Raw genomic sequence first — 72089 nt, forward strand, 5'->3', positions numbered from 1 at the left:
ATACTTGTTGAACAGATCCTGGGTTTTTTCTGGTTTGGATCACGTAGTAATGTGGTACCACACTGAAACATTCAATTAAACCTGGTCTTGATAAATATTTTAGAAAATAATTCATGTTAGGTCTAGGTTAGGTCTAGGATTAGCCCTCGTCAGGCTCATTCTTTCGCATATCTCTCATACTTGATGGCTAGATCCTGGGCTTTTTCTGGATTGGATCACGTAGTAACGTGGGACCACACTGAAACAATCAATTAAACCTGGTCTTGATAAATATTTTAGAGGATAACGCATGTTAGGTCTGGGATAAGTCTGGGATTTGCCCTCATCAGACTCATACTTTCGCACACTCCACATACTCGTTGAACAGATCCTGGGTTATTTTCTGGTTTGGATCACATAGTAATGTGGTACCACACTGAAACAATCGATTACACCATGTTTCGACCAATATTTTTGAGGACAACGCATGTTATGTCTGGCATAGGTCTGGGATTATCACTCATCAGGCTCATACTTTCGCATTCTTCACATACTTGTTGAACGGATCCTGGGTTTTTTCTTGTTTGGATCACGTAGTAATGTGGGACCACACTGAAACAGTCAATTTAACCTGGTTTCGACCAATATTTTAGAGAATAATTCATGTTAGGTCTAGGTTAGGTCTGGGATTTGCTCTCATCAGGCTCATTCTTTCGCATATTTCTCATACTTGATGGCTAGATCCTGGGCTTTTTATGGATTGCATCACGTAGTAATGAAGTACAACACTGAAACAGTCAATTAAACCTGGTTTCCATCAATATCTTAGAGGACAACGCAAGTTAGGTCTGGGATAGGTCTGGGATTTGCCCTCATCAGGCTCATACTTTCGCGTTTTTCACATACTTGTTGAACAGATCCTGGGTTTTTTCTGGTTTGTATCACTTAGTAGTGTGGTACCACACTGAAACAGTCCATTAAACCGGGTTTGGATCAATATTTTAGAGGATAACGCATGTTAGGTCTAGGTTAGCCCTGGGATTTTCACTCATCAGACTCATACTTTCGCATTCTTCACATACATGTTGAACTGATCCTGGGTTTTTTCTGGTTTGGATCATGTAGTAATGTGGTACCACACAGAAACAGTCGATTGAACCTGGTTTCGATCAATATTTTAGAGGATAACGCAAGTTAGGTCTGGGATAGGTCTGGGATTTGACCTCATCAGACTCATACTTTCGCACACTTCACATACTCGTTGAACAGATCCTGGGTTATTTTCCGGTTTGGATCACATAGTAATGTAGGACCACACTGAAACAATCAATTAAACCTGGTCTTGATAAATATTTTAGAGGATAACGCATGTTAGGTCTGGGTTAGGTCTAGGATTTGCCCTCACCAGGCTCATACTTTCGCATATTTCTCATACTTCATGGCTAGATCCTGGGCTGTTTCTGGATTGTATCACGTAGTAATGTGGGACCACACTGAAACAATCAATTAAACCTGGTCTTGATAAATATTTTAGAGGATAACGCATGTTAGGTCTGGGATAGGTCGGGGATTTGCCCTCATCAGACTCATACTTTCGCATTCTTCACATACATGTTGAACTGATCCTGGGTTTTTTCTGGTTTGGATCATGTAGTAATGTGGTACCACACAGAAACAGTCGATTGAACCTGGTTTCGATCAATATTTTAGAGGATAACGCATGTTAGGTCTAGGTTAGCCCTGGGATTTTCACTCATCAGACTCATACTTTCGCACACTTCCCATACTTGTTGAACGGATCCTGGATTATTTTCTGGTTTGGATCGCACAGTAATGTGGTGCCACACTGAAACAGTCGATTAAACCAAGTTTCGATCAATATTTTTGAGGATAACGCATGTTAGGTCTTGGTGAGGTCTGGGATTTTCACTCATCAGACTCATACTTTCGCATTCTTCACATACATGTTGAACTGATCCTGGGTTTTTTCTGGTTTGGATCATGTAGTAATGTGGTACCACACTGAAACAGTCGATTAAACCAGGTTTCGATCAATATTTTTGAGGATAACGCATGTTAGGGCTTGGTTAGGTCTGGGATTTTCACTCATCAGACTCATACTTTCGCATTCTTCACATACTTGTTGAACATATCCTGGGTTATTTTCCGGTTTGGATCACATAGTAATGTAGGACCACACTGAAACAATCAATTAAACCTGGTCTTGATAAATATTTTAGAGGACAACGCATGTTAGGTCTGGGATAGGTCGGGGATTTGCCCTCATCAGACTGATGCTTTCGCACACTTCACATACTCGTTGAACAGATCCTGGGTTATTTTCTGGTTTGGATCACATAGTAATGTGGTACCACACAGAAACAGTCGATTGAACCTGGTTTCGATCAATATTTTAGAGGATCACGCAAGTTAGGTCTGGGATAGGTCTGGGATTTGACCTCATCAGGCTCATACTTTCGCATTCTTCACATACTTGTTGAACGGATCCTGGGTTTTTTCTGGTTTGGATCACGTAGTAGTGTGGTACCACACTGAAACAGTCCATTAAACCGGGTTTGGATCAATATTATAGAGGATAACGCATGTTAGGTCTAGGTTAGCCCTGGGATTTTCACTCATCAGGCTCATTCTTTCGCATATTTCTCATACTTCATGGCTAGATCCTGGGCTATTTCTGGTTTGGATCACATAGTAATGTGGTACAACACTGAAACAGTCAATTAAACCTGTTTTCGATCAATATTTTAGAGAATAATTCATGTTAGGTCTAGGTTAGGTCTGGGATTTGCTCTCATCAGGCTCATTCTTTCGCATATTTCTCATACTTGATGGCTAGATCCTGGGCTTTTTCTGGATTGCATCACGTAGTAATGAAGTACAACACTGAAACAGTCAATTAAACCTGGTTTCCATCAATATTTTAAGGGACAACGCATGTTAGGTCTAGGTTAGGCCTGGGATTTGCCCTCATCAGGGTCATACTGTTGCAGTTTTAACATACTTGTTGAACGGATCCTGGGTTTTTTCTGGTTTGGTTCACGTAGTAATGTGGTACCACACTGAAACATTCAATTAAACCTGGTCTTGATAAATGTTTTAGAGGATAACGCATGTTAGGTTTGGGTTAGGTCTAGGATTTGCCCTCATCAGGCTCATACTTTCGCATATTTCTCATACTTCATGGGTAGATCCTGGGCTGTTTCTGGATTGTATCACGTAGTAATGTGGTACCACGCTGCAACAGTCGATTAAACCTGGTTTCGAGCAATATTTTAGAGGATAACGCAAGTTAAGTCTGGGATAGGTCTGGGATTTGACCTCATCAGACTCATACTTTCGCATATTTGTCAAGCTTGATGGCTAGATCCTGGGCATTTTCTGGATTGTATCACGTAGTAATGTGGTACCACGCTGAAACAGTCGATTAAACCTGGTTTCGATCAATATTTTAGAGGATAACGCAAGTTAAGTCTGGGATAGGTCTGGGATTTGACCACATCAGACTCATACTTTCGCGTTTTTCACATACTTGTTGAACAGATCCTGGGTTTTTTCTGGTTTGGATCACGTAGTAGTGTGGTACCACACCGAAACAGTCCATTATACCTGGTTTGGATCAATATTTTAGAGGATAACGCATGTTAGGTCTAGGCTAGGTCTGGGATTTTCACTCATCAGACTCATACTTTCGCATTCTTCACATACTTGTTGAACGGACCCTGGGTTTTTTCTGGTTTGGATCACGTAGTAATGTGGGACCACACTGAAACAGTTCATTAAACCTGGTTTCGCTCAATATTTTAGAGGATAACGCATGTTAGGTCTGGGATAGGTCTGGGATTTGCCCTCATCAGGCTCATACTTTCGCGTTTTTCACATACTTGTTGAACAGATCATGGATTTTTTTTGGTTTGGGTCACGTAGTAGTGTGATACCACACTGAAACAGTCGATTAAACCTGGTTTTGATCAATATTTTAGAGGATTACGCATGTTAGGTCTAGGTTAGCCCTGGGATTTTCACTCATCAGACTCATACTTTCGCATTCTTCACATACTTGTTGAACTGATCCTGGGTTTTTTCTGGTTTGGATCACGTAGTAATGTGGTACCACACTGAAACAGTCGATTAAACCTGGTTTCGATCAATATTTTAGAGGATAACGCAAGTTAAGTCTGGGATTGGTCTGGGATTTGACCTCATCAGACTCATACTTTCGCACACTTCACATACTCGTTGAACAGATCCTGGGTTATTTTCTGGTTTGGATCACATAGTAATGTGGTACCACACTGAAACAGTCGATTAAACCTGGTTTCCATCAATATTTTAAGGGACAACGCATGTTAGGTCTAGGTTAGGCCTGGGATTTGCCCTCATCAGGGTCATACTGTTGCAGTTTTAACATACTTGTTGAACGGATCCTGGGTTTTTTCTGGTTTGGTTCACGTAGTAATGTGGTACCACACTGAAACATTCAATTAAACCTGGTCTTGATAAATATTTTAGAGGATAACGCATGTTAGGTTTGGGTTAGGTCTAGGATTTGCCCTCATCAGGCTCATACTTTCGCATATTTCTCATACTTCATGGGTAGATCCTGGGCTGTTTCTGGATTGTATCACGTAGTAATGTGGTACCACGCTGCAACAGTCGATTAAACCTGGTTTCGAACAATATTTTAGAGGATAACGCAAGTTAAGTCTGGGATAGGTCTGGGATTTGACCTCATCAGACTCATACTTTCGCATATTTGTCAAACTTGATGGCTAGATCCTGGGCATTTTCTGGATTGTATCACGTAGTAATGTGGTACCACGCTGAAACAGTCGATTAAACCTGGTTTCGATCAATATTTTAGAGGATAACGCAAGTTAAGTCTGGGATAGGTCTGGGATTTGACCACATCAGACTCATACTTTCGCATTCTTCACATACTTGTTGAACGGACCCTGGGTTTTTTCTGGTTTGGATCACGTAGAAATGTGGGACCACACTGAAACAGTTCATTAAACCTGGTTTCGCTCAATATTTTAGAGGATAACGCATGTTAGGTCTGGGATAGGTCTGGGATTTGCCCTCATCAGGCTCATACTTCCGCGTTTTTCACATACTTGTTGAACAGATCATGGGTTTTTTTTGGTTTGGGTCACGTAGTAGTGTGATACCACACTGAAACAGTCGATTAAACCTGGTTTCGATCAATATTTTAGAGGATAACGCATGTTAGGTCTAGGTTAGCCCTGGGATTTTCACTCATCAGGCTCATACTTTCGCATTCTTCACATACTTGTTGAACTGATCCTGGGTTTTTTCTGGTTTGGATCACGTAGTAATGTGGTACAACACTGAAACAGTCGATTAAACCTGGTTTCGATCAATATTTTAGAGGATAACGCAAGTTAAGTCTGGGATTGGTCTGGGATTTGACCTCATCAGACTCATACTTTCGCACACTTCACATACTCGTTGAACAGATCCTGGGTTATTTTCTCGTTTGGATCACATAGTAATGTGGTACCACACTGAAACAGTCGATTAAACCTGGCTTCGATCAATATTTTTGAGGATAACCCATGTTAGGTCTAGGTTAGGCCTGGGATTTTCACTCATCAGACTCATACTTTCGCATTCTTCACATACTTGTTGAACGGATCCTGTGTTTTTTCAGGTTTGGATCAGGTAGTAATGTGGGACCACACTGAAACAGTCAATTAAACCTGGTTTCGATCAATATTTTAGAGAATAATTCATGTTAGGTCTAGGTTAGGTCTGGGATTTGCTCTCATCAGGCTCATACTTTCGCACACTTCACATACTCGTTTGGCAGATCCTGGGTTATTTTCTGGATTGGATCACGTAGTAATGAAGTACAACACTGAAACAGTCAATTAAACCTGGTTTCCATCAATATCTTAGAGGACAACGCAAGTTAGGTCTGGGATAGGTCTGGGATTTGCCCTCATCAGGCTCATACTTTCGCACACTTCACATACTCGTTGAACAGATCCTGGGTTATTTTCTGGTTTGGATCACATAGTAATGTGGTACCACACTGAAACAGTCGATTAAACCAGGTTTCGATCAATATTTTTGAGGATAACGCATGTTAGGTCTTGGTTAGGTCTGGGATTTTCACTCATCAGACTCATACTTTCGCATTCTTCACATACTTGTTGAACGGATCATGGGTTTTTTCTGGTTTGGATCACGTAGTAATGTGGGACCACACTGAAACAATCAATTAAGCCAGGTCTTGATAAATATTTTAGATGATAACGCATGTTAGGTCTGGGTTAGGTCTAGGATTTGCCCTCATCAGGCTCATACTTTCGCATATTTCTCATACTTCATGGCTAGATCCTGGGCTATTTCTGGATTAGATCACGTAGCAAAGTGGTACCACACTGAAACAGTCAATTAAACCTGGTTTCCATCAATATCTTAGAGGACAACGCAAGTTAGGTCTGGGATAGGTCTTGGATTTGCCCTCATCAGGCTCATACTTTCGCGTTTTTCACATACTTTTTGAACAGATCCAGGGTTTCTGGTTTGGATCACGTAGTAGTGTGGTACCTCACTGAAACAGTCCATTAAACCTGGTTTGGATCAATATTTTAGAGGATAACGCATGTTAGGTCTTGGTTAGGTCTGGGATTTTCACTCATCAGACTCATACTTTCGCATTCTTCACATACTTGTTGAACGGATCCTGGGTTTTTTCTTGTTTGGATCACGTAGTAATGTGGGACCACACTGAAACAGTCAATTTAACCTGGTTTCGACCAATATTTTAGAGAATAATTCATGTTAGGTCTAGGTTAGGTCTGGGATTTGCTCTCATCAGGCTCATTCTTTCGCATATTTCTCATACTTGATGGCTAGATCCTGGGCTTTTTATGGATTGCATCACGTAGTAATGAAGTACAACACTGAAACAGTCAATTAAACCTGGTTTCCATCAATAGCTTAGAGGACAACGCAAGTTAGGTCTGGGATAGGTCTGGGATTTGCCCTCATCAGGCTCATACTTTCGCGTTTTTCACATACTTGTTGAACAGATCCTGGGTTTTTTCTGGTTTGTATCACGTAGTAGTGTGGTACCACACTGAAACAGTCCATTAAACCGGGTTTGGATCAATATTTTAGAGGATGACGCATGTTAGGTCTAGGTTAGCCCTGGGATTTTCACTCATCAGACTCATACTTTCGCATTCTTCACATACATGTTGAACTGATCCTGGGTTTTTTCTGGTTTGGATCATGTAGTAATGTGGTACCACACAGAAACAGTCGATTGAAGCTGGTTTCGATCAATATTTTAGAGGATAACGCAAGTTAGGTCTGGGATAGGTCTGGGATTTGACCTCATCAGACTCATACTTTCGCACACTTCACATACTCGTTGAACAGATCCTGGGTTATTTTCCGGTTTGGATCACATAGTAATGTAGGACCACACTGAAACAATCAATTAAACCTGGTCTTGATAAATATTTTAGAGGATAACGCATGTTAGGTCTGGGATAGGTCGGGGATTTGCCCTCATCAGACTCATACTTTCGCACACTTCACATACTCGTTGAACAGATCCTGGGTTATTTTCTGGTTTGGATCACATAGTAATGTGGTACCATACTGAAACAGTCGATTAAACCAGGTTTCGATCAATATTTTTGAGGATAACGCATGTTAGGTCTTGGTTAGGTCTGGGATTTTCACTCATCAGACTCATACTTTCGCATTCTTCACATACTTGTTGAACGGATCCTGGATTATTTTCTGGTTTGGATCGCATAGTAATGTGGTGCCACACTGAAACAGTCGATTAAACCAAGTTTCGATCAATATTTTTGAGGATAACGCATGTTAGGTCTTGGTTAGGTCTGGGAATTTCACTCATCAGACTCATACTTTCGCATTCTTCACATACTTGTTGAACGGATCCTGGCTTATTTTCTGGTTTGGATCGCATAGTAATGTGGTGCCACACTGAAACAGTCGATTAAACCAAGTTTCGATCAATATTTTTGAGGGTAACGCATGTTAGGTCTTGGTTAGGTCTGGGATTTTCACTCATCAGACTCATACTTTCGCATTCTTCACATACTTGTTGAACGGATCCTGGATTATTTTCTGGTTTGGATCGCATAGTAATGTGGTGCCACACTGAAACAGTCGATTAAACCAAGTTTCGATCAATATTTTTGAGGATAACGCATGTTAGGTCTTGGTTAGGTCTGGGATTTTCACTCATCAGACTCATACTTTCGCATTCTTCACATACATGTTGAACTGATCCTGGGTTTTTTCTGGTTTGGATCATGTAGTAATGTGGTACCACACTGAAACAGTCGATTAAACCAGGTTTCGATCAATATTTTTGAGGATAACGCATGTTAGGTCTTGGTTAGGTCTGGGATTTTCACTCATCAGACTCATACTTTCGCATTCTTCACATACTTGTTGAACGGATCCTGGATTATTTTCTGGTTTGGATCGCATAGTAATGTGGTGCCACACTGAAACAGTCGATTAAACCAAGTTTCGATCAATATTTTTGAGGATAACGCATGTTAGCTCTAGGTTAGGCCTGGGATTTTCACTCATCAGACTCATACTTTCGCATTCTTCACATACTTGTTGAACAGATCCTGGGTTATTTTCCGGTTTGGATCACATAGTAATGTAGGACCACACTGAAACAATCAATTAAACCTGGTCTTGATAAATATTTTAGAGGACAACGCATGTTAGGTCTGGGATAGGTCGGGGATTTGCCCTCATCAGACTGATACTTTCGCACACTTCACATACTCGTTGAACAGATCCTGGGTTATTTTCTGGTTTGGATCACATAGTAATGTGGTACCACACAGAAACAGTCGATTGAACCTGGTTTCGATCAATATTTTAGAGGATCACGCAAGTTAGGTCTGGGATAGGTCTGGGATTTGACCTCATCAGGCTCATAGTTTCGCATTCTTCACATACTTGTTGAACGGATCCTGGGTTTTTTCTGGTTTGGATCACGTAGTAGTGTGGTACCACACTGAAACAGTCCATTAAACCGGGTTTGGATCAATATTTTAGAGGATAACGCATGTTAGGTCTAGGTTAGCCCTGGGATTTTCACTCATCAGGCTCATTCTTTTGCATATTTCTCATACTTGATGGCTAGATGCGGGGCTTTTTCTGGATTGCATCACGTAGTAATGAAGTACAACACTGAAACAGTCAATTAAACCTGGTTTCCATCAATATCTTAGAGGACAACGCAAGTTAGGTCTGGGATAGGTCTGGGATTTGCCCTCATCAGGCTCATACTTTCGCACACTTCACATACTCGTTGAACAGATCCTGGGTTATTTTATGGTTTGGATCACATAGTAATGTGGTACCACACTGAAACAGTCGATTAAACCAGGTTTCGATCAATATTTTTGAGGATAACGCATGTTAGGTCTTGGTTAGGTCTGGGATTTTCACTCATCAGACTCATACTTTCGCATTCTTCACATACTTGTTGAACGGATCCTGGATTATTTTCTGGTTTGGATCGCATAGTAATGTGGTGCCACACTGAAACAGTCGATTAAACCAAGATTCGATCAATATTTTTGAGGATAATTCATGTTAGCTCTAGGTTAGGCCTGGGATATTCACTCATCAGACTCATACTTTCGCATTCTTCACATACTTGTTGAACGGATCCTGGGTTTTTTCTGGTTTGGATCACGTAGTAATGTGGGACCACACTGAAACAGTCAATTAAACCTGGTTTCGATCAATATTTTAGAGAATAATTCATGTTAGGTCTAGGTTAGGTCTGGGATTTGCTCTCATCAGGCTCATTCTTTCGCATATTTCTCATACTTGATGGCTAGATGCTGGGCTTTTTCTGCATTGCATCACGTAGTAATGAAGTTCAACAGTGAAACAGTCAATTAAACCTGGTTTCCATCAATATCTTGGAGGACAACGCAAGTTAGGTCTGGGATAGGTCTGGGATTTGCCCTCATCAGGCTCATACTTTCGCACACTTCACATACTCGTTGAACAGATCCTGGGTTATTTTCTGGTTTGGATCACATAGTAATGTGGTACCACACTGAAACAGTCGATTAAACCAGGTTTCGATCAATATTTTTGAGGATAACGCATGTTAGGTCTTGGTTAGGTCTGGGATTTTCACTCATCAGACACATACTTTCGCATTCTTCACATACTTGTTGAACGGATCATGGGTTTTTTCTGGTTTGGATCACGTAGTAATGTGGGACCACACTGAAACAATCAATTAAACCTGGTCTTGATAAATATTTTAGAGGTTAACGCATGTTAGGTCTGGGATAGGTCGGGGATTTGCCCTCATCAGACTCATACTTTCGCACACTTCACATACTCGTTGAACAGATCCTGGGTTTTTTCTGGTTTGGATCACGTAGTAATGTGGAACCACACTGAAACAATCAATTAAACCTGGTCTTGATAAATATTTTAGAGGATAACGCATGTTAGGTCTGGGTTAGGTCTAGGATTAGCCCTCATCAGGCTCATACTTTCGCATATTTCTGATACTTCATGGCTAGATCCTGGGCTATTTCTGGTTTGGATCACGTAGTAATGTGGTACCTCACTGAAACAGTCGATTAAACCTGGTTTCGATCAATATTTTAGAGGATTACGCAAGTTAGGTCTGGGATAGGTCTGGGATTTGACCTCATCAGACTCATACTTTCGCACACTTCACATACTCGTTGAACAGATCCTGGGTTATTTTCTGGTTTGGATCACATAGTAATGTGGTACAACACTGAAACAGTCAATTAAACCTGTTTTCGATCAATATTTTAGAGAATAATTCATGTTAGGTCTAGGTTAGGTCTGGGATTTGCTCTCATCAGGCTCATTCTTTCGCATATTTCTCATACTTGATGGCTAGATCCTGGGCTTTTTCTGGATTGCATCACGTAGTAATGAAGTACAACACTGAAACAGTCAATTAAACCTGGTTTCCATCAATATTTTAGAGGACAACGCATGTTAGGTCTAGGTTAGGCCTGGGATTTGCCCTCATCAGGGTCATACTGTCGCAGTTTTAACATACTTGTTGAACGGATCCTGGGTTTTTTCTGGTTTGGTTCACGTAGTAATGTGGTACCACACTGAAACATTCAATTAATCCTGGTCTTGATAAATATTTTAGAGGATAACGCATGTTAGGTTTGGGTTAGGTCTAGGATTTGCCCTCATCAGGCTCATACTTTCGCATATTTCTCATACTTCATGGCTAGATCCTGGGCTGTTTCTGGATTGTATCACGTAGTAATGTGGTACCACGCTGAAACAGTCGATTTAACCTGGTTTCGATCAATATTTTAGTGGATAACGCAAGTTAAGTCTGGGATAGGTCTGGGATTTGACCTCATCAGACTCATACTTTCGCGTTTTTCACATACTTGTTGAACAGATCCTGGCTTTTTTCTGGTTTGGATCACGTAGTAATGTGGTACCACACTGAGACATTCAATTAAACCTGGTCTTGATAAATATTTTAGAGAATAATTCATGTTAGGTCTAGGTTAGGTCTGGGATTTGACGTCATCAGACTCATACTTTCGCACACTTCACATACTCGTTGAACAGATCCTGGGTTATTTTCTGGTTTGGATCACATAGTAATGTGGTATAACACTGAAACAGTCAATTAAACCTGTTTTCGATCAATATTTTAGAGAATAATTCATGTTAGGTCTAGGTTAGGTCTGGGATTTGCTCTCATCAGGCTCATTCTTTCGCATATTTCTCATACTTGATGGCTAGATCCTGGGCTTTTTCTGGATTGCATCACGTAGTAATGAAGTACAACACTGAAACAGTCAATTAAACCTGGTTTCCATCAATATTTTAGAGGACAACGCATGTTAGGTATAGGTTAGGCCTGGGATTTGCCCTCATCAGGGTCATACTGTTGCAGTTTTAACATACTTGTTGAACGGATCCTGGGTTTTTTCTGGTTTGGTTCACGTAGTAATGTGGTACCACACTGAAACATTCAATTAAACCTGGTCTTGATAAATATTTTAGAGGATAACGCATGTTAGGTTTGGGTTAGTTCTAGGATTTGCCCTCATCAGGCTCATACTTTCGCATATTTCTCATACTTCATGGCTAGATCCTGGGCTGTTTCTGGATTGTATCACGTAGTAATGTGGTACCACGCTGCAACAGTCGATTAAACCTGGTTTCGAACAATATTTTAGAGGATAACGCAAGTTAAGTCTGGGATAGGTCTGGGATTTGACCTCATCAGACTCATACTTTCGCGTTTTTCACATACTTGTTGAACAGATCCTGGGTTTTTTCTGGTTTGGATCACGTAGTAATGTGGTACCACACTGAAACATTCAATTAAACCTGGTCTTGATAAATATTTTAGAAAATAATTCATGTTAGGTCTAGGTTAGGTCTAGGATTAGCCCTCGTCAGGCTCATTCTTTCGCATATTTCTCATACTTGATGGCTAGATCCTGGGCTTTTTCTGGATTGGATCACGTAGTAACGTGGGACCACACTGAAACAATCAATTAAACCTGGTCTTGATAAATATTTTAGAGGATAACGCATGTTAGGTCTGGGATAAGTCTGGGATTTGCCCTCATCAGACTCATACTTTCGCACACTCCACATACTCGTTGAACAGATCCTGGGTTATTTTCTGGTTTGGATCACATAGTAATGTGGTACCACACTGAAACAATCGATTACACCATGTTTCGACCAATATTTTTGAGGACAACGCATGTTATGTCTGGCATAGGTCTGGGATTTTCACTCATCAGGCTCATACTTTCGCATTCTTCACATACTTGTTGAACGGATCCTGGGTTTTTTCTTGTTTGGATCACGTAGTAATGTGGGACCACACTGAAACAGTCAATTTAACCTGGTTTCGACCAATATTTTAGAGAATAATTCATGTTAGGTCTAGGTTAGGTCTGGGATTTGCTCTCATCAGGCTCATTCTTTCGCATATTTCTCATACTTCATGGCTAGATCCTGGGCTGTTTCTGGATTGTATCACGTAGTAATGTGGGACCACACTGAAACAATCAATTAAACCTGGTCTTGATAAATATTTTAGAGGATAACGCATGTTAGGTCTGGGATAGGTCGGGGATTTGCCCTCATCAGACTCATACTTTCGCATTCTTCACATACATGTTGAACTGATCCTGGGTTTTTTCTGGTTTGGATCATGTAGTAATGTGGTACCACACAGAAACAGTCGATTGAACCTGGTTTCGATCAATATTTTAGAGGATAACGCATGTTAGGTCTAGGTTAGCCCTGGGATTTTCACTCATCAGACTCATACTTTCGCACACTTCACATACTCGTTGAACAGATCCTGGGTTATTTTCTGGTTTGGATCACATAGTAATGTGGTACCACACTGAAACAGTCGATTAAACCAGGTTTCGATCAATATTTTTGAGGATAACGCATGTTAGGTCTTGGTTAGGTCTGGGATTTTCACTCATCAGACTCATACTTTCGCATTCTTCACATACTTGTTGAACGGATCCTGGATTATTTTCTGGTTTGGATCGCATAGTAATGTGGTGCCACACTGAAACAGTCGATTAAACCAAGTTTCGATCAATATTTTTGAGGATAACGCATGTTAGGTCTTGGTTAGGTCTGGGATTTTCACTCATCAGACTCATACTTTCGCATTCTTCACATACTTGTTGAACGGATCCTGGATTATTTTCTGGTTTGGATCGCACAGTAATGTGGTGCCACACTGAAACAGTCGATTAAACCAAGTTTCGATCAATATTTTTGAGGATAACGCATGTTAGGTCTTGGTGAGGTCTGGGATTTTCACTCATCAGACTCATACTTTCGCATTCTTCACATACATGTTGAACTGATCCTGGGTTTTTTCTGGTTTGGATCATGTAGTAATGTGGTACCACACTGAAACAGTCGATTAAACCAGGTTTCGATCAATATTTTTGAGGATAACGCATGTTAGGGCTTGGTTAGGTCTGGGATTTTCACTCATCAGACTCATACTTTCGCATTCTTCACATACTTGTTGAACATATCCTGGGTTATTTTCCGGTTTGGATCACATAGTAATGTAGGACCACACTGAAACAATCAATTAAACCTGGTCTTGATAAATATTTTAGAGGACAACGCATGTTAGGTCTGGGATAGGTCGGGGATTTGCCCTCATCAGACTGATGCTTTCGCACACTTCACATACTCGTTGAACAGATCCTGGGTTATTTTCTGGTTTGGATCACATAGTAATGTGGTACCACACAGAAACAGTCGATTGAACCTGGTTTCGATCAATATTTTAGAGGATCACGCAAGTTAGGTCTAGGTTAGGTCTGGGATTTGCTCTCATCAGGCTCATACTTTCGCACACTTCACATACTCGTTTGGCAGATCCTGGGTTATTTTCTGGATTGGATCACGTAGTAATGAAGTACAACACTGAAACAGTCAATTAAACCTGGTTTCCATCAATATCTTAGAGGACAACGCAAGTTAGGTCTGGGATAGGTCTGGGATTTGCCCTCATCAGGCTCATACTTTCGCACACTTCACATACTCGTTGAACAGATCCTGGGTTATTTTCTGGTTTGGATCACATAGTAATGTGGTACCACACTGAAACAGTCGATTAAACCAGGTTTCGATCAATATTTTTGAGGATAACGCATGTTAGGTCTTGGTTAGGTCTGGGATTTTCACTCATCAGACTCATACTTTCGCATTCTTCACATACTTGTTGAACGGGTCATGGGTTTTTTCTGGTTTGGATCACGTAGTAATGTGGGACCACACTGAAACAATCAATTAAGCCAGGTCTTGATAAATATTTTAGATGATAACGCATGTTAGGTCTGGGTTAGGTCTAGGATTTGCCCTCATCAGGCTCATACTTTCGCATATTTCTCATACTTCATGGCTAGATCCTGGGCTATTTCTGGATTAGATCACGTAGCAAAGTGGTACCACACTGAAACAGTCAATTAAACCTGGTTTCCATCAATATCTTAGAGGACAACGCAAGTTAGGTCTGGGATAGGTCTTGGATTTGCCCTCATCAGGCTCATACTTTCGCGTTTTTCACATACTTTTTGAACAGATCCAGGGTTTCTGGTTTGGATCACGTAGTAGTGTGGTACCTCACTGAAACAGTCCATTAAACCTGGTTTGGATCAATATTTTAGAGGATAACGCATGTTAGGTCTAGGTTAGGTCTGGGATTTTCACTCATCAGACTCATACTTTCGCATTCTTCACATACTTGTTGAACGGATCCTGGGTTTTTTCTGGTTTGGATCACGTAGTAATGTGGGCCCACACTGAAACAATCAATTAAACCTGGTCTTGATAAATATTTTAGAGGATAACGCATGTTAGGTCTTGGTTAGGTCTGGGATTTTCACTCATCAGACTCATACTTTCGCATTCTTCACATACTTGTTGAACGGATCCTGGGTTTTTTCTTGTTTGGATCACATAGTAATGTGGGACCACACTGAAACAGTCAATTTAACCTGGTTTCGACCAATATTTTAGAGAATAATTCATGTTAGGTCTAGGTTAGGTCTGGGATTTGCTCTCATCAGGCTCATTCTTTCGCATATTTCTCATACTTGATGGCTAGATCCTGGGCTTTTTATGGATTGCATCACGTAGTAATGAAGTACAACACTGAAACAGTCAATTAAACCTGGTTTCCATCAATAGCTTAGAGGACAACGCAAGTTAGGTCTGGGATAGGTCTGGGATTTGCCCTCATCAGGCTCATACTTTCGCGTTTTTCACATACTTGTTGAACAGATCCTGGGTTTTTTCTGGTTTGTATCACGTAGTAGTGTGGTACCACACTGAAACAGTCCATTAAACCGGGTTTGGATCAATATTTTAGAGGATGACGCATGTTAGGTCTAGGTTAGCCCTGGGATTTTCACTCATCAGACTCATACTTTCGCATTCTTCACATACATGTTGAACTGATCCTGGGTTTTTTCTGGTTTGGATCATGTAGTAATGTGGTACCACACAGAAACAGTCGATTGAAGCTGGTTTCGATCAATATTTTAGAGGATAACGCAAGTTAGGTCTGGGATAGGTCTGGGATTTGACCTCATCAGACTCATACTTTCGCACACTTCACATACTCGTTGAACAGATCCTGGGTTATTTTCCGGTTTGGATCACATAGTAATGTAGGACCACACTGAAACAATCAATTAAACCTGGTCTTGATAAATATTTTAGAGGATAACGCATGTTAGGTCTGGGATAGGTCGGGGATTTGCCCTCATCAGACTCATACTTTCGCACACTTCACATACTCGTTGAACAGATCCTGGGTTATTTTCTGGTTTGGATCACATAGTAATGTGGTACCATACTGAAACAGTCGATTAAACCAGGTTTCGATCAATATTTTTGAGGATAACGCATGTTAGGTCTTGGTTAGGTCTGGGATTTTCACTCATCAGACTCAGACTTTCGCATTCTTCACATACTTGTTGAACGGATCCTGGATTATTTTCTGGTTTGGATCGCATAGTAATGTGGTGCCACACTGAAACAGTCGATTAAACCAAGTTTCGATCAATATTTTTGAGGATAACGCATGTTAGGTCTTGGTTAGGTCTGGGAATTTCACTCATCAGACTCATACTTTCGCATTCTTCACATACTTGTTGAACGGATCCTGGCTTATTTTCTGGTTTGGATCGCATAGTAATGTGGTGCCACACTGAAACAGTCGATTAAACCAAGTTTCGATCAATATTTTTGAGGGTAACGCATGTTAGGTCTTGGTTAGGTCTGGGATTTTCACTCATCAGACTCATACTTTCGCATTCTTCACATACTTGTTGAACGGATCCTGGATTATTTTCTGGTTTGGATCGCATAGTAATGTGGTGCCACACTGAAACAGTCGATTAAACCAAGTTTCGATCAATATTTTTGAGGATAACGCATGTTAGGTCTTGGTTAGGTCTGGGATTTTCACTCATCAGACTCATACTTTCGCATTCTTCACATACATGTTGAACTGATCCTGGGTTTTTTCTGGTTTGGATCATGTAGTAATGTGGTACCACACTGAAACAGTCGATTAAACCAGGTTTCGATCAATATTTTTGAGGATAACGCATGTTAGGTCTTGGTTAGGTCTGGGATTTTCACTCATCAGACTCATACTTTCGCATTCTTCACATACTTGTTGAACGGATCCTGGATTATTTTCTGGTTTGGATCGCATAGTAATGTGGTGCCACACTGAAACAGTCGATTAAACCAAGTTTCGATCAATATTTTTGAGGATAACGCATGTTAGCTCTAGGTTAGGCCTGGGATTTTCACTCATCAGACTCATACTTTCGCATTCTTCACATACTTGTTGAACAGATCCTGGGTTATTTTCCGGTTTGGATCACATAGTAATGTAGGACCACACTGAAACAATCAATTAAACCTGGTCTTGATAAATATTTTAGAGGACAACGCATGTTAGGTCTGGGATAGGTCGGGGATTTGCCCTCGTCAGACTGATACTTTCGCACACTTCACATACTCGTTGAACAGATCCTGGGTTATTTTCTGGTTTGGATCACATAGTAATGTGGTACCACACAGAAACAGTCGATTGAACCTGGTTTCGATCAATATTTTAGAGGATCACGCAAGTTAGGTCTGGGATAGGTCTGGGATTTGACCTCATCAGGCTCATAGTTTCGCATTCTTCACATACTTGTTGAACGGATCCTGGGTTTTTTCTGGTTTGGATCACGTAGTAGTGTGGTACCACACTGAAACAGTCCATTAAACCGGGTTTGGATCAATATTATAGAGGATAACGCATGTTAGGTCTAGGTTAGCCCTGGGATTTTCACTCATCAGGCTCATTCTTTCGCATATTTCTCATACTTGATGGCTAGATGCTGGGCTTTTTCTGGATTGCATCACGTAGTAATGAAGTACAACACTGAAACAGTCAATTAAACCTGGTTTCCATCAATATCTTAGAGGAGAACGCAAGTTAGGTCTGGGATAGGTCTGGGATTTGCCCTCATCAGGCTCATACTTTCGCAAACTTCACATACTCGTTGAACAGATCCTGGGTTATTTTATGGTTTGGATCACATAGTAATGTGGTACCACACTGAAACAGTCGATTAAACCAGGTTTCGGTCAATATTTTCGAGGATAACGCATGTTAGGTCTTGGTTAGGTCTGGGATTTTCACTCATCAGACTCATACTTTCGCATTCTTCACATACTTGTTGAACGGATCCTGGATTATTTTCTGGTTTGGATCGCATAGTAATGTGGTGCCACACTGAAACTGTCGATTAAACCAAGTTTCGATCAATATTTTTGAGGATAATTCATGTTAGCTCTAGGTTAGGCCTGGGATTTTCACTCATCAGACTCATACTTTCGCATTCTTCACATACTTGTTGAACGGATCCTGGGTTTTTTCTGGTTTGGATCACGTAATAATGTGGGACCACACTGAAACAGTCAATTAAACCTGGTTTCGATCAATATTTTAGAGAATAATTCATGTTAGGTCTAGGTTAGTTCTGGGATTTGCTCTCATCAGGCTCATTCTTTCGCATATTTCTCATACTTGATGGCTAGATGCTGGGCTCTTTCTGCATTGCATCACGAAGTAATGAAGTACAACACTGAAACAGTCAATTAAACCTGGTTTCCATCAATATCTTAGAGGACAACGCAAGTTAGGTCTGGGATAGGTCTGGGATTTGCCCTCATCAGGCTCATACTTTCGCACACTTCACATACTCGTTGAACAGATCCTGGGGTATTTTCTGGTTTGGATCACATAGTAATGTGGTACCACACTGAAACAGTCGATTAAACCAGGTTTCGATCAATATTTTAGAGGATAACGCAAGTTAGGTCTAGGTTAGGTCTGGGATTTTCACCCATCAGACTCATACTTTCGCATTCTTCACATACTTGTGAACGGATCATGGGTTTTTTCTGGTTTGGATCACGTAGTAATGTGGGACCACACAGAAACAATCAATTAAACCTGGTCTTGATAAATATTTTAGAGGATAACGCATGTTAGGTCTGGGGTAGGTCGGGGATTTGCCCTCATCAGACTCATACTTTCGCACACTTCACATACTCGTTGAACAGATCCTGGGTTTTTTCTGGTTTGGATCACGTAGTAATGTGGAACCACACTGAGACAATCAATTAAACCTGGTCTTGATAAATATTTTAGAGGATAACGCATGTTAGGTCTTGGTTAGGCCTGGGATTTTCACTCATCAGGCCCATACTTTCGCATATTTCTCATACTTCATGGCTAGATCCTGGGCTATTTCTGGTTTGGATCACGTAGTAATGTGGTACCTCACTGAAACAGTCGATTAAACCTGGTTTCGATCGATATTTTAGAGGATAACGCAAGTTAGGTCTGGGATAGGTCTGGGATTTGACCTCATCAGACTCATACTTTCGCACACTTCACATACTCGTTGAACAGATCCTGGGTTATTTTCTGGTTTGGATCACATAGTAATGTGGTAGCACACTGAAACAGTCGATTAAACCAGGTTTCGATCAATATTTTAGAGGATAACGCAAGTTAGGTCTGGGTTAGGTTTAGGATTAGCCCTCGTCAGGCTCATACTTTCGCATATTTCTGATACTTCATGGCTAGATACTGAGCTTTTCCTGGATTGTATCACGTAGTAATGTGGTACCACGCTGAAACAGTCAATTAAACCTGGTTTCCATCAATATCTTAGAGGACAACGCAAGTTAGGTCTGGGATAGGTCTGGGATTTGCCCTCATCAGGCTCATACTTTCGCGTTTATCACATACTTGTTGAACAGATCCTGGGTTTTTTCTGGTTTGTATCACGTAGTAATGTGGTACCACGCTGAAACAGTCGATTAAACCTGGTTTCGATCAATATTTTAGTGGATAACGCAAGTTAGGTCTGGGATAGGTCTGGGATTTGACCTCATCAGACTCATACTTTCGCGTTTTTCACATACTCGTTGAACAGATCCTGGGTTATTTTCTGGTTTGGATCACATAGTAATGTGGTACAACACTGAAACAGTCAATTAAACCTGTTTTCGATCAATATTTTAGAGAATAATTCATGTTAGGTCCAGGTTAGGTCTGGGATTTGCTCTCATCAGGCTCATACTTTCGCATATTTCTCATACTTCATGGCTAGATCCTGGGCTATTTCTGGTTTGGATCACGTAGTAATGTGGTACCACACTGAAACAGTCAATTAAACCTGGTTTCCATCAATATTTTAGAGGACAACGCATGTTAGGTCTAGGTTAGGCCTGGGATTTGACCTCATCAGGGTCATACTGTCGCAGTTTTAACATACTTGTTGAACGGATCCTGGGTTTTTTCTGGTTTGGTTCACGTAGTAATGTGGTACCTCACTGAAACATTCAATTAAACCTGGTCTTGATAAATATTTTAGAGGATAACGCATGTTAGGTTTGGGTTAGGTCTAGGATTTGCCCTCATCAGGCTCATACTTTCGCATATTTCTCATACTTCATGGCTAGATCCTGGGCTGTTTCTGGATTGTATCACGTGGTAATGTGGTACCACGCTGAAACAGTCGATTAAACCTGGTCTTGATAAATATTTTAGAGAATAATTCATGTTAGGTCTAGGTTTGGTCTGGGATTTGACCTCATCAGACTCATACTTTCGCACACTTCACATACTCGTTGAACAGATCCTGGGTTATTTTCTGGTTTGGATCACATAGTAATGTGGTATAACACTGGAACAGTCAATTAAACCTGTTTTCGATCAATATTTTAGAGAATAATTCATGTTAGGTCTAGGTTAGGTCTGGGATTTGCTCTCATCAGGCTCATTCTTTCGCATATTTCTCATACTTGATGGCTAGATCCTGGGCTTTTTCTGGATTGCATCACGTAGTAATGAAGTACAACACTGAAACAGTCAATTAAACCTGGTTTCCATCAATATTTTAGAGGACAACGCATGTTAGGTCTAGGTTGGGCCTGGGATTTGCCCTCATCAGGGTCATACTGTTGCAGTTTTAACATACTTGTTGAACGGATCCTGGGTTTTTTCTGGTTTGGTTCACGTAGTAATGTGGTACCACACTGAAACATTCAATTAAACCTGGTCTTGATAAATATTTTAGAGGATAACGCATGTTAGGTTTGGGTTAGGTCTAGGATTTGCCCTCATCAGGCTCATACTTTCGCATATTTCTCATACTTCATGGCTAGATCCTGGGCTGTTTCTGGATTGTATCACGTAGTAATGTGGTACCACGCTGCAACAGTCGATTAAACCTGGTTTATAACAATATTTTAGAGGATAACGCAAGTTAAGTCTGGGATAGGTCTGGGATTTGACCTCATCAGACTCATACTTTCGCGTTTTTCACATACTTGTTGAACAGATCCTGGGTTTTTTCTGGTTTGGATCACGTAGTAATGTGGTACCACACTGAAACATTCAATTAAACCTGGTCTTGATAAATATTTTAGAAAATAATTCATGTTAGGTCTAGGTTAGGTCTAGGATTAGCCCTCGTCAGGCTCATAGTTTCGCATATTTCTCATACTTGATGGCTAGATCCTGGGCTTTTTCTGGATTGGATCACGTAGTAATGTGGGACCACACTGAAACAATCAATTAAACCTGGTTTCGATCAATATTTTAGAGGATAACGCATGCTAGGAATAGGTTAGGTCTAGGATTTGCCCTCATCAGGCTCATTCTTTCGCATATTTGTCAAACTTGATGGCTAGATCCTGGGCTTTTTCTGGATTGTATCACGTAGTAATGTGGTACCACGCTGAAACAGTCGATTAAACCTGGATTCGATCAATATTTTAGAGGATAACGCATGTTAGGTCTGGATTAGGTCTAGGATTTGCCCTCATCAGGCTCATTCTTTCGCATATTTGTCAAACTTGATGGCTAGATCCTGGGCTTTTTCTGGATTGTATCACGTAGTAATGTGGTACCACGCTGAAACAGTCGATTAAACCTGGTTTCGATCAATATTTTAGAGGATAACGCAAGTTAAGTCTGGGATAGGTCTGGGATTTGACCACATCAGACTCATACTTTCGCGTTTTTCACATACTTGTTGAACAGATCCTGGGTTTTTTCTGGTTTGGATCACATAGTAATGTGGTACCACACTGAAACAGTCGATTAAACCTGGTTTCGATCAATATTTTTGAGGATGACGCATGTTAGGTCTGGGATAGGTCTGGGATTTGCCCTCATCAGACTCATACTTTCGCACACTTCACATACTCGTTGAACAGATCCTGGGTTATTTTCTGGTTTGGATCACATAGTAATGTGGTACCACACTGAAACAGTCGATTAAACCAGGTTTCGATCAATATTTTTGAGGATGACGCATGTTAGATCTAGGTTAGCCCTGGGATTTTCACTCATCAGACTCATACTTTCGCATTCTTCACATACTTGTTGAACTGATCCTGGGTTTTTTCTGGATTGGATCACGTAGTAATGTGGTACCACACTGAAACATTCAATTAAACCTGGTCTTGATAAATATTTTAGAGGATAACGCATGTTAGGTTTGGGTTAGGTCTAGGATTTGCCCTCATCAGGCTCATACTTTCGCATATTTCTCATACTTCATGGCTAGATCCTGGGCTGTTTCTGGAGTGTATCACGTAGTAATGTGGTACCACGCTGAAACAGTCGATTAAACCTGGTTTCGATCAATATTTTAGTGGATAACGCAAGTTAAGTCTGGGATAGGTCTGGGATTTGACCTCATCAGACTCATACTTTCGCGTTTTTCACATACTTGTTGAACAGATCCTGGCTTTTTTCTGGTTTGGATCACGTAGTAATGTGGTACCACACTGAAACAGTCGATTAAACCTGGTTTCGATCAATATCTTAGAGGATAACGCAAGTTAGGTCTGGGATAGGTCTGGGATTTGACCTCATCAGACTCAAACTTTCGCACACTTCACATACTCGTTGAACAGATCCTGGGTTATTTTCTGGTTTGGATCACATAGTAATGTGGTACAACACTGAAACAGTCAATTAAACCTGTTTTCGATCAATATTTTAGAGAATAATTCATGTTAGGTCTAGGTTAGGTCTGGGATTTGCTCTCATCAGGCTCATTCTTTCGCATATTTCTCATACTTGATGGCTAGATCCTGGGCTTTTACTGGATTGCATCACGTAGTAATGAAGTACAACACTGAAACAGTCAATTAAACCTGGTTTCCATCAATATTTTAGAGGACAACGCATGTTAGGTCTAGGTTAGGCCTGGGATTTGCCCTCATCAGGGTCATACTGTCGCAGTTTTAACATACTTGTTGAACGGATCCTGGGTTTTTTCTGGTTTGGTTCACGTAGTAATGTGGTACCACACTGAAACATTCAATTAAACCTGGTCTTGATAAATATTTTAGAGGATAACGCATGTTAGGTTTGGGTTAGGTCTAGGATTTGCCCTCATCAGGCTCATACTTTCGCATATTTCTCATACTTCATGGCTAGATCCTGGGCTGTTTCTGGATTGTATCACGTGGTAATGTGGTACCACGCTGAAACAGTCGATTAAACCTGGTCTTGATAAATATTTTAGAGAATAATTCATGTTAGGTCTAGGTTTGGTCTGGGATTTGACCTCATCAGACTCATACTTTCGCACACTTCACATACTCGTTGAACAGATCCTGGGTTATTTTCTGGTTTGGATCACATAGTAATGTGGTATAACACTGGAACAGTCAATTAAACCTGTTTTCGATCAATATTTTAGAGAATAATTCATGTTAGGTCTAGGTTAGGTCTGGGATTTGCTCTCATCAGGCTCATTCTTTCGCATATTTCTCATACTTGATGGCTAGATCCTGGGCTTTTTCTGGATTGCATCACGTAGTAATGAAGTACAACACTGAAACAGTCAATTAAACCTGGTTTCCATCAATATTTTAGAGGACAACGCATGTTAGGTCTAGGTTGGGCCTGGGATTTGCCCTCATCAGGGTCATACTGTTGCAGTTTTAACATACTTGTTGAACGGATCCTGGGTTTTTTCTGGTTTGGTTCACGTAGTAATGTGGTACCACACTGAAACATTCAATTAAACCTGGTCTTGATAAATATTTTAGAGGATAACGCATGTTAGGTTTGGGTTAGGTCTAGGATTTGCCCTCATCAGGCTCATACTTTCGCATATTTCTCATACTTCATGGCTAGATCCTGGGCGGTTTCTGGATTGTATCACGTAGTAATGTGGTACCACGCTGCAACAGTCGATTAAACCTGGTTTATAACAATATTTTAGAGGATAACGCAAGTTAAGTCTGGGATAGGTCTGGGATTTGACCTCATCAGACTCATACTTTCGCGTTTTTCACATACTTGTTGAACAGATCCTGGGTTTTTTCTGGTTTGGATCACGTAGTAATGTGGTACCACACTGAAACATTCAATTAAACCTGGTCTTGATAAATATTTTAGAAAATAATTCATGTTAGGTCTAGGTTAGGTCTAGGATTAGCCCTCGTCAGGCTCATACTTTCGCATATTTCTCATACTTGATGGCTAGATCCTGGGCTTTTTCTGGATTGGATCACGTAGTAATGTGGGACCACACTGAAACAATCAATTAAACCTGGTTTCGATCAATATTTTAGAGGATAACGCATGCTAGGAATAGGTTAGGTCTAGGATTTGCCCTCATCAGGCTCATTCTTTCGCATATTTGTCAAACTTGATGGCTAGATCCTGGGCTTTTTCTGGATTGTATCACGTAGTAATGTGGTACCACGCTGAAACAGTCGATTAAACCTGGTTTCGATCAATATTTTAGAGGATAACGCATGTTAGGTCTGGATTAGGTCTAGGATTTGCCCTCATCAGGCTCATTCTTTCGCATATTTGTCAAACTTGATGGCTAGATCCTGGGCTTTTTCTGGATTGTATCACGTAGTAATGTGGTACCACGCTGAAACAGTCGATTAAACCTGGTTTCGATCAATATTTTAGAGGATAACGCAAGTTAAGTCTGGGATAGGACTGGGATTTGACCACATCAGACTCATACTTTCGCGTTTTTCACATACTTGTTGAACAGATCCTGGGTTTTTTCTGGTTTGGATCACATAGTAATGTGGTACCACACTGAAACAGTCGATTAAACCAGGTTTCGATCAATATTTTTGAGGATGACGCATGTTAGATCTAGGTTAGCCCTGGGATTTTCACTCATCAGACTCATACTTTCGCATTCTTCACATACTTGTTGAACTGATCCTGGGTTTTTTCTGGTTTGGATCACGTAGTAATGTGGTACCACACTGAAACAGTCGATTAAACCTGGTTTCGATCAATATTTTAGAGGATAACGCAAGTTAAGTCTGGGATAGGTCGGGGATTTGCCCTCATGAGACTCATACTTTCACACACTTCACATACTCGTTGAACAGATCCTGAGTTTTTTCTGGTTTGGATCACGTAGTAATGTGGAACCACACCGAAACAATCAATTAAACCTGGTCTTGATAAATATTATAGAGGATAACGCATGTTAGGTCTGGGTTAGGTCTAGGATTTGCCCTCATCAGGCTCATACTTTCGCATATTTCTCATACTTCATGGCTAGATCCTGGGCTGTTTCTGGATTGTATCACGTAGTAATGTGGTACCACGCTGAAGCAGTCAATTAAACCTGGTTTCAATCAATATTTTAGAGGATAACACATGTTAGGCCTAGGTTAGGTCTGGGATTTTCACTCATCAGACTCATACTTTCGCATTCTTCACATACTTGTTGAACGGATCCTGGGTTTTTTCTGGTTTGGATCACGTAGTAATGTGGGACCACACTGAAACAGTTCATTAAACCTGGTTTCGCCTAATATTTTAGAGGATAACGCATGTTAGGTCTAGGTTAGGTCTGGGATTCGCTCTCATCAGGCTCATTCTTTCGCATATTTCTCATACTTGTTGAACAGATCATGGGTTTTCTCTGGTTTGGGTCACGTAGTAGTGTGATACCACACTGAAACAGTCGATTAAAGCTGGTTTCGATCAATATTTTAGAGGATAACGCATGTTAGGTCTAGGTTAGCCCTGGGATTTTCACTCATCAGACTCATATTTTCGCATTCTTCACATACTTGTTGAACTGATCCTGGGTTTTTTCTGGTTTGGATCACGTAGTAATGTGGTACCACACTGAAACAGTCGATTAAACCTGGTTTCGATCAATATTTTAGAGGATAACGCAAGTTAAGTCTGGGATTGGTCTGGGATTTGACCTCATCAGACTCATACTTTCGCACACTTCACATACTCGTTGAACAGATCCTGGGTTATTTTCTGGTTTGGATCGCATGGTAATGTGGTACCACACTGAAACAGTCGATTAAACCTGGTTTCGATCAATATTTTTGAGGATAACGCATGTTAGGTCTAGGTTAGGCCTGGGATTTTCACTCATCAGACTCATACTTTCGCATTCTTCACATACTTGTTGAACGGATCCTGGGTTTTTTCTGGTTTGGTTCACGTAGGAATGTGGTACCACACTGAAACATTCAATTAAACCTGGTCTTGATAAATATTTTAGAGGATAACGCATGTTAGGTCTGGGTTAGGTCTAGGATTTGCCCTCATCAGGCTCATTCTTTCGCATATTTCTCATACTTGATGGCTAGATCCTGGGCTTTTTCTGGATTGCATCACGTAGTAATGAAGTACAACACTGAAACAGTCAATTAAACCTGGTTTCGATAAATATTTTAGAGGATAACGCATGTTAGGTCTGGGTTAGGTCTAGGATTTGCCCTCATCAGGCTCGTACTTTCGCATATTTCTCATACTTCATGGCTAGATCCTGGGCTGTTTCTGGATTGTATCACGTAGTAATGTGGTACCACGCTGAAACAGTCAATTAAACCTGGTCTTGATAAATATTTTAGAGGATAACGCATGTTAGGCTTGGGTTAGGTCTAGGATTTGCCCTCATCAGGCTCATACTTTCGCATATTTCTCATACTTCATGTCTAGATCCTGGGCTGTTTCTGGATTGTATCACGTAGTAATGTGGTACCACGCTGAAACAGTCGATTAAACCTGGTTTCGATCAATATTTTAGAGGATAACGCATGCTAGGTCTAGGTTAGGCCTGGGATTTTCACTCATCAGACTCATACTTTCGCATTCTTCACATACTTGTTGAACGGATGCTGGGTTTTTTCTGGTTTGGATCACGTAGTAATGTGGTACCACGCTGAAACAGTCGATTAAACCTGGTTTCGATCAATATTTTAGAGGATAACGCATGTTAGGTCTGGATTAGGTCTAGGATTTGCCCTCATCAGGCTCATTCTTTCGCATATTTGTCAAACTTGATGGCTAGATCCTGGGCTTTTTCTGGATTGTATCACGTAGTAATGTGGTACCACGCTGAAACAGTCGATTAAACCTGGTTTCGATCAATATTTTAGAGGATAACGCAAGTTAAGTCTGGGATAGGACTGGGATTTGACCACATCAGACTCATACTTTCGCGTTTTTCACATACTTGTTGAACAGATCCTGGGTTTTTTCTGGTTTGGATCACATAGTAATGTGGTACCACACTGAAACAGTCGATTAAACCAGGTTTTGATCAATATTTTTGAGGATGACGCATGTTAGATCTAGGTTAGCCCTGGGATTTTCACTCATCAGACTCATACTTTCGCATTCTTCACATACTTGTTGAACTGATCCTGGGTTTTTTCTGGTTTGGATCACGTAGTAATGTGGTACCACACTGAAACAGTCGATTAAACCTGGTTTCGATCAATATTTTAGAGGATAACGCAAGTTAAGTCTGGGATAGGTCGGGGATTTGCCCTCATGAGACTCATACTTTCACACACTTCACATACTCGTTGAACAGATCCTGAGTTTTTTCTGGTTTGGATCACGTAGTAATGTGGAACCACACCGAAACAATCAATTAAACCTGGTCTTGATAAATATTATAGAGGATAACGCATGTTAGGTCTGGGTTAGGTCTAGGATTTGCCCTCATCAGGCTCATACTTTCGCATATTTCTCATACTTCATGGCTAGATCCTGGGCTGTTTCTGGATTGTATCACGTAGTAATGTGGTACCACGCTGAAGCAGTCAATTAAACCTGGTTTCAATCAATATTTTAGAGGATAACACATGTTAGGCCTAGGTTAGGTCTGGGATTTTCACTCATCAGACTCATACTTTCGCATTCTTCACATACTTGTTGAACGGATCCTGGGTTTTTTCTGGTTTGGATCACGTAGTAATGTGGGACCACACTGAAACAGTTCATTAAACCTGGTTTCGCCTAATATTTTAGAGGATAACGCATGTTAGGTCTAGGTTAGGTCTGGGATTCGCTCTCATCAGGCTCATTCTTTCGCATATTTCTCATACTTGTTGAACAGATCATGGGTTTTCTCTGGTTTGGGTCACGTAGTAGTGTGATACCACACTGAAACAGTCGATTAAAGCTGGTTTCGATCAATATTTTAGAGGATAACGCATGTTAGGTCTAGGTTAGCCCTGGGATTTTCACTCATCAGACTCATATTTTCGCATTCTTCACATACTTGTTGAACTGATCCTGGGTTTTTTCTGGTTTGGATCACGTAGTAATGTGGTACCACACTGAAACAGTCGATTAAACCTGGTTTCGATCAATATTTTAGAGGATAACGCAAGTTAAGTCTGGGATTGGTCTGGGATTTGACCTCATCAGACTCATACTTTCGCACACTTCACATACTCGTTGAACAGATCCTGGGTTATTTTCTGGTTTGGATCGCATGGTAATGTGGTACCACACTGAAACAGTCGATTAAACCTGGTTTCGATCAATATTTTTGAGGATAACGCATGTTAGGTCTAGGTTAGGCCTGGGATTTTCACTCATCAGACTCATACTTTCGCATTCTTCACATACTTGTTGAACGGATCCTGGGTTTTTTCTGGTTTGGTTCACGTAGGAATGTGGTACCACACTGAAACATTCAATTAAACCTGGTCTTGATAAATATTTTAGAGGATAACGCATGTTAGGTCTGGGTTAGGTCTAGGATTTGCCCTCATCAGGCTCATTCTTTCGCATATTTCTCATACTTGATGGCTAGATCCTGGGCTTTTTCTGGATTGCATCACGTAGTAATGAAGTACAACACTGAAACAGTCAATTAAACCTGGTTTCGATAAATATTTTAGAGGATAACGCATGTTAGGTCTGGGTTAGGTCTAGGATTTGCCCTCATCAGGCTCGTACTTTCGCATATTTCTCATACTTCATGGCTAGATCCTGGGCTGTTTCTGGATTGTATCACGTAGTAATGTGGTACCACGCTGAAACAGTCAATTAAACCTGGTCTTGATAAATATTTTAGAGGATAACGCATGTTAGGTTTGAGTTAGGTCTAGGATTTGCCCTCATCAGGCTCATACTTTCGCATTCTTCACATACTTGTTGAACGGATCCTGGGTTTTTTCTGGTTTGGATCACGTAGTAATGTGGGACCACACTGAAACATTCAATTAAACCTGGTCTTGATAAATATTTTAGAGGATAACGCATGTTAGGCTTGGGTTAGGTCTAGGATTTGCCCTCATCAGGCTCATACTTTCGCATATTTCTCATACTTCATGTCTAGATCCTGGGCTGTTTCTGGATTGTATCACGTAGTAATGTGGTACCACGCTGAAACAGTCGATTAAACCTGGTTTCGATCAATATTTTAGAGGATAACGCATGCTAGGTCTAGGTTAGGCCTGGGATTTTCACTCATCAGACTCATACTTTCGCATTCTTCACATACTTGTTGAACGGATGCTGGGTTTTTTCTGGTTTGGATCACGTAGTAATGTGGGACCACACTAAAACAGTCAATTAAACCTGGTTGCGATCAATATTTTAGAGGACAACGCATGTTAGGTCTGGATTAGGTCTAGTATTTGCCCTCATCAGGCTCATTCTTTCGCATATTTCTCAAACTTGATGGCTAGATCCTGGGCTTTTTCTGGATTGTATCACGTAGTAATGTGGTACCACGCCGAAACAGATGATTAAACCTGGTTTCGATCAATATTTTAGAGGATAACGCAAGTTAAGTCTGGGATTGGTCTGGGATTTGACCTCATCAGACTCATACTTTCGCGTTTTTCACATACTTGTTGAACAGATCCTGGGTTTTTTCTGGTTTGGATCACGTAGTAGTGTGGTACCACACTGAAACAGTCCATTATACCTGGTTTGGATCAATATTTTAGAGGATAACGCATGTTAGGTCTAGGCTAGGTCTTGGATTTTCACTCATCAGACTCATACTTTCGCATTTTTCACATACATGTTGAACGGATCCTGGGTTCTTACTGGTTTGGATCACGTAGTAATGTGGTACCACACTGAACCATTCAATTAAACCTGGTCTTGATAAATATTTTAGAGGATAACGCATGTTAGGTCTGGGTTAGGTCTAGGATTTGCCCTCATCAGGCTCATTCTTTCGCATATTTCTCATACTTGATGGCTAGATCCTGGGCTTTTTCTGGATTGCATCACGTAGTAATGAAGTACAACACTGAAACAGTCAATTAAACCTGGTTTCGATAAATATTTTAGAGGATAACGCATGTTAGGTCTGGGTTAGGTCTAGGATTTGCCCTCATCAGGCTCGTACTTTCGCATATTTCTCATACTTCATGGCTAGATCCTGGGCTGTTTCTGGATTGTATCACGTAGTAATGTGGTACCACGCTGAAACAGTCAATTAAACCTGGTCTTGATAAATATTTTAGAGGATAACGCATGTTAGGTTTGAGTTAGGTCTAGGATTTGCCCTCACCAGGCTCATACTTTCGCACACTCACATACTCCTTGAACAGATCCTGGGTAATTTTCTGGTTTGGATCACATAGTAATGTGGTACCACACTGAAACAGTCGATTAAACCAGGTTTGGATCAATACTTTAGAGGATAACGCATGTTAGGTCTAGGTTAGGTCTGGGATTTACTCTCATCAGGCTCATACTTTCGCATATTACTCATACTTGATGGCTAGATCCTGGGCTTTTTCTGGATTGGATCACGTAGTAATGTGGGACCACACTGAAACAATCAATTAAACCTGGTCTCGATAAATATTTTAGAGGATAACGCATGTTAGGTTTGAGTTAGGTCTGGGATTTGCCCTCATCAGGCTCATACTTTCGCACACTTCACATACTCGTTGAACAGATCCTGGGTTATTTTCTGGTTTGGATCACATAGTAATGTGGTACCACACTGAAACAGTCGATTAAACCAGGCTTCGATCAATATTTTTGAGGATAACGCATGTTAGGTCTTGGTTAGGCCTGGGATTTTCACTCATCAGACTCATACTTTCGCATTCTTCACATACTTGTTGAACGGATCCTGGGTTTTTTCTGGTCTGGATCACGTAGTAATGTGGGACCACACTGAAACAGTCAATTAAACCTGGTTTCGATCAATATTTTAGAGAACAATTCATGTTAGGTCTAGGTTAGGTCTGGGATTTGCTCTCATCAGGCTCATTCTTTCGCATATTTCTCGTACTAGATGGCTAGATCCTGGACTTTTTCTGGATTGGATCACGTAGTAATGTGGTACCACGCTGAAACAGTCAATTAAACCTGGTCTTGATAAATATTTTAGAGGATAACGCATGTTAGGTTTGAGTTAGGTCTGGGATTTGCCCTCATCAGGCTCACATTTTCGGGTTTTTCACATACTTGTTGAACAGATCCTGGGTTTTTTCTGGTTTGGATCACGTAGTAATGTGGTACCACACTGAAACATTCAATTAAACCTGGTCTTGATAAATATTTTAGAGGATTTCGCATGTTAGGTCTGGGTTACGTCTATGATTTGCCCACATCAGGGTCATACTTTCGCGTTTTTCACATACTTGTTGGACAGACCCTGGGTTTTTTCTGGTTTGGATCACGTAGTAGTGTGGTACCACACTGCAACAGTCCATTAAACCTGGTTTGGATCAATACTTTAGAGGATAACACAAGTTAGGTCTAGGTTAGGTCTGGGATTTGCTGTCATCAGGCTCATTCTTTCGCATATTTCTCATACTTGATGGCTAGATCCTGGGCTTTGTCTAGATTGCATCACGTAGTAATGTGGTACCACACTGAAACATTCAATTAAACCTGGTCTTGATAAATATTGTAGAGAATAACGCATGTTAGGTCTGGGTTAGGTCTAGGATTTGCCCTCATCGGGCTCATACTTTCGCATATTTCTCATACTTCATGGCTAGATCCTGGGCTATTTCTGGATTGGATCACGTAGTAAAGTGGTACCACACTGAAACATTCAATTAAACCTGGTCTTGATAAATATTTTAGACAATAACGCATGTTAGGTCTCGGGTTAGGTCTAGGATTTGCCCTCATCGGGCTCATACTTTCGCATATTTCTAATACTTCATGGCTAGATCCTGGGCTATTTCTGGATTGGATCACGTAGTAAAGTGGTACCACACTGAAACACTCAATGAAACCTGGTCTGGATAAATATTTTAGAGGATAACGCATGTTAGGTTTGAGTTAGGTCTAGGATTTGCCCTCACCAGGCTCATACTTTCGCACACTCACATACTCCTTGAACAGATCCTGGGTAATTTTCTGGTTTGGATCACATAGTAATGTGGTACCACACTGAAACAGTCGATTAAACCAGGTTTGGATCAATACTTTAGAGGATAACGCATGTTAGGTCTAGGTTAGGTCTGGGATTTACTCTCATCAGGCTCATACTTTCGCATATTACTCATACTTGATGGCTAGATCCTGGGCTTTTTCTGGATTGGATCACGTAGTAATGTGGGACCACACTGAAACAATCAATTAAACCTGGTCTCGATAAATATTTTAGAGGATAACGCATGTTAGGTTTGAGTTAGGTCTGGGATTTGCCCTCATCAGGCTCATACTTTCGCACACTTCACATACTCGTTGAACAGATCCTGGGTTATTTTCTGGTTTGGATCACATAGTAATGTGGTACCACACTGAAACAGTCGATTAAACCAGGCTTCGATCAATATTTTTGAGGATAACGCATGTTAGGTCTTGGTTAGGCCTGGGATTTTCACTCATCAGACTCATACTTTCGCATTCTTCACATACTTGTTGAACGGATCCTGGGTTTTTTCTGGTCTGGATCACGTAGTAATGTGGGACCACACTGAAACAGTCAATTAAACCTGGTTTCGATCAATATTTTAGAGAACAATTCATGTTAGGTCTAGGTTAGGTCTGGGATTTGCTCTCATCAGGCTCATACTTTCGCATATTACTCATACTTGATGGCTAGATCCTGGGCTTTTTCTGGATTGGATCACGTAGTAATGTGGGACCACACTGAAACAATCAATTAAACCTGGTCTCGATAAATATTTTAGAGGATAACGCATGTTAGGTTTGAGTTAGGTCTGGGATTTGCCCTCATCAGGCTCATACTTTCGCACACTTCACATACTCGTTGAACAGATCCTGGGTTATTTTCTGGTTTGGATCACATAGTAATGTGGTACCACACTGAAACAGTCGATTAAACCAGGCTTCGATCAATATTTTTGAGGATAACGCATGTTAGGTCTTGGTTAGGCCTGGGATTTTCACTCATCAGACTCATACTTTCGCATTCTTCACATACTTGTTGAACGGATCCTGGGTTTTTTCTGGTCTGGATCACGTAGTAATGTGGGACCACACTGAAACAGTCAATTAAACCTGGTTTCGATCAATATTTTAGAGAACAATTCATGTTAGGTCTAGGTTAGGTCTGGGATTTGCTCTCATCAGGCTCATTCTTTCGCATTTTTCTCGTACTAGATGGCTAGATCCTGGACTTTTTCTGGATTGGATCACGTAGTAATGTGGTACCACGCTGAAACAGTCAATTAAACCTGGTCTTGATAAATATTTTAGAGGATAACGCATGTTAGGTTTGAGTTAGGTCTGGGATTTGCCCTCATCAGGCTCACATTTTCGGGTTTTTCACATACTTGTTGAACAGATCCTGGGTTTTTTCTGGTTTGGATCACGTAGTAATGTGGTACCACACTGAAACATTCAATTAAACCTGGTCTTGATAAATATTTTAGAGGATTTCGCATGTTAGGTCTGGGTTACGTCTATGATTTGCCCACATCAGGGTCATACTTTCGCGTTTTTCACATACTTGTTGGACAGACCCTGGGTTTTTTCTGGTTTGGATCACGTAGTAGTGTGGTACCACACTGCAACAGTCCATTAAACCTGGTTTGGATCAATACTTTAGAGGATAACACATGTTAGGTCTAGGTTAGGTCTGGGATTTGCTGTCATCAGGCTCATTCTTTCGCATATTTCTCATACTTGATGGCTAGATCCTGGGCTTTGTCTAGATTGCATCACGTAGTAATGTGGTACCACACTGAAACATTCAATTAAACCTGGTCTTGATAAATATTGTAGAGAATAACGCATGTTAGGTCTGGGTTAGGTCTAGGATTTGCCCTCATCGGGCTCATACTTTCGCATATTTCTCATACTTCATGGCTAGATCCTGGGCTATTTCTGGATTGGATCACGTAGTAAAGTGGTACCACACTGAAACATTCAATTAAACCTGGTCTTGATAAATATTTTAGACAATAACGCATGTTAGGTCTCGGGTTAGGTCTAGGATTTGCCCTCATCGGGCTCATACTTTCGCATATTTCTAATACTTCATGGCTAGATCCTGGGCTATTTCTGGATTGGATCACGTAGTAAAGTGGTACCACACTGAAACACTCAATGAAACCTGGTCTGGATAAATATTTTAGAGGATAACGCATGTTAGGTTTGAGTTAGGTCTAGGATTTGCCCTCACCAGGCTCATACTTTCGCACACTCACATACTCCTTGAACAGATCCTGGGTAATTTTCTGGTTTGGATCACATAGTAATGTGGTACCACACTGAAACAGTCGATTAAACCAGGTTTGGATCAATACTTTAGAGGATAACGCATGTTAGGTCTAGGTTAGGTCTGGGATTTACTCTCATCAGGCTCATACTTTCGCATATTACTCATACTTGATGGCTAGATCCTGGGCTTTTTCTGGATTGGATCACGTAGTAATGTGGGACCACACTGAAACAATCAATTAAACCTGGTCTCGATAAATATTTTAGAGGATAACGCATGTTAGGTTTGAGTTAGGTCTGGGATTTGCCCTCATCAGGCTCATACTTTCGCACACTTCACATACTCGTTGAACAGATCCTGGGTTATTTTCTGGTTTGGATCACATAGTAATGTGGTACCACACTGAAACAGTCGATTAAACCAGGCTTCGATCAATATTTTTGAGGATAACGCATGTTAGGTCTTGGTTAGGCCTGGGATTTTCACTCATCAGACTCATACTTTCGCATTCTTCACATACTTGTTGAACGGATCCTGGGTTTTTTCTGGTCTGGATCACGTAGTAATGTGGGACCACACTGAAACAGTCAATTAAACCTGGTTTCGATCAATATTTTAGAGAACAATTCATGTTAGGTCTAGGTTAGGTCTGGGATTTGCTCTCATCAGGCTCATTCTTTCGCATATTTCTCGTACTAGATGGCTAGATCCTGGACTTTTTCTGGATTGGATCACGTAGTAATGTGGGACCACACTGAAACAATCAATTAAACCTGGTCTTGATAAATATTTTAGAGGATAACGCATGTTAGGTTTGAGTTAGGTCTGGGATTTGCCCTCATCAGGCTCACATTTTCGGGTTTTTCACATACTTGTTGAACAGATCCTGGGTTTTTTCTGGTTTGGATCACGTAGTAATGTGGTACCACACTGAAACATTCAATTAAACCTGGTCTTGATAAATATTTTAGAGAATAACGCATGTTAGGTCTGGGTTAGGTCTAGGATTTGCCCTCATCAGACTCATACTTTCGCATATTTGTAATACTTCATGGCTAGATCCTGGGCTATTTCTGGATTGGATCACGTAGTAAAGTGGTACCACACTGAAACATTCAATTAAACCTGGTCTTGATAAATATTTTAGACAACAACGCATGTTAGGTCTCGGGTTAGGTCTAGGATTTGCCCTCATCGGGCTCATACTTTCGCACACTCACATACTCCTTGAACAGATCCTGGGTAATTTTCTGGTTTGGATCACATAGTAATGTGGTACCACACTGAAACAGTCGATTAAACCAGGCTTGGATCAATACTTTAGAGGATAACGCATGTTAGGTTTGAGTTAGGTCTAGGATTTGCCCTCATCGGGCTCATACTTTCGCATATTTCTAATACTTCATGGCTAGATCCTGGGCTATTTCTGGATTGGATCACGTAGTAAAGTAGTACCACACTGAAACACTCAATGAAACCTGGTCTGGATAAATATTTTAGAGGATAACGCATGTTAGGTCAAGGTTAGGTCTAAGATTTACCCTCAGCAGGCTCACATTTTCGGGTTTTTCACATACTTGTTGAACAGATCCCGGGTTTTTTCTGGTTTGGATCACGTAGTAATGTGGTACCACACTGAAACATTCTATTAAACCTGGTCTTGATAAATATTTTAGAGGATTTCGCATGTTAGGTCTGGGTTACGTCTATGATTTGCCCACATCAGTGTCATACTTTCGCAGTTTTAACATGCATGTTGACCTGATCGAGGGTTTTCTTTGCTTTGGATCACGTAGTAAAGTGGTACCACACTAAAACAGTCAATTAAACCTGGTTTCGATCAATATTTTAGAGGATAACGAATGTTAGGTCTAGGTTAGGCCTGGGATTTTCACTCATCAGACTCATACTTTCGCATTCTTCACATACTTGTTGAACGGATCCTGGGTTTCTTCTGGTTTGGATCACGTAGTAATGTGGGACCACACTGAAACAGTCAATTAAACCTGGTTTGGATCAATATTTTAGAGAATAATTCATGTTAGGTCTAGGTTAGGTCTGGGATTTACTCTCATCAGGCTCATACTATCGCATATTACTCATACTTGATTGCTAGATCCTGGGCTTTTTCTGGATTGGATCACGTAGTAATGTGGTACCACGCTGAAACAGTCAATTAAACCTAGTTTCGATCAATACTTTAGAGGATAACGCATGTTAGGTCTAGGTTAGGTCTGGGATTTGCTGTCATCAGGCTCATTCTTTCGCATATTTCTCATACTTGATGGCTAGATCCTGGGCTTTGTCTAGATTGCATCACGTAGTAATGTGGTACCACACTGAAACATTCAATTAAACCTGGTCTTGATAAATATTTTAGAGGATAGCGCATGTTAGGTCTGGGTTAGGTCAAGGATTTGCTCTCGTCAGGCTCATACTTTCGCATATTTCTCATACTTCATGGCTAGATCCCGGGCTATTTCTGGATTGGACCACGTAGTAATGAAGTACAACACTGAAACAGTCCATTAAACCTGGTTTGGATTAATATTTTAGAGGATAACGCATGTTAGGTCTAGGTTAGGTCTAAGATTTGCCCTGAGCAGGCTCACATTTTCGGGTTTTTCACATACTTGTTGAACAGATCCTGGGTTTTTTCTGGATTGGATCACGTAGTAATGTGGTACCACACTGAAACATTCAATTAAACCTGGTCTTGGTAAATATTTTAGAGGATAACGCATGTTAGGTCTGGGTTACGTCTGTGATTTGCCCACATCAGGGTCATACTTTCGCAGTTTTAACATACTTGTTGAACGGATCATGGGTTTTTTCTGGTTTGGATCACGTAGTAATGTGGGACCACACTGAAACAATCAATTAAACCTGGTCTTGATAAATATTTTAGAGGATAACGCATGTTAGGTCTGGGAACGGTCGGGGATTTGCCCTCGTCAGACTCATACTTTCGCACACTTCACATACTCGTTGAACAGATCCTGGGTTTTTTCTGGTTTGGATCACGTAGTAATGAGGAACCGCACCGAAACAATCAATTAAACCTGGTCTTGATAAATATTTTAGAGGATAACGCATGCTAGGTCTAGGTTAGGCCTGGGATTTTCACTCATCAGACTCATACTTTCGCATTCTTCACATACTTGTTGAACGGATCCTGGGTTTTTTCTGGTTTGGATCACGTAGTAATGTGGTACCACACTGAAACAGTCGATTAAACCTGGTTTCGATCAATATTTTAGAGGATAACGCAAGTTAGGTCTGGCATAGGTCTGGGATTTGACCTCATCAGACTCATACTTTCGCGCACTTCACATACTCGTTGAACAGATCCTGGGTTATTTTCTGGTTTGGATCACATAGTAATGTGGTACCACACTGAAACAGTCGATTAAACCAGGTTTCGATCAATATTTTAGAGAATAATTCATGTTAGGTCTAGGTTAGGTCTGGGATTTGCTCTCATCAGGCTCATTCTTTCGCATATTTCTCATACATGTTGAACAGATCCTGGGTTTTTTCTGGTTTGGATCACGTAGTAATGTGGGACCACACTGAAACAATCAATTAAACCTGGTCTTGATAAATATTTTAGAGGATAGCGCATGTTAGGTCTGGGTTAGGTCTAGGATTTGCCCTCATCAGGCTCATACTTTCGCATATTTCTCATACTTCATGGCTAGATCCAGGGCTGTTTCTGGATTGTATCACGTAGTAATGTGGTACCACGCTGAAGCAGTCAATTAAACCTGGTTACAATCAATATTTTAGAGGATAACGCATGTTAGGCCTAGGTTAGGTCTGGGATTTTCACTCATCAGACTCATACTTTCGCATTCTTCACATACTTGTTGAACGGATCCTGGGTTTTTTCTGGTTTGGATCACGTAGTAATGTGGGACCACACTGAAACAGTTCATTAAACCTGGTTTCGCTCAATATTTTAGAGGAAAACGCATGTTAGGTCTAGGTTAGGTCTGGGATTTGCTCTCATCAGGCTCATTCTTTCGCATATTTCTCATACTTGATGGCTATATCCTGGGCTTTTTCTGGATTGCTTCACGTAGTAATGTAGTACCACACTGAAACAGTCAATGAAACCTGGTTTTCATCAATATCTTAGAGTACAACGCAAGTTAGGTCTAGGTAAGGCCTGAGATTTTCACTGATCAGACTCATACTTTCGCATTCTTCTCATACTTGTTGAACGGATCCTGGGTTTTTTCTGGTTTGGATCACGTAGTAATGTGGTACCACACTGAAACGGTCAATTAAACCTGGTTTCGATCAATATTTTAGAGGATAACGCAACTTAGGTCTGGGATAGGTCTGGGATTTGCCCTCATCAGGCTCATACTTTCGCGTTTTTCACATACTTGTTGAACAGATCATGGGTTTTTTCTGGTTTGGGTCACGTAGTAGTGTGATACCACACTGAAACAGTCGATTAAACCTGGTTTCGATCAATATTTTAGAGGATAACGCATGTTAGGTCTAGGTTAGCCCTGGGATTCTCACTCATCAGACTCATACTTTCGCATTCTTCACATACTTGTTGAACTGATCCTGGGTTTTTTCTGGTTTGGATCACGTAGTAATGTGGTACCACACTGAAACAGTCGATTAAACCTGGTTTCGATCAATATTTTAGAGGATAACGCATGTTAGGTCTAGGTTAGCCCTGGGATTTTCACTCATCAGACTCATACTTTCGCATTCTTCACATACTTGTTGAACTGATCCTGGGTTTTTTCTGGTTAGGGTCACGTAGTAATGTGGTACCACACTGAAACAGTCGATGAAACCTGGTTTCGATCAATATTTTAGAGGATAACACAAGTTAAGTCTGGGAATGGTCTGGGATTTGACCTCATCAGACTCAAACTTTCGCACACTTCACATACTCGTTGAACAGATCCTGGGATATTTTCTGGTTTGGATCACATAGTAATGTGGTACCACACTGAAACATTCAATTAAACCTGGTCTTGATAAATATTTTAGAGAATAATTCATGTTAGGTCTGGGTTAGGTCTGGGATTTGCCCTCATCAGGCTCATACTTTCGCACATTTCTCATACTTGATGGCTAGATCCTGGGCTTTTTCTGGATTGCATCACGTAGTAATGTGGGACCACACTGAAACAATCAATTAAACCTGGTTTCGATCAATATTTTAGAGGATAACGCATGCTAGGTCTAGGTTAGGCCTGGGATTTTCACTCATCAGACTCATACTTTCGCATTCTTCACATACTTGTTGAACGGATCCTAGGTTTTATCTGGTTTGGATCACGTAGTAATGTGGGAGCACACTGAAACAGTCAATTAAACCTGGTTTCGATCAATATTTTAGAGAATAATTCATGTTAGGTCTAGGTTAGGTCTGGGATTTGCCCTCATCAGGCTCATACCTTCGCATATTTCTCATACTTCATGGCTAGATCCTGGGCTGTTTCTGGATTGTATCACGTAGTAATGTGGTACCACACTGAAACAGTCAATTAAACCTGGTTTCGATCAATATTTTAGAGAATAATTCATGTTAGGTCTAGGTTAGGTCTCGGATTTACTCTCATCAGGCTCATTCTTTCGCATATTACTCATACTTGATGGCTAGATCCTGGGCTTTTTCTGGATTGGATCACGTAGTAATGTGGGACCACACTGAAACAATCAATTAAACCTGGTCTTTATAAATATTTTAGAGGATAGCGCATGTTAGGTCTGGGATAGGTCTGTGATTTGCCCTTATCAGACTCAAACTTTCGCACACTTCACATACTCGTTGAACAGATCCTGGGATATTTTCTGGTTTGGATCACATAGTAATGTGGCACCACACTGAAACAGTCGATTAAACCAGGTTTCGATCAATACTTTTGATGATAACGCATGTTAGGTCAGGGTTAGGTCAAGGATTTGCTCTCGTCAGGCTCATACTTTCGCATATTTCTCATACTTCATGGCTAGATCCTGGGCTATTTCTGGATTGGATCACGTAGTAATGTGGTACCACACTGAAACATTCAATTAAATCTGGTCTTGATAAATATTTTAGAGGATAACGCATGTTAGGTTTGGGTTAGGTCTAGGATTTGCCCTCATCAGGCTCATACTTTCGCGTTTTTCACATACTTGATGAACAGATCCTGGGTTTTCTCTGGTTTGGATCACGTAGTAATGTGGTACCACACTGAAACATTCAACTAAATCTGGTCTTGATAAATATTTTAGAGGATAACGCATGTTAGGTTTGGGTTAGGTCTAGGATTTGCCCTCATCAGGCTCATACTTTCGCGTTTTTCACATACTTGTTGAACAGATCCTGGGTTTTTTCTAGTTTGGATCACGTAGTAATGTGGGACCACACTGAAACAATCAATTAAACCTGGTCTTGATAAATATTTTAGAGGATAACGCATGCTCGGTCTGGGTTAGGTCTAGGATTTGCCCTCATCAGGCTCATACTTTCGCATATTTCTGATACTTCATGGCTAGATCCTGGGCTGTTTCTGGATTGTATCACGTAGTAATGTGGTACCACGCTGAAACAGTCAATTAAACCTGGTTTCGATCAATATTTTAGAGGATAACGCAACTTAGGTCTGGGATAGGTCTTGGATTTGCCCTCATCAGGCACTTACTTTCGCATATTTCTCATACTTCATGGCTAGATCCTGGGCTATTTCTGGATTGCATCACGTAGTAAAGTGGTACCACACTGAAACATTCAATGAAACCTGGTCTGGATAAATATTTTAGAGGATAACGCATCTTAGGTCTGGGTTAGGTCTAAGATTTGCCCTCATCAGGCTCACAGTTTAGCGTTTTTCACATTCTTGTTGAACAGATCCTGGGTTTTTTCTGGTTTGGATCACGAAGTAGTGTGGTACCACACTGAAACAGTCCATTAAACCTGGTTTCGCTCAATATTTTAGAGGATAACGCATGTTAGGTCTAGGTTAGGTCTGCGATTTGCTCTCATCAGGCTCATTCTTTCGCATATTTCTCATACTTCATGGCTAGATCCTGGGCTATTTCTGGATTGGATCACGTAGTAATGTGGTACCACACTGAAACAGTCAATTAAACCTGGTTTTGATCAATATTTTAGAGGACAACGCATGTTAGGTCTAGGTTAGGCCTGGGATTTGCAACTCATCAGGGTCATACTGTCGCAGTTTTAACATACTTGTTGAACGGATCCTGGGTTTTTTCTGGTTTGGTTCACGTAGCAATGTGGTACAACACTGAAACAGTCAATTAAACCTGGTTTCCATCAATATTTTAGAGGACAACGCATGTTAGGTCTAGGTTAGGCCTGGGATTTGCCCTCATCAGGGTCATACTGTCGCAGTTTTAACATACTTGTTGAACGGATCCTGGGTTTCTTCTGGTTTGGTTCACGTAGTAATGTGGTACCACGCTGAAACAGTCGATTAAACCTGGTTTCAATCAATATTTTAGAGGGTACCGCAAGTTAAGTCTGGGATAGGTCTGGGATTTGACCTCATCAGACTCATACTTTTGCGTTTTTCACATACTTGTTGAACAGATCCTGGGTTTTTTCTGGTTTGGATCACGTAGTAATGTGGGACCACACTGAAACAATCAATTAAACCTGGTCTTGATAAATATTTTAGAGGATAACGCATGTTCGGTCTGGGTTAGGTATAGGATTTGCCCTCATCAGTCTCATACTTTCGCATATTTCTGATACTTCATGGCTAGATCCTGGGCTATTTCTGGATTGGATCACGTAGTAAAGTGGTACCACACTGAAACATTCAATGAAATCTGGTCTGGACAAATATTTTAGAGGATAACGCAGCTTAGGTCTGGGTTAGGTCTAAGATTTGCCCCCATCAGGCTCACAGTTTCGCGTTTTTCACATACTTGTTGAACAGATCCTGGGTTTTGTCTGGTTTGGATCACGAAGTAGTGTGGTACCACACTGAAGCAGTCCATTAAACCTGGTTTCGCTCAATATTTTAGAGGATAACGCATGTTAGGTCTAGGTTAGGTCTGGGATTTGCTCTCATCAGGCTCATTCTTTCGCATATTTCTCATACTTGATGGCTAGATCCTGGGCTTTTTCTGGATTGCATCACGTAGTAATGAAGTACCACACTGAAACAGTCAATGAAACCTGGTTTCCATCAATATTTTAGAGGACAACGCAAGTTAGGTCTAGGTAAGGCCTGAGATTTTCACTGATCAGACTCATACTTTCGCATTCTTCACATACTTGTTGAACGGATCCTGGGTTTTTTCTGGTTTTGATCACGTAGTAATGTGGTACCACACTGAAACATTCAATTAAACCTGGTCTTGATATATATTTTAGAGAATAACGCATGTTAGGTCTGGGTTAGGTCTAGGATTTGCCCTCATCAGGCTCATACTTTCGCATATTTCTCATACTTCATGGCTAGATCCTGGGCTATTTCTGGATTGGATCACGTAGTAATGTGGTACCACACTGAAACAGTCAATTAAACCTAGTTTCGATGAATATTTTAGAGAATAATTCATGTTAGGTCTAGGTTAGGTCTGGGATTTGCTCTCATCAGGCTCATTCTTTCGCATATTTCTCATACTTGATGGCTAGATCCTGGGCTATTTCTGGATTGGATCACGTAGTAATGTGGTACCACACTGAAACAGTCAATTAAACCTGGTCTTGATAAATATTATAGAGGATAACGCATGTTAGGTTTGGGTTAGGTCTAGGATTTGCCCTCATCAGGCTCATCCTTTCGCATATTTCTCATACTTCATGGCTAGATCCTGGGCTGTACCTGGATTGTATCACGTAGTAATGTGGTACCACGCTGAAACAGTCGATTAAACCAGGTTTCGATCAATATTTTAGAGGATAACGCAAGTTAGGTCTGGGTTAGGTCAAGGATTTGCCCTCATCAGGCTCATACTTTCGCATATTTCTAATACTTCATGGCTAGATCCTGGGCTATTTCTGGATTGGATCACGTAGTAAAGTGGTACCACACTGAAACATTCAATGAAACCTGGTCTGGATAAATATTTTAGAGGATAACGCATGTTAGGTCAAGGTTAGGTCTAAGATTTGCCCTCAGCAGGCTCACATTTTCGGGTTTTTCACATACTTGTTGAACAGATCCTGGGTTTTTTCTGGTTTGGATCACGTAGTAATGTGGTACCACACTGAAACATTCAATTAAACCTGGTCTTGATAAATATTTTAGAGGATAACGCATGTTAGGTCTGGGTTACGTCTGTGATTTGCCCACATCAGGGTCATACTTTCGCAGTTTTAACATGCATCTTGACCTGATCGAGGGTTTTCTTTGCTTTGGATTACGTAGTAAAGTGGTACCACACTAAAACAGTCAATTAAACCTGGTTTCGATCAATATTTTAGAGGATAACGCATGTTAGGTCTAGGTTAGGCCTGGGATTTTCACTCATCAGACTCATACTTTCGCATTCTTCACATACTTGTTGAACGGATCATGGGTTTTTTCTGGTTTGGATCACGTAGTAATGTGGGACCACACTGAAACAATCAATTAAACCTGGTCTTGATAAATATTTTAGAGGATAACGCATGTTAGGTCTGGGATAGGTCGGGGATTTGCCCTCGTCAGACTCATACTTTCGCACACTTCACATACTCGTTGAACAGATCCTGGGTTTTTTCTGGTTTGGATCACGTAGTAATGAGGAACCGCACCGAAACAATCAATTAAACCTGGTCTTGATAAATATTTTAGAGGATAACGCATGCTAGGTCTAGGTTAGGCCTGGGATTTTCACTCATCAGACTCATACTTTCGCAATCTTCACATACTTGTTGAACGGATCCTGGGTTTTTTCTGGTTTGGATCACGTAGTAATGTGGTACCACACTGGAACAGTCGATTAAACCTGGTTTCGATCAATATTTTAGAGGATAACGCAAGTTAGGTCTGGGATAGGTCTGGGATTTGACCTCATCAGACTCATACTTTCGCACACTTCACATACTCGTTGAACAGATCCTGGGTTATTTTCTGGTTTGGATCACATAGTAATGTGGTACCACACTGAAACAGTCGATTAAACCAGGTTTCGATCAATATTTTAGAGAATAATTCATGTTAGGTCTAGGTTAGGTCTGGGATTTGCTCTCATCAGGCTCATACTTTCGCATATTTCTCATACTTCATGGCTAGATCCTGGGCTGTTTCTGGATTGTATCACGTAGTAATGTGGTACCACGCTGAAGCAGTCAATTAAACCTGGTTTCGATCAATATTTTAGAGAATAATTCATGTTAGGTCTAGGTTAGGTCTGGGATTTGCTCTCATCAGGCTCATACTTTCGCATATTTCTCATACTTCATGGCTAGATCCTGGGCTGTTTTTGGATTTTATCACGTAGTAATGTGGTACCACGCTGAAGCAGTCAATTAAACCTGGTTACAATCAATATTTTAGAGGATAACGCATGTTAGGCCTAGGTTAGGTCTGGGATTTTCACTCATCAGACTCATACTTTCGCATTCTTCACATACTTGTTGAACGGATCCTGGGTTTTTTCTGGTTTGGATCACGTAGTAATGTGGGACCACACTGAAACAGTTCTTTAAACCTGGTTTCGCTCAATATTTTAGAGGAAAACGCATGTTAGGTCTAGGTTAGGCCTGGGATTTGCACTCATCAGGGTCATACTGTCGCAGTTTTAACATACTTGTTGAACGAATCCTGGGTTTTTTCTGGTTTGGTTCACGTAGCAATGTGGTACAACACTGAAACAGTCAATTAAACCTGGTTTCCATCAATATTTTAGAGGACAACGCATGTTAGGTCTAGGTTAGGCCTGGGATTTGCCCTCATCAGGGTCATACTGTCACAGTTTTAACATACTTGTTGAACGGATCCTGGGTTTTTTCTGGTTTGGTTCACGTAGTAATGTGGTACCACGCTGAAACAGTCGATTAAACCTGGTTTCGATCAATATTTTAGAGGATAACGCAAGTTAAGTCTGGGATAGGTCTGGGATTTGACCTCATCAGACTCATACTTTCGCGTTTTTCACATACTTGTTGAACAGATCCTGGGTTTTTTCTGGTTTGGATCACGTAGTAGTGTGGTACCACACTGAAACAGTCCATTAAACCTGGTTGCGATCAATATTTTAGAGGATAACGCATGTTAGGGCTGGGTTAGGTCTAGGATTTGCCCTCATCAGGCTCATACTTTCGCGTTTTTCACATACTTGTTGACCGGATCCTGGGTTTTTTCTGGTTTGGATCACGTAGTAATGTGGGACCACACTGAAACAGTCAATTAAACCTGGTTTCGATCAATATTTTAGAGAATAATTCATGTTAGGTCTAGGTTAGGTCTGGAATTTACTCTCATCAGGCTCATTCTTTCGCATATTTCTCATACTGGATGGCTAGATCCTGGGCTTTTTCTGGATGGCATCACGTAGTAATGAAGTACAACACTGAAACAGTCAATTAAACCTGGTTTCGATCAATATTTTAGAGGATAACGCAAGTTAGGTCTGGGATAGGTCTAGGATTTGCCCTCATCAGGCTCTTACTTTCGCATATTTCTCATACTTCATGGCTAGATCCTGGGCTATTTCTGGATTGGATCACGTAGTAAAGTGGTACCACACTGGAACATTCAATGAAATCTGGTCTGGACAAATATTTTAGAGGATAACGCAGCTTAGGTCTGGGTTAGGTCTAAGATTTTCCCTCATCAGGCTCATACTTTCGCATATTTCTCATACTTCATGGCTAGTTCCTGGGCTATTTCTGGATTGGATCACGTAGTAATGTGGTACCACACTGAAACAGTCAATTAAACCTGGTTTCGATCAATATTTTAGAGAATAATTCATGTTAGGTCTAGGTTAGGTCTGGGATTTGCTCTCATCAGGCTCATTCTTTCGCATATTTCTCATACTTGATGGCTAGATCCTGGGCTATTTCTGGATTGGATCACGTAGTAATGTGGTACCACACTGAAACAGTCAATTAAACCTGGTCTTGATAAATATTATAGAGGATAACGCATGTTAGGTTTGGGTTAGGTCTAGGATTTGCCCTCATCAGGCTCATACTTTCGCATATTTCTCATACTTCATGGCTAGATCCTGGGCTGTTTCTGGATTGTATCACGTAGTAATGTGGTACCACGCTGAAACAGTCGATTAAACCTGGTTTCGATCAATATTTTAGAGGATAACGCAAGTTAGGTCTGGGTTAGGTCAAGGATTTGCCCTCATCAGGCTCATACTTTCGCATATTTCTAATACTTCATGGCTAGATCCTGGGCTATTTCTGGATTGGATCACGTAGTAAAGTGGTACCACACTGAAACATTCAATGAAACCTGGTCTGGAAAAATATTTTAGAGGATAACGCATGTTAGGTCAAGGTTAGGTCTAAGATTTGCCCTCAGCAGGCTCACATTTTCGGGTTTTTCACATACTTGTTGAACAGATCCTGGGTTTTTTCTGGTTTGGATCACGTAGTAATGTGGGACCACACTGAAACAATCAATTAAACCTGGTCTTGATAAATATTTTAGAGGATAACGCATGCTAGGTCTAGGTTAGGCCTGGGATTTTCACTCATCAGACTCATACTTTCGCATTCTTCACATACTTGTTGAACGGATCCTGGGTTTTTTCTGGTTTGGATCACGTAGTAATGTGGGACCACACTGAAACAGTTCTTTAAACCTGGTTTCGCTCAATATTTTAGAGGAAAACGCATGTTAGGTCTAGGTTAGGCCTGGGATTTGCACTCATCAGGGTCATACTGTCGCAGTTTTAACATACTTGTTGAACGAATCCTGGGTTTTTTCTGGTTTGGTTCACGTAGCAATGTGGTACAACACTGAAACAGTCAATTAAACCTGGTTTCCATCAATATTTTAGAGGACAACGCATGTTAGGTCTAGGTTAGGCCTGGGATTTGCCCTCGTCAGACTCATACTTTCGCACACTTCACATACTCGTTGAACAGATCCTGGGTTTTTTCTGGTTTGGATCACGTAGTAATGAGGAACCGCACCGAAACAATCAATTAAACCTGGTCTTGATAAATATTTTAGAGGATAACGCATGCTAGGTCTAGGTTAGGCCTGGGATTTTCACTCATCAGACTCATACTTTCGCATTCTTCACATACTTGTTGAACGGATCCTGGGTTTTTTCTGGTTTGGACCACGTAGTAATGTGGTACCACACTGAAACAGTCGATTAAACCTGGTTTCGATCAATATTTTAGAGGATAACGCATGTTTGGTCTAGGTTAGGTCTGGGTTTTTCACTCATCAGACTCATACTTTCGCATTCTTCACATACTTGTTGAACGGATCCTGGGTTTTTTCTGGTTTGGATCACGTAGTAATGTGGTACCACACTGAAACAGTCGATTAAACCTGGTTTCGATCAATATATTAGAGGATAACGCAAGTTAGGTCTGGGATAGGTCTGGGATTTGCTCTCATCAGGCTCATTCTTTCGCATATTTCTCATACATATTGAACAGATCCTTGGTTTTTTCTGGTTTGGATCACGTAGTAATGTGGGACCACACTGAAACAATCAATTAAACCTGGTCTTGATAAATATTTTAGAGGATAACGCATGTTAGGTCTGGGTTAGGTCTAGGATTTGCCCTCATCAGGCTCATACTTTCGCATATTTCTGATACTTCATGGCTAGATCCTGGGCTGTTTCTGGATTGCATCACGTAGTAAAGTGGTACCACACTGAAACATTCAATGAAACCTGGTCTGGATAAATATTTTAGAGGATAACGCATCTTAGGTCTGGGTTAGGTCTAAGATTTGCCCTCATCAGGCTCACAGTTTAGCGTTTTTCACATACTTGTTGAACAGATCCTGGGTTTTTTCTGGTTTGGATCACGAAGTAGTGTGGTACCACACTGAACCAGTCCATTAATCCTGGTTTCGCTCAATATTTTAGAGGATAACGCATGTTAGGTCTAGGTTAGGTCTGCGATTTGCTCTCATCAGGCTCATTCTTTCGCATATTTCTCATACTTCATGGCTAGATCCTGGGCTATTTCTGGATTGGATCACGTAGTAATGTGGTACCACACTGAAACAGTCAATTAAACCTGGTTTAGATCAATATTTTAGAGGACAACGCATGTTAGGTCTAGGTTAGGCCTGGGATTTGCACAAATCAGGGTCATACTGTCGCAGTCTTGACATACTTGTTGAACGGATCCTGGGTTTTTTCTGGTTTGGCTCACGTAGTATTGTGGTACCACACTGAAACAGTCAATTAAACCTGGTTTCGCTCAATATTTTAGAGGATAACGCATGTTAGGTCTAGGTTAGGTCTGCGATTTGCTCTCATCAGGCTCATTCTTTCGCATATTTCTCATACTTCATGGCTAGATCCTGGGCTTTTTCTGGATTGCATCACGTAGTAATGAAGTACCACACTGAAACAGTCAATGAAACCTGGTTTCCATCAATATTTTAGAGGACAACGCATGTTAGGTCTAGGTAAGGCCTGAGATTTTCACTGATCTGACTCATACTTTCGCATTCCTCACATACTTGTTGAACGGATCCTGGGTTTTTTCCGGTTTTGATCACGTAGTAATGTGGTACCACACTGAAACATTCAATTAAACCTGGTCTTGATAAATATTTTAGAGAATAACGCATGTTAGGTCTGGGTTAGGTCTAGGATTTGCCCTCATCAGGCTCATACTTTCGCATATTTCTCATACTTCATGGCTAGATCCTGGGCTATTTCTGGATTGGATCACGTAGTAATGTGGTACCACACTGAAACAGTCAATTAAACCTGGTTTCGATCAATATTTTAGAGAATAATTCATGTTAGGTCTAGGTTAGGTCTGGGATTTGCTCTCATCAGGCTCATTCTTTCGCATATTTCTCATACTTGATGGCTAGATCCTGGGCTTTTTCTGGATTGCATCACGTAGTAATGAAGTACAACACTGAAACAGTCAATTAAACCTGGTTTCCATCAATATTTTAGAGGACAACGCATGTTAGGTCTAGGTTAGGCATGGGATTTGCCCTCATCAGGGTCATACTGTCGCAGTTTTATCATACTTGTTGAACGGATCCTGGGTTTTGTCTGGTTTCGTTCACGTAGTAATGTGGTACCACACTGAAACAGTCAATTAAACCTGGTCTTGATAAATATTTTAGAGGATAACGCATGTAAGGTCTGGGTTAGGTCTAGGATTTGCCCTCATCAGGCTCATACTTTCGCATATTTCTGATACTTCATGGCTAGATCCTGGGCTGTTTCTGGATTGTATCACGTAGTAATGTGGTACCACGCTGAAACAGTCAATTAAACCTGGTTTCGATCAACATTTTAGAGGATAACGCAAGTTAGGTCTGGGATAGGTCTAGGATTTGCCCTCATCAGGCTCTTACTTTCGCATATTTCTCATACTTCATGGCTAGATCCTGGGCTATTTCTGGATTGGATCACGTAGTAAAGTGGTACCACACTGAAACATTCAATGAAACCTGGTCCTGATAAATATTTTAGAGGATAACGCATCTTAGGTCTGGGTTAGGTCTAAGATCTGCCCTCATCAGGCTCACAGTTTAGCGTTTTTCACATACTTGTTGAACAGTTCCTGGGTTTTTTCTGGTTTGGATCACGAAGTAGTGTGGTACCACACTGATACAGTCCATTAAACCTGGTTTCGCTTAATATTTTAGAGAATAACGCATGTTAGGTCTAGGTAAGGTCTGGGATTTGCTCTCAACAGGCTCATTCTTTCGCATATTTCTCACACTTGACGGCTAGATCCTGGGCTTTTTCTAGATTGCATCACGTAGTAATGTAGTACCACACTGAAACAGTCAATGAAACCAGGTTTCCAAGAATATTTTAGAAGACAACGCAAGTTAGGGCTAGGTAAGGACTGAGATTTTCACTGATCAGACTCATACTTTCGCATTCTTCACATACTTGTTGAACGGATCCTGCGTTTTTTCTCGTTTTGATCACGTAGTAATGTGGTACCACACTGAAACATTCAATTAAACCTGGTCTTGATAAATATTTTAGAGAATAACGCATGTTAGGTCTGGGTTAGGTCTAGGATTTGCCCTCATCAGGCTCATACTTTCGCATATTTCTCATACTTCATGGCTAGATCCTGGGCTTTTTCTAGATTGCATCACGTAGTAATGTAGTACCACACTGAAACAGTCAATGAAACCAGGTTTCCAAGAATATTTTAGAAGACAACGCAAGTTAGGGCTAGGTAAGGACTGAGATTTTCACTGATCAGACTCATACTTTCGCATTCTTCACATACTTGTTGAACGGATCCTGCGTTTTTTCTCGTTTTGATCACGTAGTAAAGTGGTACCACACTGAAACATTCAATGAAACCTGGTCCTGATAAATATTTTAGAGGATAACGCATCTTAGGTCTGGGTTAGGTCTAAGATCTGCCCTCATCAGGCTCACAGTTTAGCGTTTTTCACATACTTGTTGAACAGTTCCTGGGTTTTTTCTGGTTTGGATCACGTAGTAGTGTGGTACCACACTGAAACAGTCCATTAAACCTGGTTGCGATCCATATTTTAGAGGATAACGCATGTTGGGTTTTGGTTAGGTCTAGGATTTGCCCTCATCAGGCTCATACTTTCGCATATTTCTCTTACTTCATGGCTAGATCCTGGGCTATTTCTGGATTGGATCACGTAGTAAAGTGGTACCACACTGAAACATTCAATGAAACCTGGTCTGGATAAATATTTTAGAGGATAACGCATCTTAGGTCTGGGTTTGGTCTAAGATTTGCCCTCATCAGGCTCACAGTTTAGCGTTTTTCGCATACTTGTTGCACAGATCCTGGGTTTTTTCTGGTTTGGATCACGATGTAGTGTGGTACCACACTGAAACAGTCCATTAAACCTGGTTTCGCTCAATATTTTAGAGGATAACGCATGTTAGGTCTAGGTTAGGTCTGGGATTTGCTGTCATCAGGCTCATTCTTTCGCATATTTCTCACACTTGACGGCTAGATCCTGGGCTTTTTCTAGATTGCATCACGTAGTAATGTAGTACCACACTGAAACAGTCAATGAAACCAGGTTTCCATGAATATTTTAGAAGACAACGCAAGTTAGGTCTAGGTAAGGCCTGAGATTTTCAGTGATCAGACTCATACTTTCGCATTCTTCACATACTTGTTGAACGGATCCTGGGTTTTTTCTGGTTTGGATCACGTAGTGATGTGGTACCACACTGAAAGATTCAATTAAACCTGGTCTTGATAAATATTTTAGAGAATAACGCGTGTTAGGTCTGGGTTAGGTCTAGGATTTGCCCTCATCAGGCTCATACTTTCGCATATTTCTCATACTTCATGGCTAGCTCCTGGGCTATTTCTGGATTGGATCATGTAGTAAAGTGGTACCACACTGAAACATTCAATGAAACCTGGTCTCGATAAATATCTTAGAGGATAACGCATGTTAGGTCAAGGTTAGGGCTAAGATTTGCCCTCATCAGGCTCACAGTTTCGCGTTTTTCACATACTTGTTGAACAGATCCTGGGTTTTTTCTGGTTTTGATCACGTAGTAATGTGGGACCACACTGAAACAGTCAAGTAAACCTGGTTTCGATCAATATTTTAGAGAATAATTCATGTTAGGTCTAGGTTAGGTCTGGGATTTGCTCTCATCAGGCTCATTCTTTCGCACATTTCTCATACATGTTAAACAGATCCTGGGTTTTTTCTGGCATGGAACACGTAGTAATGTGGGACCACACTGAAAGAATCAATTAAACCTGGTCTTGATAAATATTTTAGGGGATAACGCATGTTAGGTCTGGGTTAGGTCTAGGATTTGCCCTCATCAGGCTCATACTTTCGCGTTTTTCACATACTTGTTGAACAGATCCTGGGCTGTTTCTGGATTGTATCACGTAGTAATGTGGTACCACGCTGAAACAGTCAATTAAACCTGGTTTCGATCAATATTTTAGAGGATAACGGAAGTCAGGTCTGGGATAGCTCTAGGATTTGCCCTCATCAGGCTCTTACTTTCGCATATTTCTCATACTTCATGGCTAGATCCTGGGCTATTTCTGGATTGGATCACGTATTAAAGTGGTACCACACTGAAACATTCAATGAAACCTGGTCTGGATAAATATTTTAGAGGATAACGCATCTTAGGTCTGGGTTAGGTCTGGGATTTGCTCTCGTCAGGCTCATTCTTTCGCATATTTCTCATACTTGATGGCTAGATCCTGGGCTTTTTCTGGATTGCATCACGTAATAATGTAGTACCACACTGAAACAGTCAATGAAACCTGGTTTCCATCAATATTTTAGAGGACAACGCTAGTTAGGTCTAGGTAAGGCCTGAGATTTTCACTGATCAGACACATACTTTCGCATTCTTCACATACTTGTTGAACGGATCCTGGGTTTTTTCTGGTTTTGATCACGTAGTAATGTGGTACCACACTGAAACATTCAATTAAACCTGGTCTTGATAAATATTTTAGAGAATAACGCATGTTAGGTCTGGGTTAGGTCTAGGATTTGCCCTCATCAGGCTCATACTTTCGCATATTTCTCATACTTCATGGCTAGATCCTGGGCTATTTCTTGATTGGATCACGTAGTAATGTGGCACCACACTGAAACAGTCAATTAAACCTGGTTTTGATCAATATTTTAGAGAATAGTTCATGTTAGGTCTAGGTTAGGTCAGGGAGTTGCTCTCATCAGGCTCATTCTTTCGCATATTTCTCATACTTGATGGCTAGATCCTGGGCTTTTTCTGGATTGCATCACGTAGTAAAGAAGTACAACACTGAAACAGTCAATTAAACTTGGTTTCCATCATTATTTTAGAGGACAACGCATGTTAGGTCTAGGTTAGGCCTGGGATTTGCCCTCATCAGGGTCATACTGTCGCAGTTTTAACATACTTGTTGAACGGATCCTGGTTTTTTTCTGGTTTGGTTCACGTAGTAATGTGGTACCACACTGATACATGCAATTAAACCTGGTCTTGATAAATATTTTAGAGGATAACGCATGTTAGGTTTGGGTTAGGCCTAGGATTTGCCCTCATCAGGCTCATACTTTCGCATATTTCTCATACTTCATGGCTAGCTCCTGGGCTGTTTCTGGATTGTATCACGTAGTAATGTGGTACCACGCTGAAACAGTCGATTAAACCTGGTTTCCATGAATATTTTAGAAGACAACGCAAGTTAGGTCTAGGTAAGGCCTGAGATTTTCACTGATCAGACTCATTCTTTCGCATTCTTCACATACTTGTTGAACGGATCCTGGGTTTTTTCTGGTTTGGATCACGTAGTAATGTGGTACCACACTGAAACATTCAATTAAACCTGGTCTTGATAAATATTTTAGAGAATAACGCGTGTTAGGTCTGGGTTAGGTCTAGGATTTGCCCTCATCAGGCTCATACTTTCGCATATTTCTCATACTTCATGGCTAGCTCCTGGGCTATTTCTGGATTGGATCATGTAGTAAAGTGGTACCACACTGAAACATTCAATGAAACCTGGTCTCGATAAATATCTTAGAGGATAACGAATGTTAGGTTTGGGTTAGGCCTAGGATTTGCCCTCATCAGGCTCATACTTTCGCATATTTCTCATACTTCATGGCTAGATCCTGGGCTGTTTCTGGATTGTATCACGTAGTAATGTGGTACCACGCTGATACAGTCGATTAAACCTGGTTTCGATCAATATTTTAGAGCATAACGCAAGTTAAGTCTGGTATAGGTCTTGGATTTGCCCTCATCAGACTCATACTTTCGCGTTTTTCACATACTTGTTGAACAGATCCTGGGTTTTTTCTGGTTTGGACCACGTAGTAGTGTGGTACCACACTGAAACAGTCCATTAAACCTGGTTGCGATCCATATTTTAGAGGATAACGCATGTTAGGTCTGGGTTAGGTCTAGTATTTGCCCTCATCAGGCTCATACTTTCGCATATTTCTCATACTTCATGGTTAGATCCTGGGCTATTTCTGGATTGCATCACGTAGTAATGAAGTACAACACTGAAACAGTCAATTAAACCTGGTTTCGATCAATATTTTAGAGAATAATTCATGTTAGGTCTAGGTTAGGTCAGGGATTTGCTCTCATCAGTCTCATTTTTTCGCATATTTCTCATACTTGATGGCTAGATCCTGGGCTTTTTCTGGATTGCATCACGTAGTAATGAAGTACAACACTGAAACAGTCAATTAAACTTGGTTTCCATCAATATTTTAGAGGACAACGCATGTTAGGTCTAGGTTAGGCCTGGGATTTGCCCTCATCAGGGTCATACTGTCGCAGTTTTAACATACTTGTTGAACGGATCCTGGGTTTTTTCTGGTTTGGATCACGTAGTAATGTGGTACCACACTGAAACATTCAATTAAACCTGGTCTGGACAAATATTTTAGAGGATAACGCATGTTAGGTCTGGGTTAGGTCTAGGATTTGCCCTCATCAGGCTCATTCTTTCGCATATTTCTCATACTTGATGGCTAGATCCTGGGCTTTTTCTGGATTGCATCACGTAGTAATGAAGTACAACACTGAAACAGTCAATTAAACCTGGTTTCGATCAATATTTTAGAGAATAATTCATGTTAGGTCTAGGTTAGGTCAGGGATTTGCTCTCATCAGTCTCATTTTTTCGCATATTTCTCATACTTGATGGCTAGATGCTGGGCTTTTTCTGGATTGCATCACGTAGTAATGAAGTACAACACTGAAACAGTCAATTAAACTTGGTTTCCATCAATATTTTAGAGGACAACGCATGTTAGGTCTAGGTTAGGCCTGGGATTTGCCCTCATCAGGGTCATACTGTCGCAGTTTTAACATACTTGTTGAACGGATCCTGGGTTTTTTGTGGTTTGGATCACGTAGTAGTGTGGTACCACGCTGAAACAGTCGATTAAACCTGGTTTCCATGAATATTTTAGAAGACAACGCATGTTAGGTCTAGGTAAGGCCTGAGATTTTCACTGATCAGACTCATACTTTCGCATTCTTCACATACTTGTTGAACGGATCCTGGGTTTTTTCTGGTTTGGATCACGTAGTAATGTGGTACCACACTGAAACATTCAATTAAACCTGGTCTTGATAAATATTTTAGAGAATAACGCGTGTTAGGTCTGGGTTAGGTCTAGGATTTGCCCTCATCAGGCTCATACTTTCGCATATTTCTCATACTTCATGGCTAGCTCCTGGGCTATTTCTGGATTGGATCATGTAGTAAAGTGGTACCACACTGAAACATTCAATGAAACCTGGTCTCGATAAATATCTTAGAGGATAACGCATGTTAGGTCAAGGTTAGGTCAAAGATTTGCCCCCATCAGGCTCACAGTTTCGCGTTTTTCACATACTTGTTGAACAGATCCTGGGTTTTTTCTGGTTTGGATCACGTAGTAATGTGGGACCACACTGAAACAGTCAAGTAAACCTGGTTTCGATCAATATTTTAGAGAATAATTCATGTTAGGTCTAGGTTAGGTCTGGGATTTGCTCTCATCAGGCTCATTCTTCCGCACATTTCTCATACATGTTAAACAGATCCTGGGTTTTTTCTGGCATGGAACACGTAGTAATGTGGGACCACACTGAAACAATCAATTAAACCTGGTCTTGATAAATATTTTAGAGGATAACGCATGTTAGGTCTGGGTTAGGTCTAGTATTTGCCCTCATCAGGCTCATACTTTCGCATATTTCTCATACTTCATGGCTAGATCCTGGGCTATTTCTGGATTGGATCACGTATTAAAGTGGTACCACACTGAAACATTCAATGAAACCTGGTCTGGATAAATATTTTAGAGGATAACGCATCTTAGGTCTGGGTTAGGTCTGGGATTTGCTCTCGTCAGGCTCATTCTTTCGCATATTTCTCATACTTGATGGCTAGATCCTGGGCTTTTTCTGGATTGCATCACGTAATAATGTAGTACCACACTGAAACAGTCAATGAAACCTGGTTTCCATCAATATTTTAGAGGACAACGCTAGTTAGGTCTAGGTAAGGCCTGAGATTTTCACTGATCAGACTCATACTTTCGCATTCTTCACATACTTGTTGAACGGATCCTGGGTTTTTTCTCGTTTTGATCACGTAGTAATGTGGTACCACACTGAAACATTCAATTAAACCTGGTCTTGATAAATATTTTAGAGAATAACGCATGTTAGGTCTGGGTTAGGTCTAGGATTTGCCCTCATCAGGCTCATACTTTCGCATATTTCTCATACTTCATGGCTAGATCCTGGGCTATTTCTTGATTGGATCACGTAGTAATGTGGCACCACACTGAAACAGTCAATTGAACCTGGTTTTGATCAATATTTTAGAGAATAGTTCATGTTAGGTCTAGGTTAGGTCAGGGATTTGCTCTCATCAGGCTCATTCTTTCGCATATTTCTCATACTTCATGGCTAGATCCTGGGCTTTTTCTGGATTGCATCACGTACTAATGAAGTACAACACTGAAACAGTCAATTAAACTTGGTTTCCATCATTATTTTAGAGGACAACGCATGTTAGGTCTAGGTTAGGCCTGGGATTTGCCCTCATCAGGGTCATACTGTCGCAGTTTTAACATACTTGTTGAACGGATCCTGGGTTTTTTCTGGTTTGGTTCACGTAGTAATGTGGTACCACACTGATACATTCAATTAAACCTGGTCTTGATAAATATTTTAGAGGATGACGCATGTTAGGTTTGGGTTAGGTCTAGGATTTGCCCTCATCAGGCTCATACTTTCGCATATTTCTCATACTTCATGGCTAGATCCTGGGCTGTTTCTGGATTGTATCACGTAGTAATGTGGTACCACGCTGATACAGTCGATTAATCCTGGTTTCGATCAATATTTTAGAGGATAGCGCAAGTTAAGTCTGGGATAGGTCTTGGATTTGCCCTCATCAGACTCATACTTTCGCGTTTTTCACATACTTGTTGAACAGATCCTGGGTTTTTTCTGGTTTGGATCACGTAGTAGTGTGGTACCACACTGAAACAGTCCATTAAACCTGGTTGCGATCCATATTTTAGAGGATAACGCATGTTAGGTCTGGGTTAGGTCTACTATTTGCCCTCATCAGGCTCATACTTTCGCATATTTCTCATACTTCATGGCTAGATCCTGGGCTATTTCTGGATTGGATCACGTTGTAAAGTGGTACCACACTGAAACATTCAACGAAACCTGGTCTGGATAAATATTTTAGAGGATAACGCATGTTAGGTCTGGGTTAGGTCTAGTATTTGCCCTCATCAGGCTCATTCTTTCGCATATTTCTCAAACTTGATGGCTAGATCCTGGGCTTTTTCTGGATTGCATCACATAGTAATGTAGTACCACAGTGAAACATTCAATTAAACCTGGTCTTGATAAATATTTCAGAGGATAACGCATGTTAGGTCTGGGTTAGGTCTAGGATTTGCACTCATCAGGCTCATACTTTCGCATATTTCTCATACTTCATGGCTAGATCCTGGGCTTTTTCTGGATTGCATCACGTAGTAATGAAGTACTACACTGAAACAGTCAATTGAACCTGGTCTCCATCAATATCTTAGAGGACAACGCAAGTTAGGTCTGGGATAGGTCTTGGATTTGCCCTCATCAGGCTCATACTTTCGCATATTTCTCATACTTCATGGCTAGATCCTGGGCTATTTCTGGATTGGATCACGTTGTAAAGTGGTACCACACTGAAACATTCAATGAAACCTGGTCTGGATAAATATTTTAGAAGATAACGCATGTTAGGTCTGGGTTAGGTCTAGGATTTGCCCTCATCAGGCTCATTCTTTCGCATATTTCTCATACTTGATGGCTAGATCCTGGGCTTTTTCTGGATTGCATCACGTAGTAATGAAGTACAACACTGGAACAGTCAATTAAACATGGTTTCGACCAATATTTTAGAGAATAATTCATGTTTGGTCTAGGTTAGGTCTGGGATTTGCTCTCATCAGGCTCATTCTTTCGCATATTTCTCATACTTGATGGCTAGATCCTGGGCTTTTTCTGGATAGCATCACGTAGTAATGAAGTACAACACTGAAACAGTCAATTAAACCTGGTTTCCATCAATATTTTAGAGGACAACGCATGTTAGGTCTAGGTTAGGCCTGGGATTTGCCCTCATCAGGCTCATACTTTCGCATATTTCTCATACTTCATGGCTAGATCCTGGGCTGTTTCTGGATTGTATCACGTAGTAATGTGGTACCACGCTGAAACAGTCAATTAATCCTGGTTTCGATCAATATTTTAGAGGATAACGCAAGTTAGGTCTGGGATAGGTCTAGGATTTTCCCTCATCAGGCTCTTACTTTCGCATATTTCTCATACTTCATGGCTAGATCCTGGGCTTTTTCTGGATAGCATCACGTAGTAATGAAGTACAACACTGAAACAGTCAATTAAACCTGGTTTGGATCAATATTTTAGAGGATAGCGCATGTTAGGTCTAGGTTAGGTCTGGGATTTTCACACATCAGACTCATACTTTCGCATTCTTCACATACTTGTTGAACGGAACCTGGGTTTTTTCTGGTTTGGATCAGGTAGTAATGTGGTACCACACTGAAACAGTTGACTAAACCTGGTTTCGATCAATATTTTAGAGGATAACGCAAGTTAGGTCTGGGATAGGTCTGGGATTTGCCCTCATCAGGCTCATACTTTCGCGTTTTTCACAAACTTGTTGAACAGATCCTGGGTCTTTTCTGGTTTGGATCACATAGTAATGTGGTACCACTCTGAAACATTCAATTAAACCAGGTTTCGATCAATATTTTAGACGATAACGCATGTTAGGTCGTGGTTAGGTCTAGGATTTGCCCTCATCAGGCTCATACTTTCGCATATTCCTCATACTTCATGGCTAGATCCTGGGCTGTTTCTGGATTGTATCACGTAGTAATGTGGTATCACGCAGAAACAGTCAATTAAACCTGGTTTCGATCAATACTTTAGAGGATAACGCAAGTTAGGTCTGGGATAGGTCTAGGATTTGCCCTCATCAGGCTCTTACTTTCGCATATTTCTCATACTTCATGGCTAGATCCTGGGCTATTTCTGGATTGGATCACATAGTAAAGTGGTACCACACTGAAACATTCAATGAAACCTGGTCTGGATAAATATTTTAGAGGATAACGCATGTTAGGCCTGGGTTACGTCTGTGATTTGCCCTCATCAGGGTCATACTTTCCCAGTTTTAACATGCATGTTGACCTGATCGAGGGTTTTTTCTGCTTTGGATCACGTAGTAAAGTGGTACCACAATAAAACAGTCAATTAAACCTGGTTTCGATCAATATTTTAGAGGATATCGCAAGTTAGATCTGGGATAGGTCTGGGATTTGCCCTCATCAGACTCATACTTTCGCATTCTTCACATACTTGTTGAGCGGATCCTGGGTTTTTTCTGGTTTGGATCACGTAGTAATGTGGGACCTCACTGAAACAGTCAATTAAACCTGGTTTCGATTAATATTTTAGAGAATAATTCATGTTACGTCTAGGTTAGGTCTGGGATTTACTCTCATCAGGCTCATTCTTTCGCATATTACTCATACTTGATGGCTAGATCCTGGGCTTTTTCTGGATTGGATCACGTAGTAATGTGGGACCACACTGAAACAATCAATTAAACCTGGTCTTGATAAATATTTTAGAGGATAGCGCATGTCAGGTCTGGGATAGATCTAGGATTTACCCTCATCAGGCTCATACTTTCGCATATTTCTCATACTTCATGGCTAGATCCTGGGCTGTTTCTGGTTTGGATCACATAGTAATGTGGTACCACACTGAATCAGTCGATTAAACCAGGTTTCGATCAATATTTTTGAGGATAACGCATGTTAGGTCTAGGTTAGGCGGGGATTTTCACTCATCAGACTCATACTTTCGCATTCTTCACATACTTGTTGAACGGATCCTGGGTTTTTTCTGGTTTGGATCACGTAGTAATGTGGGACCACACTGAGACAGTCAATTAAACCTGGTTTCGATCAGTATTTTAGAGACTAGTTCATGTTAGGTCTAGAATAGGTCTGGTATTTGCTGTTATCAGGCTCATTCTTTCCCATATTTCTCATACTTGATGGCTAGATCCTGGGCTTTCTCTGGATTGCATAACGTAGTAATGAAGTACAACACTGAAACAGTCAATTAAACCTGGTTTTCATCAATATTTTAGAGGACAACGCATATTAGGTCTAGGTTAGGCCTGGGATTTGCCATCATCAGGGTCATACTTTCGCAGTTTTAACATACATGTTGGCCTGATCGAGGGTTTTTTCTGCTTTGGATCACGTAGTAAAGTGGTGCCACACTGAAACAGTCCATTAAACCTGGTTTCCAACAATATTTTAGAGGATACCGCAAGTTAGGTCTGGGATAGGGCTGGGATTCGCCCTAATCGGGCTCATACTTTCGCGTTTTTCACATACTTGTTGAACTGATCCTGGGTTTTTTTCTGGTTTGTATCACGTAGCAGTGTGGTACCACACTGAAACAGTCCATTAAACCTGGTTTGGATCAATATTTTAGAGGATAACGCATGTTAGGTCTAGGTTAGCCCTGGGACTTTCACTCATCAGACTCATACTTTCGCATTCCTCTCATACTTGTTGAACTGATCCTGGGTTTTTTCTGGTTTGTATCACGTAGTAATGTGGTACGACACTGAAACAGTCGACTAAACCTGGTTTCGATCAATATTTTAGGGGATAACGCATGTTAAGTCTGGGATTGGTCTGGGATTTGACCTCATCAGACTCATACTTTCGCACACTTCACATACTCGTTGAACAGATCCTGGGTTACTTGCTGGTTTGGATCATATACTAATGTGGTACCACACTGAAACAGTCGATTAAACCAGGTTTCGATCAATATTTTTGAGGATAACGCATGTTAGGTCTAGGTTAGGCCTGGGATTTTCACTCATCAGACTCATACTTTCGCATTCTTCACATACATGTTGAACGGATCCTGGGTTTTTTCTGGTTTGGATCACGTTGTAACGTGGGACCACACTGAAACAATCAATTAAACCTGGTCTTGATAAATATTTTAGAGGATAACGCATGTTAGGTTTGGGCTAGGTCTAGGATTTGCCCTCAGCAGGCTCATACTTTCGCATATCTCTCATACTTCATGGCTAGATCCTTGGCTGTTTCTGGATTGTATCACGTAGTAATGTGGTACCACACTGAAACTGTCGATTAAACCTGGTTTCGATCAATATTTTAGGGGATAACGCATGTTAAGTCTGGGATTGGTCTGGGATTTGACCTCATCAGACTCATACTTTCGCACACTTCACATACTTGTTGAACAGATCCTGGGTTTTTTCTGGTATGGATCCCGTAGTAGTGTGCTACCACCCCGAAACAGTCCATTAAACCTGGTTTCGATCAATATTTTAGAGGATAACGCATGTTAGGTCAAGGTTCGGTCTAATATTTGCCCTCATCAGGCTCACAGTTTCGCGTTTTTCACATACTTGTTGAACAGATCCTGGGTTTTTTCTGGATTGCATCACGTAGCAATGTGGTACCACACTGAAACAGTCCATTAAACCTGGTTTCGCTCAATATTTTAGAGGATAACGCATGTTAGGTCTGGGATAGGTCTGGGATTTGCCCTCATCAGACTCATACTATCGCACACTTCACATACTCGTTGAACAGATCCTGGGTTATTTTCTGGTTTGGATCACATAGTAATGTGGTACCACACCGAAACAGTCGATTAAACCAGGTCCCGATCAATATTTTTGAGGATAACGCATGTTAGGTCTAGGTTAGGCCTGGGATTTTCACTCATCAGACTCATACTTTCGCATTCTTCACATACTTGTTGAACGGATCCTGGGTTTTTTCTGGTTTGGATCACGTTGTAATGTGGGACCACACTGAAACAATCAATTAAACCTGGTCTTGATAAATATTTTAGAGGATAACGCATGTTAGGTTTGGGCTAGGTCTAGGATTTGCCCTCAGCAGGCTCATACTTTTGCATATCTCTCATACTTCATGGCTAGATCCTTGGCTGTTTCTGGATTGTATAACGTAGTAATGTGGTACCACGCTGAAACAGTCAATTAAACCTGGTTTCGATCAATATTTTAGAGAATAATTCATGTTAGGTCTAGGTTAGGTCTGGGATTTGCTCTCATCAGGCTCGTTCTTTCGCATATTTCTCATACTTGATGGCTAGATCCTGGGCTTTTTCTGGATTGCATCACGTAGTAATGTGGTACCACGCTGAAACAGTCAATTAAACCTGGTTTCGATCAATATTTTAGAGGATAACGCAAGTTAGGTCTGGCATAGGTCTGGGATTCGACCTCATCAGGCTCATACTTTCGCGTTTTTCACATACTTGTTGAACAGATCCTGGGTTTTTTCTGGTTTGCATCACGTAGTAGTGTGGTACCACACTGAAACAGTCAATGAAACCTGGTTTGGATCAATATTTTGGAGGATAACGCATGTTAGGTCTAGGTTAGGTCTGGGATTTTCACTCATCAGACTCATACTTTCGCATTCTTCACATACTTGTTGAACGGATCCTGGGTTTTTTCTGGTTTGGATCACGTAGTAATGTGGTACCACACTGAAACAGTCCATTAAACCTGGTTTCGATCAATATTTTAGAGGATAACGCAAGTTAGGTTTGGGATAGGTCTGGGATTTGACCTCATCAGACTCATACTTTCGCACACTTCACATACTCGTTGAACAGATCCTGGGTTATTTTCTGGTTTGGATCACATAGTAATGTGGTACCACACTGAAACAGTCGATTAAACCTGGTTTCGATCAATATTTTAGAGAATAATTCATGTTAGGTCTAGGTTAGGACTGGGATTTGCTCTCATCAGGCACATTCTTTCGCATATTTCACATAGTTGATGGCTTGATCCTGGGCTGTTTCTGGATTGCATCACGTAGTAATGTGGTACCACGCTGAAACAGTCAATTAAACCTGGTTTCGATCAATATTTTAGAGAATAATTCATGTTAGGTCTAGGTTAGGTCTGGGATTTGCTCTCATCAGGCTCGTCCTTTCGCATATTTCTCATACTTGATGGCTAGATCCTGGGCTTTTTCTGGATTGCATCACGTAGTAATGTGGTACCACGCTGAAACAGTCAATTAAACCTGGTTTCGATCTATATTTTAGAGGATAACGCAAGTTAGGTCTGGCATAGGTCTGGGATTCGCCCTCATCAGGCTCATACTTTCGCGTTTTTCACATACTTGTTGAACAGATCCTGGGTTTTTTCTGGTTTGTATCACGTAGTAGTGTGGTACCACACTGAAACAGTCCATTAAACCTGGTTTGGATCAATATTTTAGAGGATAACGCATGTTAGGTCTGGGTTAGGTCTAGGATTTGCCCTCATCAGGCTCATACTTTCGCATATTTCTGATACTTCATGGCTAGATCCTGGGCTGTTTCTGGATTGTATCACGTAGTAATGTGGTACCACACTGAAACAGTCAATTAAACCTGGTTTCGATCAATATTTTAGAGAATAATTCATGTTAGGTCTAGGTTAGGTCTGGGATTTGCTCTCATCAGGCTCATTCTTTCGCATATTTCTCATACTTGATGGCTAGATCCTGGGCTTTTTCTGGATTGCATCACGTAGTAATGAAGTACAACACTGAAACAGTCAATTAAACCTGGTTTCCATCATTATTTTAGAGGACAACGCATGTTAGGTCTAGGTTAGGCATGGGATTTGCCCTCATCAGGGTCATACTGTCGCAGTTTTATCATACTTGTTGAACGGATCCTGGGTTTTGTCTGGTTTCGTTCACGTAGTAATGTGGTACCACACTGAAACAGTCAATTAAACCTGGTCTTGATAAATATTTTAGAGGATAACGCATGTTAGGTCTGGGTTAGGTCTAGGATTTGCCCTCATCAGGCTCATACTTTCGCATATTTCTGATACTTCATGGCTAGATCCTGGGCTGTTTCTGGATTGTATCACGTAGTAATGTGGTACCACGCTGAAACAGTCAATTAAACCTGGTTTCGATCAATATTTTAGAGGATAACGCAAGTTAGGTCTGGGATAGGTCTAGGATTTGCCCTCATCAGGCTCTTACTTTCGCATATTTCTCATACTTCATGGCTAGATCCTGGGCTATTTCTGGATTGGATCACGTAGTAAAGTGGTACCACACTGAAACATTCAATGAAACCTGGTCCTGATAAATATTTTAGAGGATAACGCATCTTAGGTCTGGGTTAGGTCTAAGATCTGCCCTCATCAGGCTCACAGTTTAGCGTTTTTCACATACTTGTTGAACAGATCCTGGGTTTTTTCTGGTTTGGATCACGAAGTAGTGTGGTACCACACTGATACAGTCCATTAAACCTGGTTTCGCTTAATATTTTAGAGAATAACGCATGTTAGGTCTAGGTAAGGTCTGGGATTTGCTCTCAACAGGCTCATTCTTTCGCATATTTCTCACACTTGACGGCTAGATCCTGGGCTTTTTCTAGATTGCATCACGTAGTAATGTAGTACCACACTGAAACAGTCAATGAAACCAGGTTTCCAAGAATATTTTAGAAGACAACGCAAGTTAGGGCTAGGTAAGGCCTGAGATTTTCACTGATCAGACTCATACTTTCGCATTCTTCACATACTTGTTGAACGGATCCTGCGTTTTTTCTGGTTTTGATCACGTAGTAATGTGGTACCACACTGAAACATTCAATTAAACCTGGTCTTGATAAATATTTTAGAGAATAACGCATGTTAGGTCTGGGTTAGGTCTAGGATTTGCCCTCATCAGGCTCATACTTTCGCATATTTCTCATACTTCATGGCTAGATCCTGGGCTATTTCTTGATTGGATCACGTAGTAATTGTGGCACCACACTGAAACAGTCAATTAAACCTGGTTTTGATCAATATTTTAGAGAATAATTCATGTTAGGTCTAGGTTAGGTCAGGGATTTGCTCTCATCAGGCTCATTCTTTCGCATATTTCTCATACTTGATGGCTAGATCCTGGGCTTTTTCTGGATTGCATCACGTAGTAATCAAGCACAACACTGAAACAGTCAATTAAACTTGGTTTCCATCAATATTTTAGAGGACAACGCATGTTAGGTCTAGGTTAGGCCTGGGATTTGCCCTCATCAGTCTCACACTGTCGCAGTTTTAACATACTTGTTGAACGGATCCTGGGTTTTTTCTGGTTTGGATCACGTAGTAGTGTGGTACCACACTGAAACAGTCCATTAAACCTGGTTGCGATCCATATTTTAGAGGATAACGCATGTTGGGTTTTGGTTAGGTCTAGGATTTGCCCTCATCAGGCTCATACTTTCGCATATTTCTCTTACTTCATGGCTAGATCCTGGGCTGTTTCTGGATTGTATCGCGTAGTAATGTGGTACCACGCTGAAACAGTCAATTAAACCTGGCTTCGATCAATATTTTAGAGGATAACGGAAGTTAGGTCTGGGATAGGTCTAGGATTTGCCCTCATCAGGCTCTTACATTCGCATATTTCTCATACTTCATGGCTAGATCCTGGGCTATTTCTGGATTGGATCACGTAGTAAAGTGGTACCACACTGAAACATTCAATGAAACCTGGTCTGGATAAATATTTTAGAGGATAACGCATCTTAGGTCTGGGTTTGGTCTAAGATTTGCCCTCATCAGGCTCACAGTTTAGCGTTTTTCGCATACTTGTTGCACAGATCCTGGGTTTTTTCTGGTTTGGTTCACGTAGTAATGTGGTACCACACTGATACATGCAATTAAACCTGGTCTTGATAAATATTTTAGAGGATAACGCATGTTAGGTTTGGGTTAGGCCTAGGATTTGCCCTCATCAGGCTCATACTTTCGCATATTTCTCATACTTCATGGCTAGCTCCTGGGCTGTTTCTGGATTGTATCACGTAGTAATGTGGTACCACGCTGAAACAGTCGATTAAACCTGGTTTCCATGAATATTTTAGAAGACAACGCAAGTTAGGTCTAGGTAAGGCCTGAGATTTTCACTGATCAGACTCATTCTTTCGCATTCTTCACATACTTGTTGAACGGATCCTGGGTTTTTTCTGGTTTGGATCACGTAGTAATGTGGTACCACACTGAAACATTCAATTAAACCTGGTCTTGATAAATATTTTAGAGAATAACGCGTGTTAGGTCTGGGTTAGGTCTAGGATTTGCCCTCATCAGGCTCATACTTTCGCATATTTCTCATACTTCATGGCTAGCTCCTGGGCTATTTCTGGATTGGATCATGTAGTAAAGTGGTACCACACTGAAACATTCAATGAAACCTGGTCTCGATAAATATCTTAGAGGATAACGAATGTTAGGTTTGGGTTAGGCCTAGGATTTGCCCTCATCAGGCTCATACTTTCGCATATTTCTCATACTTCATGGCTAGATCCTGGGCTTTTTCTGGATTGTATCACGTAGTAATGTGGTACCACGCTGATACAGTCGATTAAACCTGGTTTCGATCAATATTTTAGAGCATAACGCAAGTTAAGTCTGGTATAGGTCTTGGATTTGCCCTCATCAGACTCATACTTTCGCGTTTTTCACATACTTGTTGAACAGATCCTGGGTTTTTTCTGGTTTGGATCACGTAGTAGTGTGGTACCACACTGAAACAGTCCATTAAACCTGGTTGCGATCCATATTTTAGAGGATAACGCATGTTAGGTCTGGGTTAGGTCTAGTATTTGCCCTCATCAGGCTCATACTTTCGCATATTTCTCATACTTCATGGCTAGATCCTGGGCTATTTCTGGATTGGATCACGTTGTAAAGTGGTACCACACTGAAACATTCAATTAAACCTGGTCTGGATAAATATTTTAGAGGATAACGCATGTTAGGTCTGGGTTAGGTCTAGGATTTGCCCTCATCAGGCTCATTCTTTCGCATATTTCTCATACTTGATGGCTAGATCCTGGGCTTTTTCTGGATTGCATCACGTAGTAATGAAGTACAACACTGAAACAGTCAATTAAACCTGGTTTCGATCAATATTTTAGAGAATAATTCATGTTAGGTCTAGGTTAGGTCAGGGATTTGCTCTCATCAGTCTCATTTTTTCGCATATTTCTCATACTTGATGGCTAGATCCTGGGCTTTTTCTGGATTGCATCACGTAGTAATGAAGTACAACACTGAAACAGTCAATTAAACTTGGTTTCCATCAATATTTTAGAGGACAACGCATGTTAGGTCTAGGTTAGGCCTGGGATTTGCCCTCATCAGGGTCATACTGTCGCAGTTTTAACATACTTGTTGAACGGATCCTGGGTTTTTTGTGGTTTGGATCACGTAGTAGTGTGGTACCACACTGAAACAGTCCATTAAACCTGGTTGCGATCCATATTTTAGAGGATAACGCATGTTAGGTTTGGGTTAGGTCGAGGATTTGCACTCATCAGGCTCATACTTTCGCATATTTCTCATACTTCATGGCTAGATCCTGGGCTGTTTCTGGATTGTATCACGTAGTAATGTGGTACCACGCTGAAACAGTCGATTAAACCTGGTTTCCATGAATATTTTAGAAGACAACGCATGTTAGGTCTAGGTAAGGCCTGAGATTTTCACTGATCAGACTCATACTTTCGCATTCTTCACATACTTGTTGAACGGATCCTGGGTTTTTTCTGGTTTGGATCACGTAGTAATGTGGTACCACACTGAAACATTCAATTAAACCTGGTCTTGATAAATATTTTAGAGAATAACGCGTGTTAGGTCTGGGTTAGGTCTAGGATTTGCGCTCATCAGGCTCATACTTTCGCATATTTCTCATACTTCATGGCTAGCTCATGGGCTATTTCTGGATTGGATCATGTAGTAAAGTGGTACCACACTGAAACATTCAATGAAACCTGGTCTCGATAAATATCTTAGAGGATAACGCATGTTAGGTCAAGGTTAGGTCTAAGATTTGCCCTCATCAGGCTCACAGTTTCGCGTTTTTCACATACTTGTTGAACAGATCCTGGGTTTTTTCTGGTTTGGATCACGTAGTGATGTGGGACCACACTGAAACAGTCAAGTAAACCTGGTTTCGATCAATATTTTAGAGAATAATTCATGTTAGGTCTAGGTTAGGTCTGGGATTTGCTCTCATCAGGCTCATTCTTCCGCACATTTCTCATACATGTTAAACAGATCCTGGGTTTTTTCTGGCATGGAACACGTAGTAATGTGGGACCACACTGAAACAATCAATTAAACCTGGTCTTGATAAATATTTTAGAGGATAACGCATGTTAGGTCTGGGTTAGGTCTAGTATTTGCCCTCATCAGGCTCATACTTTCGCATATTTCTCATACTTCATGGCTAGATCCTGGGCTATTTCTGGATTGGATCACGTATTAAAGTGGTACCACACTGAAACATTCAATGAAACCTGGTCTGGATAAATATTTTAGAGGATAACGCATCTTAGGTCTGGGTTAGGTCTGGGATTTGCTCTCGTCAGGCTCATACTTTCGCATATTTCTCATACTTGATGGCTAGATCCTGGGCTTTTTCTGGATTGCATCACGTAATAATGTAGTACCACACTGAAACAGTCAATGAAACCTGGTTTCCATCAATATTTTAGAGGACAACGCTAGTTAGGTCTAGGTAAGGCCTGAGATTTTCACTGATCAGACTCATACTTTCGCATTCTTCACATACTTGTTGAACGGATCCTGGGTTTTTTCTCGTTTCGATCACGTAGAAATGTGGTACCACACTGAAACATTCAATTAAACCTGGTCTTGATAAATATTTTAGAGAATAACGCATGTTAGGTCTGGGTTAGGTCTAGGATTTGCCCTCATCAGGCTCATACTTTCGCATATTTCTCATACTTCATGGCTAGATCCTGGGCTATTTCTTGATTGGATCACGTAGTAATGTGGCACCACACTGAAACAGTCAATTAAACCTGGTTTTGATCAATATTTTAGAGAATAGTTCATGTTAGGTCTAGGTTAGGTCAGGGATTTGCTCTCATCAGGCTCATTCTTTCGCATATTTCTCATACTTCATGGCTAGATCCTGGGCTTTTTCTGGATTGCATCACGTACTAATGAAGTACAACACTGAAACAGTCAATTAAACTTGGTTTCCATCATTATTTTAGAGGACAACGCATGTTAGGTCTAGGTTAGGCCTGGGATTTGCCCTCATCAGGGTCATACTGTCGCAGTTTTAACATACTTGTTGAACGGATCCTGGGTTTTTTCTGGTTTGGTTCACGTAGTAATGTGGTACCACACTGATACATTCAATTAAACCTGGTCTTGATAAATATTTTAGAGGATAACGCATGTTAGGTTTGGGTTAGGTCTAGGATTTGCCCTCATCAGGCTCATACTTTCGCATATTTCTCATACTTCATGGCTAGATCCTGGGCTGTTTCTGGATTGTATCACGTAGTAATGTGGTACCACGCTGATACAGTCGATTAATCCTGGTTTCGATCAATATTTTAGAGGATAGCGCAAGTTAAGTCTGGGATAGGTCTTGGATTTGCCCTCATCAGACTCATACTTTCGCGTTTTTCACATACTTGTTGAACAGATCCTGGGTTTTTTCTGGTTTGGATCACGTAGTAGTGTGGTACCACACTGAAACAGTCCATTAAACCTGGTTGCGATCCATATTTTAGAGGATAACGCATGTTAGGTCTGGGTTAGGTCTAGTATTTGCCCTCATCAGGCTCATACTTTCGCATATTTCTCATACTTCATGGCTAGATCCTGGGCTATTTCTGGATTGGATCACGTTGTAAAGTGGTACCACACTGAAACATTCAACGAAACCTGGTCTGGGTAAATATTTTAGAGGATAACGCATGTTAGGTCTGGGTTAGGTCTAGTATTTGCCCTCATCAGGCTCATTCTTTCGCATATTTCTCAAACTTGATGGCTAGATCCTGGGCTTTTTCTGGATTGCATCACATAGTAATGTAGTACCACAGTGAAACATTCAATTAAACCTGGTCTTGATAAATATTTCAGAGGATAACGCATGTTAGGTCTGGGTTAGGTCTAGGATTTGCACTCATCAGGCTCATACTTTCGCATATTTCTCATACTTCATGGCTAGATCCTGGGCTTTTTCTGGATTGCATCACGTAGTAATGAAGTACTACACTGAAACAGTCAATTGAACCTGGTCTCCATCAATATCTTAGAGGACAACGCAAGTTAGGTCTGGGATAGGTCTTGGATTTGCCCTCATCAGGCTCATACTTTCGCATATTTCTCATACTTCATGGCTAGATCCTGGGCTATTTCTGGATTGGATCACGTTGTAAAGTGGTACCACACTGAAACATTCAATGAAACCTGGTCTGGATAAATATTTTAGAAGATAACGCATGTTAGGTCTGGGTTAGGTCTAGGATTTGCCCTCATCAGGCTCATTCTTTCGCATATTTCTCATACTTGATGGCTAGATCCTGGGCTTTTTCTGGATTGCATCACGTAGTAATGAAGTACAACACTGAAACAGTCAATTAAAAATGGTTTCGACCAATATTTTAGAGAATAATTCATGTTTGGTCTAGGTTAGGTCTGGGATTTGCTCTCATCAGGCTCATTCTTTCGCATATTTCTCATACTTGATGGCTAGATCCTGGGCTTTTTCTGGATCGCATCACGTAGTAATGAAGTACAACACTGAAACAGTCAATTAAACCTGGTTTCCATCAATATCTTAGAGGACAACGCAAGTTAGGTCTCGGATAGGTCTGGGATTTGCCCTCATCAGGCTCATACTTTCGCGTTTTTCACATACTTGTTGAACAGATCCTGGGTTTTTTCTGGCATGGAACACGTAG

The sequence above is a fragment of the Colletes latitarsis genome, unplaced genomic scaffold, assembly GCF_051014445.1.
Source record: "Colletes latitarsis isolate SP2378_abdomen unplaced genomic scaffold, iyColLati1 scaffold0013, whole genome shotgun sequence".
Lineage (NCBI taxonomy): Eukaryota > Metazoa > Arthropoda > Insecta > Hymenoptera > Colletidae > Colletes > Colletes latitarsis.